A 72,089-nucleotide genomic window follows, 5' to 3' on the forward strand; every position below is an offset into this window, starting at 1 on the left:
AGGTACAAAGACGACTACATAAGACCATGAAAGATCAATAGAACACATACATTATGTGATCAAAAGTACCTGGACACCTGGCTGAAAATTACAAGTTCGCGGTGTCCTCCAGCGGTAATGCTGGAATTCAATACGGCGTTCGCCCACCCTTAGCCTTGATGACAGCTTCCATTCTCGCAGGCATGAGGTGCTGGAAGGTTTCTTTGGGAATGGCAGCCCATTCTTCATGAAGTGCTGCACTGAGGAGAGGTATCCATGTCGGTCGGTGAGGCCTGGCATGAAGTCTGCATTCCAAAACATCCCAGGTCAGGACTCTATGCAGGCCGGTACATTACAGGGATGTTATTGTTGTGTAACAACTCCGCCACAGGCCGTGCGTTATGAACAGGTGCTCGATCGTTTTGAAAGATGCAATTGCAATCCACAAATCGTTCTTCAACTGTGGGAAGCAAGAAGGAGCTTAAAATATCAATGTAGGCCTCTGTTGTGATAGTGCCACGCAAGACAAGGGGTGCAAACCCCCTCCATGAAAAACGCGACCACACCATAACACCACCGCCTCCGAATTTTGCTGTTGGCACTACACACGCTGGCAGATGACGTTCACCGGGCTTTCACCGAACCCACACCCTGCCATCGGATCGCCAATATTGTGTACCGTGATTCGTCACTCCACACAACGTTTTGCCACTGTTCAATAGTCCCATGTTTACGGTCTTTACACAAAGCGAAGCTTCGTTTGGCATTTACCGGCGTGATGTGTGGCCGCTCGACCATGAAATTCAGGTTTTATCACCTCCCATCAAACTGTCATAGTACTTGCAGTGGATCTTGATGCAGTTTGAGGTTCCTGTGTGATGGTCTGGATAGATATCTGCGTATTATACATTACGACCCTCTTCAACTGTCGACGGTCTGTGTCAGTCAACAGACGTGTCCCTTCACGTTTCCACATCAATATCACATCGGAAACAGTGGACCTAGCGATGCTTAGGAGTGTGGAAATCTCGCCTACAGACGTATGACATGTGACAACCAATCAACTGACCACGTTCGAAGTCCGTCAGTTCCGCGGAGCACCCTATTCTGCTCTCTCACGATGTCTAATGATTACTGAAGTCGCTGACAAGGGGTACCTGGCAGTAGGTGGCAGGACAATGCACCTCATATGAAAAACGTATGTTTTTTGCGGATGTCCGGATACTTGTGATCACATAGTGAATGCTAGAACAAACTTACAGAACAACATCTAGGGGGGGGGGGGGGGAGGGGGAGGGAGGGGGAGGCAGCAAGCGGTTTAAACTGCAGACTGAACGTATAAAGACTCCTGCAGTATTATCAACACTGAAAAAAAGAAGACTGTACCACCACAAGGGGCTGGAGATGCACAGCACAGCATCTCCTCAACTAACACTTCCTGACCATGACCACACTCAGGACAACCAACTTCACACCACCCATCGCAGACTACTTTATAACAAATACGAAAACGGAGGTATCACCACCCCTGTTGCTCGTGAGGAAGTTGCACTGGCAAAACACAAAGTAAATAACAAAAATGCAACCCAAAACGTCAAACAAGCTGCTCCATTTATCGTACCATACCTGACAGACTTACTGAATGATACTCTACTAGAAGGATGAATACCGAATATATGGAAGACGGCATTTGCGGTTATAATCAAGAAAGCGCAGGACAAAGACCCGACTGATCCTAAGAGATACAGACAGACCAATATGCCTTATTAACATTCTGGCAAAGGTACAGTAGAGACTGCTCTGGAGCAGACTTCAGCAGCACCGGCAGCTCTTTGGCCTTAGCACACATCACTTTGGTGTTCGGCCACATAAATCCATCGACGACGCATTCAATAGGGCCATAGAAATGACACAGCAATACACGTCAAACGCATAGTAGCAATCCTAATTGACGAAGCTGGTGTTCCCGACAACCTTTGGTGACCGACGCTGTTTGCAAGACTTAGAGAGATGAATGTCCACTGGCTCTGTACGACAGCCTTTGAGATTACTGTAAAAACAGGATGGTGGAATGGAAGACTGGTCGCCAAAAGGTTATAAAGAGGGTAACAAAGGGTTGTCCGCAAGGATCCACATGCGGACCGGTTTTCTGGGACCTAGCCATAGAATCACTACTGAATGCACTACAAGACAACGACATGGAGAAAGGGGTGGTTGCTTACGCTGATGACCTTATGATAATGGTATCTGCAAACTCCAGGTCCCAATTAGAGAATAAAGTCTCGCAGCTCCTAGCGTTCATCAGTGAATGGTGCACGAACAACAAATACAATAGCAACAAACAAAATTGTTTACCTACTTCTAACAGGCACACTGAAAAGTAATCCAGTTATAAAGTTTAACAACATATCTGTAAATAGGAAAGCTATGACAAGATACGTTGAAATTTATATTGAGGAACATTTACACTTTGACCGAGCGAGGTGGCGCAGTGGTTAGCACACTGGACTCGCATTCGGGAGGACGACGGTTCAATCCCGCGTCCGGCCATCCTGATTTAGGTTTTCCGTGATTTCCATAAGTCGCTCCAGGCAAATGCCGGGACGGTTCCTTTGAAAGGGCACGGCCGACTTCCTTCCCCGTCTTTCCCTAAACCGATGAGACCGATGACCTCGCAGGTTGGTCTCTTCCACCAAAACAACCCAAACCCAACATTTACACAATAACAAACATGCCAGATTGGCAGTTAACAAAGTGGCGAAACTCATGCATAAGCTTGCAAGACTGAGCACTATAAGATACAGACTACCCCTTCAGACAATGAGAACATGTTACACAGCATTCTTTGCGTCAATAGCTTGTTTTGCAGCTAGCGCTTGGGCCCATCGATTATGCTTAGGTACGTATAAAACCATTGTGAGGCGCAGCCAGAGAAATGTTATACTCTGAATCTCTGGGGTTTTCGGCTCGAGCTCGTTTGAGGCACTGTGCGTGGTGCTGTAAATTTCCCTTACAGATATTATAAGTCGATATTAGTCGCCACAGAGCAGTTGCCTACTGGCTGAAGAGGGGAAGACGCGACAAAATAAGAGAAATAATTGGACAAGACATGACCGACAAATTGTTAATCATATCCATATCCCACGTGACTATATAGCCAATCTTGACAATATTTACCATTGTGGCACAGAGCGCCAGCAGGCGGCCAGAATATAGTATGTAATATACAGTCTCTCTTACACATTACAATTTATTCACGACCATTTTCGCACAGCAAGCATCCATTATCAAGTTTCAAACACTGATGAAACTACCACTTAGTTACAGAGATTTCGGTGTCAGTTTGGTAGCTTCATTACTATTTTAAGCTTGATAATGAATGCTTGTCTTCTGAAACAGGTTGTCAATAATTGTAAGTGCCATTGAGACTGTATACTACGTATCAAGCGAACATAAAGCTTCTCGGTCACAGAACTCGTTACTTCATTATTATCAGAACGAAGGAAAAATTTGTATGTTGAGACACTAAAAAAATAAAAATGGGAAGTCAAAATATTTCTGGTCACCTCAGTGCAGAAAGTTTGTGACCGAAATTTCACGAGAAGATTCTGCCGCTACGAGAAACGCCTTTGTTTTAATGATTAATTCGCGTATCACATCCGTGGCCCTCCGTCCCCTACCTCGCAATAGTAAAAAACGAGCTGCCCTTCTTTGAACTTTCTCGAAGACCTTGAAACAGTTTCATGACGATGTGCTCTTTCACTATTTATTATTGTATATATACTTGCCTTTATCTTTTTGTAAATTTATATGTACACGATGTACGAATTAATTTGTTTATTTTGCTGTATAATCAATTATGTATATTATGTAAATATCGCTGATTAATCGCTCAGGGAATGTTAGGGAAACGTTAGGTTTTTGTCAACGAATAAGTATCGTTGGAATAGCGGCGTCTCTGGACGCGGGAGGATGTTACGTCAGAGCGCGCGCTACACGGAGAGAGAACTCTGGTGTGAGACTTGGTGAAGTGCGGACGCGTGGATGGCGTGCACTGTACTGGAGGAGTGATTGTTTAGCGGCACGTGGCAAGTGGTGAGCGTGGGCGGTGGGAATATTGGCTGCAGCAACATCAAGAACCCGCGCGCCAATATCATTGCCAGTAACTCCCGTGCTCGCTAATTATCATGGAAAGGACCCAGCAGCAGTATCGTCGTCAGCAACTTCGTCACGGCGAGAATGGACTGAAGTAAGATTACTGCATCACAGCTTATTCTCAACTAGTTGTGGTGTTTTGCGAGTGAATAATTACCATAGTTTAATCAAAACTGTTTACCCGTGATTCCCCTAAAATAATTCACCAAGTAGGTTCCTGTCCTGTCCTATCGTTACAATAATCCGAATAACGTTTATGAAAAATGAAAATTGCAGTGCCAGTTAATTTTTCTCATGAACTGAATGATTCAGTTGGATTAAAGATTTGAACATAAAGCATTCAGTAATTTCAGTCTCACTAACTTTAAATTTGAACTTTAATCTGAGGAGATCTAATTGTTGCAAATAGTAAATCAACTAATCAACTTAAAATGATTCCTGTCACTATGAACAAAAGCACTAACTAGAATTAATGAGTGAGTTCAAATATCAGTGATTATTGTAATTTGTTGTTAGTAAAGTTCTGGTTCACATTTTGACTTTCAGTCGTGCTAAAGTATAATAATTACCTTTTGATACAGTAATTATCAATTTCTACTTCCCTGTTCAGAAGTCAACAGAGTTTCTTTTAATTATTTTCTGCCATTTTCCAAAATTCATATGAAAATAGTTGACGTTCTTGTGAGGTAGCGCCATTGTCACTTACAACAGTAAGGGTTATCTTGTATGTTTTCAAAATTTTAGCTGTATTAGTTAATGATATTTCGAGTGCAAACTATTTTCTTTCTCGCTTTGTTACGTAAATGTTTCAATTGTTTTTGCTAACGTGCGTGCAGCCCGCTGTTGCCACGCTTGTTCGAGTAATCCTTGACATTGACTGTTCGGCTCATTAATTCACCTACCGAACAGAAACTTTGCCCAATTGGGCTGGCGACCGTATTTCTTTTGGTTATAATTATTTCAGTAACTCTTATTATTCTCTTCCGATCCACGTGGTACCCCTTCTCGTTGGCACAGTACGTGAATGATAGCACAAACCTTTCGAACAACCATACTAAATTTTACAGTAATTAAGTAGGCGGAATAAGTTGTCCTAGAAGGCATCTTGTTGTTAACCTCCCCCTCATTTATCGACTTTATATTGAATCTTCGGAACGATAGCCTTTTCCAAATTTTTTTCCAATTGTTCAGGCACATGCTTACACGGTCATATATTTCTAACATTGTCGATAGAAGGGAAGGGGGACGTTACACCTCCGCCGATCCTATCTGATATGGATCCCACACAGCACAGCAATACATCGAAGAGGACTTACAAGCTTGGGGACGCCCATTGGCAACAGTCTCAACCTGCGTGACTGAAGCTAGTACCGCCTGGAGCTGGGAGCAAAGGTTCACCAAACCAGCTCCCATCTGAGCACAGCAACCATAGTCCCCATGCATACTAAAGCCGGCGGAAATATTCTCAACACAGTAATTAAAACGCGGAACTGTGCCTGATAAATACACAAAAATGTACGAAATTTAAGAATTTGATCTAAGGAGCACATAGAAAATTCAAAATAAGTCATTTCTAATTAGAAACTGTCAATTAACAAATGAAATAGAGTGCTTCGATGCACTTCTGCTGGGATGGAAGAGAACAACAGTAAGTGACTCTTCAGTCCAAAACAGCTGCGCTGCCTCAAGAGAAAGCCATAGTTTCTGACTGACATACTTATCACATTCGGTCAAACTTTTAACAAAAGATTAGACCTCTTAATTAGTAGTTTATGTAAGGATTTTAAATTTTTAAATCTGGTCATTAGTTAAGACAGAAACGTCAAGTGATCGCACGCCATCAGTTGCCTACAGTTATTGGGCAGTTCTCTACAGCAGTTGCCAGCGAGTTATATAGAGCTGCCGACGTGTTCCAGTCTTCGGACAGTTAACGCACAGTGTTTAACGCCGAGTGTCGAAGATAAGTCAAAGTGTTTGTTACAGTTACAGACAATTTGAAAGCTGGAGCATCCACAGCTAAAACAGTTAAAAATAACAGATTGACAATTCATGCAGTACAACACGTGTTTAAATATAATTGTTAAAACTATCCAAATATAAGACTGAATGAAAATTCCAATAGTCTGCTGCGACTGTGTTTGTTCAAGTACATTAGAGGGGCACACAAACGGTTTCGCAACTTTTAAGTTGCTTCTTCTGGTGTATATAAATACTATATCGTATGGTATACGGAGTTGTTACAGAATGTCACAGAGTAACAGATAGCATGGCTAGGCAAAATTCTCAGCCGTCCTCAATTTATAAAAACCATCATCAATGATGAATGTCCAGTCTGTGTAAAAATCGCGAACTGTCTTCACATTACCGATTAAAATATGTTCCTGCCGTCCTATGTTAAGCAACAGCAATGCCTCTCCTAGATATTATATCCAAGAAAGTATTGGGTCCGAAAACCGACACGCTTACATGTGTTTGTCACCAATATAATAATAATAGTAGCAGCTGACAACACAAGCTACGAGGCGTCCTGTATATTGTCGGAGCGTGTGCGGTGGCTGCCATCCGGATACTGAGACGGTTCCATAACCGTCATCCGTAAACATCATTCACCGCCCCCGTATTGATCGATCAGCTGCAACGGGCATGGAGCTGCATCCCATAAACGGATATCCGGCACCTGTAGAACGCAATGCGTGCACATTTCATGCATGCATTGAACATTCTGGCGGTTACACCGGTTATTAACGTACAAGCATCTCACATTTGCAATGGTTTATTTCGGTCTTACATTAAACTGTGATCTTGCGACGTTAATCACTTAAATATGTTACCTAGACAAATGTATTCCCGAAATTTCATTACTCTATATTAATTATTTTTTGGTGTTGCGACTTTTTTTCCATCAGTGTAGTTTAACACGTTGAACCTGGCGTGTACCGCTGGTGGTTCACGCTAGATCCTCCCGTCGGGCGGTGTGTACCATCGGTCGCTCACATTCAAGCCTACTAATTATGCTACCAGCAGTACACGGAGATATGATTTATTACCTAACAGCCAGGCGCAGCGGACAGCTGTGAATACAATTTTGTACGACCCTTCAACGAGAGAGCTTTCTGGACAAACGAGATACCACATAATTCGTAAAATTATTTTATGTGATCTCTCGTTTTTTAAAAGAATGGACTTGCGCCACTTTCAAAGTAAGAAGTCAATATGTTAAATAGTGGACGATAAATAGTTTAGACAAGAAGAGAATAGAAGCTTTCGAAATGTGGTGCTACAGAAGAATGCTGAAGATTAGATGGGTAGATCACTTAACTAATGAGGAGGTATTGAATAGAATTGGGGAGAAGAGGAGCTTGTGCCACAACTTGACTAGAAGAAGGGATCGGTTGGTAGGACATATTCTGAGACATCGAGGGATCAGCAATTTAGTATTGGAGGGCAGGGTGGAGGGTAAAAATCGTAGAGGGAGACCAAGACACGAATACACTAAGCAGATTCAGAAGGTTGTAGGAAGCAGTAGATACTGGGAGATGAAGAAGCTTGCACAGGATAGAGTAGCGTGGAGAGCTGCCTCAAAGCAGTCTCAGGGCTGAAGACCGCAACAACAACAACTTGTTAAAATTGTAACCTTGGTCGTCTGAATACGACCACTGCCGCCTCACGGTGAGAAATGAGAAAAGCAGCGCCGCTAGACGAAGGAAAGGATGGATGCGTGCTCCAATCCACAGCGAGAAAGACAATTCTCAGTGCCTGCTTGAACTTGTGTTTAGTAGTATTTCATATGCAGACGAAGTTGTTTTTGTGCAACAGATGGAAGGTAGTTAGCAAAAAGGGATATACATCTTAATACTCGTAAATATCAGTAGTAAGGAATTTCTGAGGAAAAACATGATGAGACGCAACACTGAGATAAATGGCGAAATATTAAAGCAGGCATTCAACTTTAACTATCTCCCATGTGAAATATGCCCAATAATAGATTGGTAATAAAAGATGGTAAATTTAAACATACATGTGGAACAATTCATAGAACTCTGAAGTATAAAACCAGAATAGAAACTAGACTGAAGCTCTGTAAATCAGTTACAGTACCGGTTGTATTATTTGGAAGTGAGACATGGATACTATCGAAGAAAGACAGAGGGAAAATTACGTCATCTGAGATGAAATTTTCGCGGTAGTCAAAGCCTGCACATTGACTGACAAAAAACGAAACATAGAAATAAGACGAGAGCTACAGATTATCAATTTAGAAAGCAAAATAAAAAAAATATAAAGTCAGTGGGCGTAACAATTTAGAAAGAGTGCAGCAAGATCGTCTGTCGAGAATCGCTATGAACTACAAGGCCACTGTACGGCGAAATGTCGCACGTCCGAGGACAAAATGATCTCAAGAACACGCTTACTCCGTGAATTAAAGACCTTAATGATGATTATGAGACGGGTACTGTAGCAATTTTCATACCTGGACGATCATGATCCAGTTACAATTATGTATGAGCGAGATGTGTTCAATAACAAGAGGGAGACTATACCAGCACCAGCTCACGACTACCTGCAACTGATCTTCCTCAAATTAGTGAAAACTGTATGCTTCCAGTAGAACTGCATTTGGGCACGATTCATGAAATTATTAATTATTCTAATAAATCTACAGAAAGTCAGTTTTGTAATGTGTTTACCTGGAAACTCTATAGCTTTCGTTTCACGTTGCAAATATTTTCCTTACAAGTGTTATTTATCAACGGTGTTATCAGCAAGTGTTATAAACAGTGTTGTAAGTGCGTTGCTGTGTTTGTTCTTCTGTGGAAAACATCAAGTATTGATAGATGAGGATAATGATATAAGTTTCATGGTTGTAAATAATCGTAACTGAAGAGTACAACTACATATATGTTAATCTGCGCTAACGTAACCAAAATCACCAAATCTAAGTTTTAGATAATCATTTCTTTGTTAACTGCCTAATTTTGCTTGAGTGTCAGAACTGATCATCAACCACTGTTTTTTAACAATATTACTCTGGTGAACAAATATTTCAATGTCAAATATGTTTCAGGGCACTATATTACCTTTAGAAGTGAATAAAATTTTAGCTGATAACTAATTAGTTCACAACAGTGCGCGCCCTAACGAACTGGCGAGAGTTAATGTATCATGTTATTTGAAATCACACAAAGTAAGACTCGTACTAATATCCCCTTTTTGTGTACTGTGGTAACACTAAAATATCCTTGTCCATTTCATTAGGCGCAACATAATTATGGTCATATCTAATCACAACAGAAACGTTTGAAAGCGAGTAACAATATTACTTATTATAACAAGAATAGTTATTACGTATCAGCACAAGGTAGATACATTGCAAGTGGAAGTCATTCTTATAGTGAAGATAACAGAATTCAGTTTCTTCACAGGATCTTGAATGTGATACGTTCTCAAAAGATTTTCACCTCTCTTACGTTATAAGAATTAAAAATGTTTGACTTTGGCTCAGAAGTTTGATCAAGTTGTGGGAATAACACTTTTTACATTTACGAGGAATCCAGATCGTAGCTGGATGCACTCTGATTTTCTGCACTTACGTGTCCACCTGTTCTCTGTAACTCTGTTGTTTTGGTCTTCAGTCCAGAGATTGGTTTGATGCAGCTCTCCATGCTACTATCCTGTGCAAGGTTCTTCATCTCCCAGTACCTATTGCAACCTACATCCTTCTGAATCTGTTTAGTATATTCATCTCTTGGTCTCCCTCTACGATTTTTACCGTCCACGCTGCCCTCCAGTACTAAATGAGTGATCACTTGTTGCCTCAGAACATGTCCTACCAAGCAATCCCTTCTTCTAGTCAAGTTGTGCCATAAATTTCTCCTCAGTTCTATTCAATACCTCCTCATTAGTTATGTGATCTACCCATCTCATCTTCAGCATTCTTCTGTAGCACCACATTTAGAAAGCTTCTATTGTCTTCTTGTCTATGCTATTTATCGTCCACGTTTCACTTCCATAGATGGCTACACTCCATACAAATACTTTCAGAAACGACTTCCTGACACTTAAATCTACACTCGATGTTAACAAATTTCTCTTCTTCAAAAACGGTTTCCTTGCCGTTGCCAGTCTACATTTTATATCCTCTCTACTTCGACCATCATCAGTTATTTTGCTCCCCAAATAGCAAAACTCATTTACTAGTTTAAGCGTCATTTCCTAATCTAACTCCCGCAGTATTACCCGATTTAATTCAACTACATTTCATTATCCTCGTTTTGCTTTTGTTGATGTTCATCTTATATCCTCCTTTCGAGACACCGTCCTTTCCGTTCAACTGCTCTTCCACGTCCTTTGCTGTCTCTGACAGAATTACAATGTCATCGGCGAACCTCAAAGTTTTTATTTCTTCTCCATGGATTTTAATTCCTGCTCCGAATTTTTCTTTTCTTTCCTTTACTGCTTGCTCAATATACAGATTGAATAACATCGGGGACAGGCTACAACGCTGTCTCACTCCCTTCCCAACCAATGCTTCCCTTTCATGCCCATCGACTCTTATAACTGCCATTTGTCTCTGTTCAAATTGTAAATAGTCTTTCGCTCCCTGTATTTTACCCCTGCCGCCTTTAGAATTTGAAAGACAGTATTCCAGTCAACATTGTCAAAAACTTTCTCTAAGTCTACAAATGCTAGAAACGTAGGTTTGCCTCTGTAAGTCTATTTAATTTATTTATTTAATCGTCACTACATCAGGCACTCGAAAACCGTGATTTTGAACGTCGTGGAGAAATTTGTCGGTTTGCCCTTCAGTAACAGAGAGACGACCCTACATTTTTCCAACGTGTGCTCTTTGCTGATGAAGTAACGTTTACCAATTACGCTAATGTAAAGGTCATGGCAGCCGAAAATCCGCATTAGCTGGCTTCGTCAGGTGCTACGTCAACGGCCGTGGAGCGTAAACGTTTGGTGCGCTATCATAGGAAATTACATTGTGGGACCTTACTTCATCTCAGGCGTTCTACATGGACATTCATAAGCACACTTTCTGACGAACATTCTGCCGGTTCTTGCAGCAGAGGTACCATTGGATATTCGTCGGTGTATGTGCTTGCAACACCACGATTGTCCAGGTCACTCGTCCCGTGTTGCAACGCAAATACTGAACGAGAGTTTTGCTGGACGTTGGACAGGACGAAATTCTGTTGTCAAATGGCCTGCGAGGTTCCCCTATTTGGTTCCTCTTGCTTTCTTTCTTTGGGAAGCACTCAAAGATGCAGTCTATGACGAAACCCCAACTATGCTAGATGATATGTGTCTTCGAATCGCCAGTGCATGGTCTACCATATCATCAACTGTAATTACACCCTTTCATCGTTATTTCGAACACGGCGATTGAAAATGTGCCTTTCAGTCCATAGTCGACAGCGTGAACACATAAATAAAGAATAAAGCTACTTTTTTTGGAAGACAAAGTTTATGTTTTGTGATTTGGGTGGTTACAAAATCATTGTTAGTAAATTATTTATTTCATTTACGTGTGCACGAAATTGCATTGCAATGTCAAATACGTCGACAGTGGGTATTGTATGTAGCTGGTAACACTGTCGTTACGTTCAGTATGAAACGACGTTTGGTTAAGAAGAATATTTATTTTGCGGTGTACAGGTGGTCACCAAAGTATACTTAATAAAATTTTTAGTTCGACGAATGTGTCCCATATGATGTAATTTGCAGCAGTGTAGGTGGAGACAGTTGTCCGACAGCATGTGTTTTACGTCGAAGAAGCACACAGCCAGCACAAATAGGCCAAATCTTCCTATTAACGTTTAGATATTTCACACAATAGTTGCTTTGCGCAGCGTATAAGACCTCTTTATTTTCGAGGATCGAACAGTTGATTTCTCCGTTTCAGTTCACGTAAATCTGGGAGGATACACAAACGTGAAATAATTTTCCTAAGCCCTTTGTGATACGCTAGATTCTAGCCTGCGTCGTATTTCCATATACAACATTCGTAGGTGAACCTGCATTTAGGTCGTAAATTAGTTCAAGGGGAAATAAAGCTTTGTTCTCATAGCGCAAGCCTAACTTACGGTGCACAACTACGCAGCCTGGTCCGAGAGGCCTGCTTGTCAGTATTTGCACCGCAAATGCCGTTTCTGGCCACCATTCCCCTCACATTCTAGGATATTTCTCGAACTTTTCACCACAAGTTTCAACATCAACATTAACAAACACTATATCACTGTAATTTTGTTCTCAGGAGTTATCGAATGCAGTTACAAAAATTATACGCTTCCATTAAAAAAACGTGCTTAGTACAATATCTCAGCTGATACCAGCGCTAAAAACATTAACCAAACCAAAACATACGTGCCCAGCGACGCTCTAACATTTGCCGAAGCCGGCTGGGGCGCCCGAGCGGTTCTAGGCGCTCCAGTCTGGAACCGCGCGACCGCTACGGTCGCAGCTTCGAATCCTGCCTCGGGCATGGATGTGTGTGATGTCCTTAGGTTAGTTAGGTTTAAGTAGTTCTAAGTTCTAGGGGACTGATGACCTCAGAAGTTAAGTCCCATAGTGCTCAGAGCCATTCGAACCATTTGCCGAAAACCGCGTTTCGATATGCGCAACCATTCACGAAATAAAAGGGGTGTTACGTCTTACGTGACTCATCGTATACATTACTGTAAGAAGTAAGTTACTATCCCAGAACCTATAACCCGGAACTGAATACCAATTGCAGGTTGCCTATCTAACGGCTTCGAGGAGCAACAAAATTGATTTTCGATATTTGGCTTGATTACTGACCAATGTAAAAATTTTAAATGCTGTTGTAGTCTACTCATTAAGAGGTATATTCTTATGTTAATGGCTTAACACAATGAGACAGGTATTACAGTTGGCAACTGTGTGTCTGTCTTGATGTAGCGAAACAGATGGCAAGCAAATACCCGGACTTTATTCATCCAGTATTTAAGAATGAGAGCCTCTAGCGCCTTGCAACAAACTTTACACATGATTTCAAACCTTTACGGAACTTTTTCTCGCTGACACCCCCCACAGAAGAAAAAAGTAAATCGTATACTTCAAAAAATGTTCAAATGTGTGTGAAATCTTATGGGACTTAACTGCTAAGGTCACCAGTCCCTAAGCTTACACACTACTTAACCTAAATTATCCTAAGGACAAACACACACACCCATGCCCGAGGGAGGACTCGAACCTCCGCTGGGACCAGCCGCACAGTCCATAAATCGTATACTACATGTTCACTGTTCATGCAGTCAAATTTCAGCTTCGGACATGACCTTTTAATTTGCTACTACTCTGCAACCGTTTCTGTTCGCAACACAGGTTTCAGACAGTATTCACATACACAGCTGACGGTACCTGTTAAATTATAACGTTGTGCGACGTATGGTTCAGGATATATGACCTCATAAATATTTAAATACGTTCTGCTTAAAATGGAGCGTAATTTATCCAGACTATTTTCATCGAGTGTTTCATAATGAGAGCACATGGCAACTTCTCACAGACGTTAAGCACAATTTGAAACAGTGAAAGTTTACCGACTAGCCTCCTTGACTAGGGACGCCAGATGAAAGTTGATGTCGTCAAGCCCTGAATCAAAATTGCGCAACGGATAACTGGGGAGGGGAGCTTGAGAGCGCTACCTAGAGAGCGTGTCCTTTCTGTACGATACTAGGCAAGGGGCTGGAGGGCTCACACGCTGATGTGTGGGTCCCTGCATTCCATATCTTTTATTTTAAATGAATTCCTTTAACTTGACTTCTTTGTGATTTTTAAGGTATGTTAAAGATTGATGACAATTGATTACCTATTTATTTTAAACATTATCACTCGATTTTACAGCGATTGCAGCAGCTTATAGCTCGGGTATATTATATACTAATCTGCACGCACATTTCTAAGGGGCCAAATGTATACCACCGAAGTCTCCCAATATTTTACAAAGGTCATCCACTATGTGAGGAGGATAACGGGCAAACTGGGGACCAGATACATTAACACAGGTGGTCAAATTTCCTAAATTAACGAGATCATTCATTTCCTTACACAATCCGAAGCTGGAAATAAAAGAATTAGTACAAATATTCAAATACCTCTCTTCCATTCTGAACATTGAGACAGACACACTGAGGGCACGTCTGCTCACTTACCCGTCTTCTGTAACACTCCTCGAATATGGCAGGCACCCGGAGGTCTTCCTGGGCCCGGTGGAGGGGGTGGTCGAACCACTTGGCCGTGACCAACCTCTCCACCCCAAATCTTGTGACACTGGAAAGTCTTTGACTTTTACCTGCCTGTGCTGTTTCTCTGATTCCCTACCCAGGAGTAAGGTTGGCACTACTATACTACAGAACTACTTCCCAACAAAAATTTGGCCACGCTTTACGGAAAGGTGTGAGGAGGATTAGGAAAGTTCATGTGCAGATTCACATTCACGCACAAGAAATGCATAATACACGACACATATAAATACATATTATGAAGCCTGACACATTTCTTTCCACCCGTCCACATGGGTTCTGTTGCACCCACGGCCGGCCGCGTCGTGTAATAAAATTGGCTGCGGAGCCGCCTCTGTTTCTATTTCCCGGTGCGAGCGAGCAGCGAAACCTGCTGCTTATAGAGCGGAAACTACTGTACCGTTTCAACAGTTTCTAATCTTTTTTCGAGTACATGATTCACTCACCTGTATGGCAATCAGACTTTGAAACTGTTTTATAGATGGGAGTTCGGCTGTTTGAAAATCGTGATTTACTGGCATCTAAGAAGATAGGATGAAGAAAGATAAACTCACATTTATAACATTTGCAGATTTAGGAAAGGTTTTTGATAAAGTTGTATGGAATACACAGTTTGGAAGTCTTCTCGTAGCGCGGATAAAATACATGAGGCGAAAGGTTAACTGCAGTTTCTATAGAAACTAGAAACAAAACTGTAAGCACCCCCCCCCCTCACCCCCTCAACGTTATTCAGTCTATACAATGCGCATGCAGTAAAGGAAACCAAGGAGAAATTTTCAGGGGGATTTAAACTTCAGGGAGAATAAGTAAGTACTTTTGCCAATGATACTGTAACTCTGTGAGAGATGGCAAAACGTGTTGAATTGAAATACATGATTGTAGTTCCGTCATAAGTTGCATTTAGAAGTACCTTTTTTTTATTTCTTGGTGGTGACTATTTTCGACCCCTGTGTTCCTTTTCAAATCATCTGCATCGTAAGTGTGACAATATGGGCGGTAGCCTACGTACAGCAACTGCCCCTGCATAGATGATAAAAGCGGCGCTATGGCCGACTCAACAATAGTAAACAGACAACGTAGGACGGACATTAGAAACTGCTGTAATCTCTGTTCTCTGTGTATGTGTTCTATATACCGTCGCTAAGTCGGCCACAATGTCGCTGCAGGGGCAGTTTTTGTACCTAGGCTATCGCCCGTATTGTCACATTTACGATACGGAGGGTTTGAAAATGGAGCACGTGTCCGAAACTAAAAAAAGACACTTCCGAATGCAACTTACGACGGAGCTACAACCATTTCAATTATTAAATAAGTTGCGAACCTGTTGTTCAACCGTAGCATGTTGCAAGTTCATAAAAACGTTTTGAAGATTAGTTGATCCGAATGGATAGCGTCTGGAAGATAAAATATTTGTCTGAGGTGTAGCTTTCTATGGAATTGAAATGCGGATGCTAAATTCTGTACATAAGAAGAGAGCAATTAGTGAAGAACTCCTCAGCCGAATTGAGAAGAAAAGTCCTTGATGACACAACATTACTGAAATAAGGGATAGATCAATAGGACATTTCTTGAGGAATCAAGGAATAGTTTAAGTTGGCAACGATGGGAAGTATGGAGTGTAAATTCCCTATAGAGAGAATAAAGTTTTAATATGGAATCAGGTTTAATAGGTGCAGGTTGAAGTATTTATGCAAATAGAGAGAATAAAGTCTGAATACGGTAAGCAGATTTAATAGGTGCAGGTTGCAGTGTTTATGCAAATATGAAGAACCTTGCACAAGACAAACTAGCGAGGAGAGCGTGGAAAATAATGTAGGCTTATTTCCGTTAATTTACTGGCAGATTTTCAGATACTTACATGAGCACTGTCAGTCGTTGAGACGCACAGCGGCTTGCAGCTTACAAATATATATTTGTTTATACGTTTGAAAGACTGAATATCCAACAAATGACAAAGTGAAACAAGCAAGCTATTTTAGCAGAATGAGTTACGCTGTGAAGCAATTAAAAGCTGCCGTAAAAATGGTTAACGCCATTCTAATACATCGACAGTCTCTTAGATAATTGGCTTATGTCAAGGGTAACAGCACTCTGTGGCTGTTGTGCTGTAACGCACTTAATGCCTGCCGTATACATCGTTGAAACAAGACTAAGCTAGAGAGAAATAGCGCCGGTCTAGAGTAATAGCTCTCTGTATCAATACGAAAACTAAAACGCGCGCAGAGCAAGTTTTGTGCAAAATAGAGCAAATCAGCGAAACGCTTTCATCCACCAGAATTGTTAACTCTATCCGTGTAGCTGCTAACATCAGTTCCAGAAACGCGGTCTATAGCAAACCGTGTCCCATACCAGATTTGTAGTGCGAGAACATAGCTCTTTGTGTGGGACGATACTATCTACTGGTGTGCAGAACGAACAAATGGGGAAAGTAAAACAGTGTTGACGTGATACCTAACAAACTTACACTAGTGGTTGGCAAAATGGCGCGTAAAGCTAAATCCTGCGAAAAACAAGCTAGCACTGTCCCGACATTGGAACATGGATACAGTCAGAAGATTTTCTCGTACAAATACAAAGTTACATGATTATTCTGCTACGCACAGTCAGGCGTTTAGATTTCCAGAAGGCTTCTGACACCTTACCTCACAAGTGACTTCCAATCAAATTTTGTGCTTATGACTGCCCTCTCAGTTGTGCGACTGGATTCGTGATTTTCTGTCAGAGAGATCACAATTCGTAGTCACTGACGGAAACTCATCGTGCAAAACAGAAGTAATATCTCGCGTTCCCCAAGGAATTGTTATAGGCTCTGTGCTGTTTCTGATTTACATAAGAAAGGAAACAATCTGAGTGGCACACTTAGATTCTTTGCAGATGACGCTGTCATTTGCCGTTTTATAAAGTCATCAGATGATCAAAACAAATTAGACAAGATATTTATATAGTACAAAATTCACTATAAATAGTGAAAACTGTGAAGTTATTGACATCAGTACCAAAAGGAATCAGATTTCAGCCACACTATAAATCATGCAACTCTCAAGGCTGTAAATTCAGCTAAATACTTGGGGACCACAATTACGAATAACTTAAATTGTAACGATCACATACAGAATGTTTTGGGTAAAGCGAGACAAAGACTGCGATTTATTGGCAGAACACTGAGAAAATGCAACAAGTCTACTAAAGAGACTGTCTACACTAGGCTTGTAGGTCCTCTTCTGGGGTACTGCTGTGCGGTGTAGGATCCGGATCAGACGCGATCGACAAAGGACATCGAAAAAGTTCAAAAAAGGACAGCTCGTTTCGTACTAGCGAGAAATAGGGGAGAGACCGCCACGGATATGATACGTGAACTGAGGAAGCAATTATTAAAACAAAGGCAGGTTTCGTTGGAACATGATATAATCAAATTTAAACTTTTTCTCAGAGTGTGGAAATAGTTTGTTGGCGCCCACTTAAATAGGGGAGAATGATCATCATAATAAAAAAAGAGAAGTCAGAGCTTGCACAGAAAGATTTAAGTGTTCGTTTTTTCCGCTCGCTATTCGAGAGTGGAAAGGTAGAGAAACAGCTTCGAGCTCGTTCGATGAAGCCTCTACCAGGCATTTAACTGTGATTAGTTTACTCATATTGAGCTCGTAAGGGGGCGATCTGTAGTGATTACTTAGGAGAAGAAGAATTTCTTAGCCGAGATCTCTATGAAAACTTTATTGCAGATAATCGGTCTGGGTAATACTAAGTTACCATTATCAGATCTTCATTAAGATATTTGTAATAACCTTTATGGTCCAAATGGCTCTCAGCACTGTGAGACTTAACTGCTGAGGTCATCAGTCCCCTAGAACTTAGAACTACTTGAACCTAACTAACCTAAGGACATCACACACATCCATGCCCGAGGCAGGATTCGAACCTGCGACCGTAGCGGTCCCGCAGTTCCAGGCTGAAGCGCCTAGAACCGCTCGGCCACACCGGCCGGCTAACCTTTATGAAGATCTGAAAATGGTAACTTAGTTTTACAAAAACCGTCATCTACAATAAAGTTTTTTACATCAATCTCCGCTAAGAAGTTCTTCTTCTCCTATTTAATTGTGAATTACGACGTCACTCTCAAGCTATGTCTCTACGGTTTCACTTCGAACTTGGAAAAAACAAATATATAATTATGAACTTGCAGCGTGCTGCAGGTGAAAAACGGGTCCGCAACTTGTTTTATAATTGAAATAAACGGTTGTAGCTCCGTAATAAGCTGCATTAAGAAGTATCTTTTTTATTTCTTGGTGGTGGCTAGTTTCGAACATCTATGCGTATTTTCAAGCCATCCGTATCGTAAATGTGACAAAGCAGGTGAACGTCTATGTACAAAAACTGCCCATGCAATGACAATCAAAACAGCAGTATGGCCGAATCAACAACAGTAAACAGACCACATAGGGCAGACATTGGAGAACTCAATACAACTTATGATGGAGCTACAATCATTTATTTCAAATATGTAAAAAGAGGAAAAAGTACTCCTATCGGAGCACAATAATGCGAATATTTTCATGTTTATTTAAGAGACTGACTGAAAAATGGGGTACCAGCTGCCTCAGTGTACCTTCGTCAGCAGCCTTAAAAGTTTTCCCAAAAATTTTGGCCTGCGAACATATTTACACTTTTTTCAACGTGCTACCCACCACAAACTCCCACAAGCTCCCCTACCTGTAACTCACTCACACACATCCACTCCCGCCTGCCGTTTCATACTCATTCTTTCAGGCCAACTCATTGTTATTATCTCTTTCTGTCTGTCTGTCATTGTCTCCTGTGTCACAGACACAGTCCCCTTCGTTCTATCTTACTGCTACAATCTCCTCTCACTGTCATTCTCTCCTTCTTGCCCTCTCTCTCTCTTACTGCCAATATCTCATTCCTTTCTTCCTATTGCTACTGTCTCTTCTCACTGTTACTACCTCTCTCTTCCTCGCTGTCATTTTCATGTAAACTGTCTCTCATTTGACTCTCTCATCCACTTTCTCTTCATTCCTCCCCCCCCCCCCCTCACTCCCTCACCCCCAGCACTGTTTCCTCCATTCTTTCCCTATCACTGTCTTTCACTGTCAAGTATGTTCCACTGCCACTGCCCCCCCCTCCTCTTTCTCTCACACTGCCCTTGTCTCCTTCGCTCTTTCAATATCAGGACCCCTGTCTGTTATCTTCCTGTACTTATTACTTTTCCAGCTCTTTCCCACTGACACTATATTCTTCTCTCTCAGCACAAAAAAACGCAAACCTTCGCATGCACAATTTTTTTGGGAAAATTATTTAAGGTACTGAGAAAGTTAGAATGAGGCAGCTGGTATACACTTTTCAGTCAGTCTTTCAAATAAACGGGAACATATTCGTATTTTTTCTGCTCCAATAGCAACATTTTTCCGCTGGTTCCCTTCTTTTCCCTGTTGCAGAAGGGCATGTAACTCACATGAAAAGAAGTGTTTTTGTCAATAAAACACACATAGTTTACTTATGCCAAAATGATATAACGCAAAATTAATTTTACACATCAGGCCGGATTTTACGTACAACAAAATTATGCATGTACTTCTGTAGCTCAGCATGGTGTTCCCACATGATATCAGAAACACTTTACATCATATTTCTCTTGCTACGTCACATTATCAAATACGAATTCGCCTCATACCAGATTATAAAGATATGAAAAACATTTTCAAGGTTGTTCGAGATCTGGATCTTAGAAATATGTCGTGAAAATTATAGCCATTTTCTGTGCATACCGTCTCGATATCTGCGGCTGAGTTTTGATACCCAAAAAACAAGTCTTGGGGTGTTTCTCGAAAACGGATAAATATTTTTGATAACGGGAGAACACCTATAGAATATACCATTAAAATTTGAGTGATTTCCTGCGGTTATCATTATTTAGATTTCACCTCATGTTGGATTTTACGTGTAAAAGGAAGGTAACTTTGAGCCTCTGTATCTTTGAAACGGATAAAGATATGAAGAAAATGTTCGAGAATTTTCGAGGTCGAGATCTTAGAAACATGTTGCAAAAATTTCAGCCATTTGCTGATTATAGCCGTCTTGGAATCCTCGGCTGGATTTTGTTTCGCTGATAACGGCAAAAATATAATACAAAAGCCGTTTTCTTGGGTTTTTCCGAGGAAACGTCCATGAAGCAATAGCGCCCCATAAGTCCCACCAAGCCCACCGTAGATCACAAAAAATGCGAAAAGAATCAACCGATTTTCTCCATTTGTCTAAGAAAGAGGAAGTGTGTAACATTCATACGTTAACCTGTACTGTAGGACATGGCACTAAGACGATCCTTCTGTTGGATGTACAAGGGACCCTAGCCCAACGGCCACCCAAAGCACTTGACCTTATCCTTTTATCATCAACAGATCCCGACGAATGAGCACCGAAATATCCCGTTTTTATGCGCAGCGTTTCGGAACATATCAGATACGCACGCTGTCGCATGAATGTCGATTTCCATGGGAGCACTGATTCTTCCAGCAACATCGCGACAGTAATGTAACTCTGAGACAATGAATGTCGGAAAATGAAAATTGCTGACTGTAATTTTATGAAAATATTTCGCCTGAATAAAGAGCCTTGAATTCCAGAACAATTCTTTCACCCCTGAGGGGAATGCAATCCATTTTTTGAACTTTCTAAGAGAGAAACTTTGTTTTGGTACTCTTACCGACTGAGCTATACAGGCACGACTCACGATCCATACTAACAAGTTCACTTCTGGCTATACCTTTGTCCTGCTTTCAAAGCTGTCCTCTAAACACTGTGAGACTACTCTCCTGGAAGAGTGGCTCAGCCACAGCCTCTACATATGTTTCCAGAATCAATATTTTCTCTGCAGTGGAGTGAGTGCTGGTTTCGAAACTTCATCGCAGATTAAAACTGGTTATCTAAGACAGTTACGGGTTTGAATCTCGGTCTGGCACAAAGTTATGGTGAAAAACGCCTTTGTTTTAATGATTGTCATCCAGAATCATTTATCATATCGGTGATACTCTCTTGTCCTATTTCAGGAAAGCACCAAACCAGCCGTACTTCGAATTTTTAAATGTTTTCTGGCAATCATATCTTGTAGCCCATTCCGGAAACAGCGATCGTGTGAGTCCCAACTCGCTTTATTTGTTCATGAGACCCAGAAGATATTAGATACAGGCTCCCAGGTAGGTGCCATTCTCCTTGACTTCCGGAAGGCGTTCGATACAGTTCCGCACTGTCGCCTGATAAACAAAGTAAGAGCCTACGGAATATCAGACCAGCTGTGTGGCTGGATTGAAGAGTTTTTAGCAAACAGAACACAGCATGTTGTTCTCAATGGTGAGACGTCTACAGACGTTAAAGTAACCTCTGGCGTGCCACAGGGGAGTGTTATGGGACCATTGCTTTTCACAATATATATAAATGACCCAGTAGAAAGTGTCGGAAGTTCCATGCGGCTTTTCGCGGATGATGCTGTAGTAAACAGAGAAGTTGCAGCATTAGAAAATTGCGGCGAAATGCAGGAAGATCTGCACCGGATAGGCACTTGGTGCAGGGAGTGGCAACTGACCCTTAACATAGACAAATGTAATGTATTGCGAATACATAGAAAGAAGGATCCTTTATTGTATGATTATAAGATAGCGGAACAAACACTGGTAGCAGTTACTTCTGTAAAATATCTGGGTGTATGCGTGCGGAACGATTTGAAGTGGAATGATCGTATAAAATTAATTGTCGGTAAGGCGGGCACCAGGTTGAGATTCATTGGGAGAGTCCTTAGAAAATGTAGTCCATCAACAAAGGAGGTGGCTTACAAAACACTCGTTCGACCTATACTTGAGTATTGCTCATCAGTGTGGGATCCGTACCAGGTCGGGTTGACAGAGGAGATAGAGAAGATCCAAAGAAGAGCGGCACGTTTCGTCACAGGGTTATATGGTAAGCGTGATAGCGTCACGGAGATGTTTAGCAAACTCAAGTGGCACACTCTGCAAGAGAGTTGCTCTGCATCGCGGTGAAGCTTGCTGTCCAAGTTTCGAGAGGGTGCGTTTCTGGATGAGATGTCGAATATATTGCTTCCCCCTACTTATACCTCCCGAGGAGATAACGAATGTAAAATTAGAGAGATTCGAGCGCGCACGGAGTCTTTCCGGCAGTCGTTCTTCCCGCGAACCATACACGACTGGAACAGGAAAGGGAGGTAATGACAGTGGCACGTAAAGTGCCCTCCGCCACACACCGTTGGGTGGCTTGCGGAGTATAAATGTAGATGTAGATGTAGGAAGTGCAGCAGTCTACAGCGTGGTTATAATTAGACTTTCGCTACTTGTGCCAGAATAGACGGAAAACTATTTACGGTATGGGCATCGAACTTCACAGGAACGACGGTCAGACTGTGCGCACCAGGATTTGCGTTGTTAGTAGTGTTAGTGTCACGACTTGCCGTTAATCACTGTTGCTGGTAGGGCAACGTAGGAGTGCAACATAGTGTGCATTACAACTGCAGACGGTCAACACCGGCCTCGACAAGGTGAGCAGGGATTTACTTGTAAAGCTGTTTCTCGGAGCAACAGCAATAACGCTGCTGGTCCTAGCAAGTATCGACGCATTAAAGGAATACGGAGACGCCGTGTTTCCATTCCGGGATTGAAGGACATGATACGGAAGTTCGAGTCAAGAAAAATGACAAGACAGACTTGAGCATTTATCGTCCAGTTGCCTTACTGACATCTTTTTCAAGCATATTCGAAAAAGTAATGTAGAGTAGTGGCACACTTGAGTGGAAACAATTTACTAAGCGCATCACACATTCGATTCCTTAACGGTATCACTGAGAATGATGTTTATACATTCACTCATCAAATAGTACAAGCCGTAAATAATAATACATCTCCAGTCAGTATTTTTTGTGATCTTCCCAATGTTTTTGTTGTGTAGATCATGACACTCTCTCAGAAAAAATCAGGTTTGATGGAACGGATGGCTTTTCACAGAGCTGGTTTGAATTACGTTTGACAGACAGAATGCAAAAGATTGTGGCGAATAATTCAGACACTGTCAGAAAGGTAGAAAATTTTAATGAGTGTGGAACAAATCACAAAGGGAGTCCCACAGGTTGTAATTTTAGGTCCACTCCTATTCCTTATGTGTGTTAATGGCCTTACACTTAACAATCGACAAGCAAAATTAGTACTATCGCAGACGATACAAGTGTCACAAAAATCCATTAGAGAGAAAGCACCTGAAGAGTTGGTAAATGATATTCTCCAAAGCATTATTAAGATATTTTCTGAAAATATACTCTCCCTAAATTTTGAAAAACACACTACATTCAGTTCTGTACAACAAATAGAGTCATAACAACATTTGATGCAGAACATGAGCAAGAGCCAGAAAGTAGGATAGAATTTTTCAACTTTTTGAGTGTATGTACTGATGACCTTTAAGGAGCATATTACTAAGCTTCTCAAACAATTAAGTTCACCTACTTTTACTCTTCTTCTTGGAAACATACATATGAACCCAGAATGAGATTTTCACTCTGCAGCGGAGTGTGCGCTGATATGAAACTTCCTGGCAGATTAAAACTGTATGCCAGACCGAGACTCGAACTCGGGACCTTTGCCTTTCGCGGACAAGTGCTCTACCAACCGAGCTACCCAAGTACGACTCACGCTCCGTCCTCACAGCTTTACTTCTTCCAGTACCTCGTCTCCTACCTTCCAAACTTTAGAAGCTCTCCTGCGAACCTTGCAGAACTAGCACTCCTGAAAGAAAGGATATTGCGGAGACATGGCTTAGCTACAGCCTGGGGGATTTCATATCAGCGCAAACTCCGCTGCAGAGTGAAAATCTCATTCTGGAAACATCCCCCAGGCTGTGGCAAAGCTATGTCTCTGCAGTATCCTTTATTTCAGGAGTGCTAGTTCTGCAAGGTTCGCGGGAGAGCTTCTGTAAAGTTTTGAAGGTATGAGACGAGGTACTGGACGAGGTGAGGTGAGGTGAGGTGAGGACGGGTCGTGAGTTGTGCTTGGATAGCTCAGTTGGTACAGTACTTGCCCACGAAAGGCAAAGGTCCCGTGTTCGAGTCTCGGCCCGGCACACAGTTTTAGTCTGACAGGAAGTTCCATATTAGAGCACACTCCGCTGCAGAGTGAAAATCTCATTCCGGAAACATCCCCCAGGCTGTGGCTAAGCCACGTCTCTGCAGTATCCTTTCTTTCAGGAGTGCTAGTTCTGTAAGGTTCGCAGGAGAGCTTCTGCAAAGTTTGGAAGGTAGGAGACGAGGTAATGGCCGAAGTAGAGCTGTGAGGAGGGGGCGTGAGTCGTGCTTGGGTAGCTCAGTTGGTAGAGCACTTGCCCGCGAAAGGCAAAGGTCCCGAGTTCGGGTCTCCGTCCGGTACACTTTTTTAATCTGCCAGGAAGTTTCAAACCTATGAACCTCCTGACATATTTTGTACATTTACACTTAATAATGTCGTACAGAATAATTCTCTAGGGTAACTCATCGTTTATTGATAGCACAAAGACAAGCAGTAAGAATAAATGTGTGTGAACTCCTAAGGGACCAAACTGCTGAGGTCATCGGTCCCTAGTCTTACATACTGCTTAAACTAACTTATGCCAAGAACAATAGCAGTGACATGACGCCTCTAACCGCGCGTCCACTCCGCACTGCCAGTAAGGATAGACTGTGGTGTTTAGTTACCGACACCACGTAGGTATCTCTTCCAGGAACTAGGCATTTTAACTGCGCCGTCACAGTACATATATTTGCTAATGAAATTCGTCATAAATAATCCATCACAATTTGAGGAGAACAGTGACGTCCGTACCTAAAACACTTGAGGAAAAAAGAGGGAAAAATATCCTTTATTACTCATTGTTGTTATTACTGACAGTAACTGAGAAAGGAGATCCGTACGCAGCAACAGAAATTTTTAATCATTTGCCCAATAACATAAAATCCCTGACAGGTAGCGGAGCAAATTTTAATTTCTCTTGGAAAGCTTCTTCTATTCCACTGACAGAAAGGTAGCTGCATCAGTTGGTCGATTGGTTGGTTGGTCGGCCGGTTGGTTGGTTGGTTCGGGAGAGGGGACCAAACAACGAGGTCATCGGTCCCATCGGTTAAGAAGAAGTCGGCCGTACCCTTTCAAAGGGGCCATCCTGACATTTGCCTGAAGCTATTTTGGGAAATCACGGAAAACCTAAATCAGAATGGCCGGACGCGGTTTGAATCATCCCGAATGTATTAACAACTGCGCCACCTCGCTCCGTTGCATTAATAGGACTAAAAATAATATTGTGATCATTAACATTAGCACTAGTCATTATATATCCCGTAAATCTTATTGATACACTTCGTATATTACCAAGCGACTATTCGGAACTCGTAAGCGCTGCAGGTTGCCTATCCAAGTACTTCCAGGGGCAAGAAAAATGTTATGTTCAAAATTTCGAATAATTATTAACCGTTTTTAAAAATTTAAAATGCTTTCGTAGTCTACTAACTAAAAAGAATGATCTTATGTTTAACACAATAAGACAAGTATTTCAATTATAAACTGTGCATTTGTCTTGAGGCCGCGAAACTGACGGTGTGCAACTTCACTGGGCTTAATCATCTAGTATTTGAGAATGAGAGCACTTAGCAACACCCAACGAACTTTATTCATAATTTCAGACCTTTGTGAAATTTTTCTCGCTGATGCTCTCCACCCCCCCCCCCCCCCAAAAAAAAAGTTATCGTTTACTACGTTTTTCGATGTTTATGCAGCCAAACTTCAGCATCAAACATTACGTTTTAATTTATTACTTCTTTACTAATAACTCTATTCGCCATACACTTTGCAGACGGGATCTACATATATCACTGAGTGAGATCTATATATATCTACATATATCACAATTACATAATTGTGCCACATGTAGTTCAGGAGAAATAACGTCGGAAACATCGAAATGCGTGAAAAACTAGCTTTTACTGAAAAATACCTAGAATACATTCATCTAGTGTTCCAAATTAGAGCACTTCAAGCCCAATTTCAAACCATTTCGAAACTTTTTCTCGCTTGCATGTTTAACGTTATATTATTAAAACTTCAATCTATTTCTAAAGTAATCAGACGTAGATAAAATGAGAGTTAACGCAACTGAGTAGGGAAAAAGAACCTTTTATGTTCGAATACCGCGTGGCACTGTCCTGTATGACATAGTCGCGTTGTCTAAATATCCGTGCATAACTTTGCAAAGCCATATTAAATGGATCAAGAATGTGAGGATTGTGGCAGGGAAAGCGAATGGTTGACTTCGGTTTATTGAGATAATTTTGGGAAACTCTGGTTCATCTCTAAAGGAGACCACATGTACGACACTAGTGCGACCTACTCTTGAGTACTGATCGAGTGTTTGGGACCCACACAGGGTCGTATTAGAGGACATAAAAGCAATTCAGAGCCGGGCTGCTAGGTTTATTACCAGTAAGTTCAAGCAAAGCACAAATATTACGTAGATGCTGCTGGTACCCAAATGGGAATCCCGGGTAAGAAGGCGACGTTATTTTCGAGGAACACTGTTGAGAAAGTTTAGGGATCTGGCATTTGAAGCTGACTGCAGGACGATTCTACTGCCGCCAACATACATTTCGCATAAGGGCCACGAAGAAATTGGGGCTCATACGGAGCACATATAGATAGTCGTTTTTCCCTCGCTCTGTTTGCGCGTGGAACAGAAAAGCAACTAGTAGTGTTGCAGGGTACCCACCGCCACACATTGTACGGCGACTTGCGGAATATGTATGTAAATGTAGGTGTAGAAAGAAATGTCATGCTCAGCTATTCTTTGGGAATGACAGTGGTGGAGTGGCGCAATCTACTCAGGGCTAGGAGGGGAGCCGGCTTTGCCAGAAAAGCACGAAATAGGACACAGCCTTACTATCGTGAAAACTGTCCAGCTCCCGGGGAACTTCGTCCCTCTTAATTAGACAAGGGGGACACAGAGAGCACACTTCGAGAATACCTTCGCACAAGGAAAAATGCAAAGCGTACCTGCTAGCAAATGTGCCCAGTACACTCTGAATAAAATTAACCATGAAATAGTGGGAAAAAAAAGATATATGACAGTGATGTCGCTGATTGTAGTGCCAAAAGACCTTAATCAAAACTTTGACTGTCATTGGCATCAATATAATATTTGTCAGCTGACTACAAAAACCCACTTGAGTGGGATCCGGCCACGTTATCTGTCAACATCGCGTAATCTTAAGCAATTGTGAAGCATCCAACTGGTAATAAAACATGATATCCAGCATAATTGCCTCGTTTGTTGAGTTTATTTTTGTTTTGGAGCCAATAAATAAATAAATCATAAGAGGTTCCCTGGTGTGATGCTGTTAGCACTCTACAGACACTTCTGGCCATTAAAATTGCTACACCAAGAAGAAATGCAGATGATAAAAGGGTATTCATTGGACAAACATATTATACTAGAACTGACATGTGATTACATTTTCGCGCAATTTGGGTGCATAGATCCTTAGAACAACAACCCAGAACAACCACCTCTGGCCGTAATAACTGCCTTGATACGCCTGGGCATTGAGTCGAACAGAGCTTGGATGGCTTGTACAGGTTCAGCTGCCCATGCGGCTTCAACACGATCACGATACCACAGTTCCAACAAATGACAAAGTGAAACAAGCAAGCTATTTTAGCAGAATGAGTTACGCTGTGAAGCAATTAAAAGCTGCCGTAAAAATGGTTAACGCCATTCTAATGCATCGACGGTCTCTTAGAGAATTGGCTTATGTCAAGGGTAACAGCACTCTGTGGCTGTTGTGCTGTAACGCACTTAATGTCTGCCGTATACATCGTTGAAACAAGACTAAGCTAGAGAGAAATAGCGCCGGTCTAGAGTAATAGCTCTCTGTATCAATACGAAAACTAAAACGCGCGCAGAGCAAGTTTTGTGCAAAATAGAGCAAATCAGCGAAACGCTTTCATCCACCAGAATTGTTAACTCTATCCGTGTAGCTGCTAACATCAGTTCCAGAAACGCGGTCTATAGCAAACCGTGTCCCATACCAGATTTGTAGTGCGAGAACATAGCTCTTTGTGTGGGACGATACTATCTACTGGTGTGCAGAACGAACAAATGGGGAAAGTAAAACAGTGTTGACGTGATACCTAACAAACTTACACTAGTGGTTGGCAAAATGGCGCGTAAAGCTAAATCCTGCGAAAAACAAGCTAGCACTGTCCCGACATTGGAACATGGATAGTCAGAAGATTTTCTCGTACAAATACAAAGTTACATGATTATTCTGCTACGCACAGTCAGGCGTTTAGATTTCCAGAAGGCTTCTGACACCTTACCTCACAAGTGACTTCCAATCAAATTTTGTGCTTATGACTGCCCTCTCAGTTGTGCGACTGGATTCGTGATTTTCTGTCAGAGAGATCACAATTCGTAGTCACTGACGGAAACTCATCGTGCAAAACAGAAGTAATATCTCGCGTTCCCCAAGGAATTGTTATAGGCTCTGTGCTGTTTCTGATTTACATAAGAAAGGAAACAATCTGAGTGGCACACTTAGATTCTTTGCAGATGACGCTGTCATTTACCGTTTTATAAAGTCATCAGATGATCAAAACAAATTAGACAAGATATTTATATAGTACAAAATTCACTATAAATAGTGAAAACTGTGAAGTTATTGACATCAGTACCAAAAGGAATCAGATTTCAGCCACACTATAAATCATGCAACTCTCAAGGCTGTAAATTCAGCTAAATACTTGGGGACCACCTATATAGGACAAAATGGTTCAAATGGCTCTGAACACTATGGGACTTAACATCTGAGGTCATCAGTCCCCTAGAACTTATAACTACTTAAACCTAACTATCCTAAGGACATCACACACATCCATGCCCGAGGCAGGATTCGAACCTGCGACCGCAGCAGTCGCGCGGTTCCGACTGAAGCGCCTAGAACCGTTTGGCCACAGCGGCCGGCTCTGGCCCAGTTGTTAGATCGGGTACTGCTGCTGTAATGGCAGGTTATCAAGATTTCAGTGAATTTGAACGTGCTGATATGGTCGGCGCACGAGCGATGGGACACCGCATCTCCGAGGTAGCGATGAAGTGGGGACTCTCCCGGACGACCATTACATGAGTGAACCGTCAATATCAGAAATCCGGTAAAATATCAAATCTCCCATAACGCTGCGGCCGGAAAAAGATCCTGCAAGAACAGGACCAATGACGCCTGAAGAGAGTCGTTCAACGTGACAGAAGTGCAGCCCTTCCACAAATTGCTGAAGATTGCAATTCTGGGCTATCAACATGTGTCAGCGTGCGAACCACTCAAGGAAACGTCATCGATATAGGCTTTCGGAGCCGAAGGCCCACTCGTGTACCCTTCATGACTGTGCGACGCAAAGCTTTACGCCTCGTCTGGGCCCTTTAACACCCACATCGGACTGTTGATGACTGAAAACATGTTTCCTGGTCGGAAGAATCTCGTTCCAAATTGTATCGAGCGGGTGGACGTGTACAGGTATGGAGACAAAATTATGAATCCATGGACCCTGCATGTCAGCACGGGACTGTTCAAGCTGGTGGATGGTCTGTAATGGTATGGGGAGTGTGCAGTTGGAGTTATATAGGACCCCTTATATGTCTAGATACGACTATGACAGGTGCATTAATTCCGACGGACTTGGGCAGTTCCACACGTCCATAATTGCTACAGAATGGCCCCAGGAACACTCTTCTGAGTTTAAACACTTACGCTGGCCACCAAACTCCATGGACATGAACATTATTGAGCGTATTTGGCATGCCTTGCAAAGTGCTGGAGAAGAGATCTCCACCCCCACGTACTCTTACAGATTTATGGACAGCCCTGCAGGATTCATTGTGTCAGTCCCCTCCAGCACTGCCTCAGACACTTGTCGAGTCCATGTCACGTCGCGTTGCGGCACTTCTACGTGCTCGCAGGGGCCCTACACGATATTAGGGAGATGTACCAGTTTCTTTGGCTCTTCAGGGTACATTAATGACTTAGCGGATAGTGTTCGTTGCGTCTCAGGCTTTTGCAAAATGATGTACTAGACCAGGGCCAAACTTCACTTGTGTAGGGTGTGTGAGCCCAGCCTGTCTGATTTGCTCGGTCCTTCTTGGAAGTATCCGAAACAGGATGACACTTCACTCAGATTTGCACTGCACCATATTTTGGTCGATAGAACACTCTTCAGTTCGGCAGACTCAAGGTGTCAGTTCTCTTTAGCCTTTGTTATGTCTTCCTGATATGAATTACGTTCACAGGATCAGTGGCTGCTTCCACAAGGAGAGGCAGTCTAGTGATCCATCGTCATAACACTTTAAAAATGAATGGGAATGACAGAAGAGAGTGGTGAGAATGCTCGATAAATGTCATGCAGTCGCTTAATAGGCACGTACTGCATAATTGCTATGAAACGACACTACAATATGTTGCAGAAAGAATTTAAAGATGTAGTTGACAATGAAAGAGCAAAAAGTTATAACGATCGACTGACGGAATTAAGTGTTCTGTGTGTCTACGAGCACTCTGTGCTAAATTTGCAGGCATGGAGCACGTGAATAAATTTGTACTACGAATAGTAAAATTTCTGTAGTGGCACGTATTATTCCACTATCAGTTTCAACAGTTTTCGATGTAACTGAACTAAGAGTATGGTGTCTTTCTATATTACTGCGAATACCGTTGGTTTAGCCAAAGGAATTGTCGATTTTTAAAAAAATAAATAAAAATAAAGGTTCAAATGGCTCTGAACACTATGGGACTTAACATCTGAGGTCATCAGTCCCCTAGAACGTAGAACTACTTAAACCTATCTAACCTAAAGACATCACACACACCCATGTCCGAGGCAGGATTAGAACCTGCGACCGTAGCAGTCGCGCGGTTCCGGACTGAAGCGCCTAGAACCGCTCGGTCACCGCGGCCGGCGTCGATTTAAAACTCGCTATTTATCTTCTTTCCGATTTGATGGAGATACATTTCAGAAGAAAATCGCGTGACAGAAGGGATACACTCGTGACAAATACAGTCCAGTTCCCTAAGCGCACTACCTTTAAAGAAAACGTGAGGTTTGAGGAATTCACTGTGGCCTTGAAAGAATTACATGGGTAGTCTCCTAAACGTTTTGATGACACTGGCAATCTTACATCTGTAATCGAGACCGTTTGTCGTTCCACTTGAAGGCACACCTGTAACTGATTGAACTGCAAGGTAAGTCCCGTTTTAGCTTCCTTCAGGTAGTTTCCAAGTTTTCATAATGAGGTTGCGAATGTGTTAAATTTCGATCAGCATATGTGTGTGAAAGACGTTTTTCTCGAATATGAAACTAAATAATTGATGATTACGTGGCAACCTCAGAGCGGAAGTTTGTGAAACTGTGTCTGTTCGTATTCCAACAGTTCGTATTAGATAAAAATTGTATTATGTCTTAAGCGCGCCAAAATATTTTAAAAATACTGAAAATTTGTGTTGTTTTTGGTTTGTGTTGTTGAGAAATATGAAATATAAAACCAAATCGCAGGAAGGACGACTGAATTGCAATTTAAATGCAGCGCGTTTGCAGTTTCCCCTTCTTCTCCCTCCTCGTGATCAGACAGTGTGACGTGGCGGAGGGGGAAGCGTCCCATTGTGGCTGAGCGCTATGGCACACGAACTAAGGCAAGGTTCGTGAGGCGAATTCTTGGCCCCTTCATTAGAGTGTAAGTAAATTCTGTTTGGGAGTAGTTGTGTATAGAGCCCTGAGGTGGAAGATGGATCTTGAAGATTTGGAAAAAACTGTGATACGTGTGAATTTTCGTAATAAGTAAGAAAATGTAGTAATAAAGCTTATTGTGGCATGTAAGCTGTTGTAAAATAGCACAAAGGGCGTCCTTGCGCTTTAGTATGATATATACTAATTTCATGTTCACCGCCTTGCTAACAGCCATATTTGTGAGCCAATACAAAAAAAGAAATGTACTGAGAAAAAATTGAAATTAAAATGAAACTGCAGTAGATTAAAAAGAACCAGCAGCTATGCTTAAAATGCTTTTAAGTAAATAAGAAAAGTCCTTGGTCTGCTGTCGGATTATGAGTGCGTTAATCTGTCAGTGCGTGAAGAATATCTTGTGCATATGCACTACGATCTCTAAGAAACAAATGGCTGGGTTCCCAATGGAAACTGAAATCTACAGGAAATGTGATTCAGACAATCGCTCATATACTATCTCATGTAAATTAAATAAATCATTGTCCGTGTATCAGATATACATTGTTTCTCAATGAGGTATCGATAGAGATGTTTCTTAACCAGCTTCTGATATTGCACACCGATTTTGCGCTGAAACTTACTACTTGTGGAAAAATTTTAAGATAAAAGAGACTTAACTATTATAAGCAAAATGACACCGTGGATACCCAGCTTCATATGTATATTTCTCGAAGCTAACTTATTAATCACAATTAATAGACGCCCTTTTCGTATTATCTTTTTACAAATACCGTTATATTTGTTTTAAAGTACTTATTAATTGGGTAATTTGTGCACAGCATTGTCATGTGACCTCTGGGGCAGTCCATTATCTCTTCCAGTCGTACAAGATGACTTTTCTGTACGAATATAATTTCCAAAACGACAAAGATATTTGTCATTGTCGCCTTGAATTGTAATTTATCCCATGGCCTAATGTGCTTACTGCAATTGAAAATGAAAAAAAAAAAAAAATTACTGGCAGTCCGTGATCTCTGCCCGTCGTGTAAGCCGGGACAAATATTCCGAATACAAAGCGCACTTTTGGACAAATGGGAATGTATATACAAGGATGTATCATAAATTCGCGATTATTATTTTACGTCGTTCGGTTCATTTTAAAAGATCTTTTCTCTTCATTTTCGCAACTACCCTTATCCGAACGACAACACTTATTCTAAAAACTGTCATTATTTCAAACTACAAACTTGCGTAAGTTTCGCACGAGTTCCCTTTTACGTATTTAAATTATAACAGGACTGAGTATAGTGTGACTGAACCAATACAATAAACCAACGAAAACGCTTCTAGGTACAAAAGAATAAGATAACTCGTTTTGTTAGAGAACTGGTGACCTATTGTCCTCCGGAAGTAAGACGCCATTTACCATAAATGTGTTAGTCGAAGACTAAGTGGGTATCCCTAAAATAACACAGGGTCACAAATTTCCAAGCGAATCACGTCTTCCGTAAATTATCTGTCAAGCATCATTTGCATTCTACATCTAAAATCGGCTTTATGTTAATTGTTTTGTTACAGTAATATTACGGTGTTCTCGACGCAAAACAACGACAGCTCACATGTGATTTAAATGCATCGTTCAGTGACATTCGATTTTTATCGACAATTCATCTCAATAAAGATGAATTTACGGTAATAATCGGGACTCTATAGATATTATCACATAAAATCTGACACGTACAGCTGTTACACGTGTATCGATCCGCTGTACTTAATAACATGTTATAAATATCTTGACGTTTCATTCCTCGCAGTGTAATATGGAGCACTGGACGTCATCGCCAGTGATCATTTCCTCTAAGATTTAGTACAGATGTAAGAGACAACCAAGTAAAAACGAAATAGATGGGAAAAAAGTAAGTAAACTGTTTATTATTTCAAAAGTAAGTGCTATAACTGTTAATACATATTGCCGAGGTTCTTTTGAGTACGCTGCAGATGTATCGCTGGGAAGCCGTTACACGTCTTCGTTATGTCTGGATCTCTACTCATGTGATTTCCATGTTTTTGGAGCTCTGCATATAGAAATTTGCTTCAAAGAGGTGTACGCCTGAGTACGATTATGGTCCATAGGCAAACGCAACAGTTTTTCATGAAGGCACTGACCGTCTTGGCCCACAATGGGATAAACGTATTTACAGTCATGGCGATTACTTTTAAAATAATAGTTTGCTTACTTTTCATCCACTTGTCTCGTTGCCAGACGTCACCCAATAGTGCACAGAAACATGGGCGTCACATAGCGTGGGGTCAGCGTGAATATAGCGGCAAACAGGGCTCTGGCCCCGCAACACGAGGCAGTTCAAGGAACGGGAAAAGACGGCGTGTGTGTGTGTGTGTGTGTGTGTGACAATCAGCAAACAGTTACGGTGCACTGTGGTGGTGTTTGGCTCTGAGCACTATGGGACTTAATATCTGAGGTCATCAGTCCCCCAGAACTTAGAACTACTTAATCCTAACTAACCTAAGGACATCTCACACATCCATGCCCGAGGCAGGATTCGAACCTTCGACCGTAGCGGCCGCTCGGTTCCAGACTGCAGCGCCTAGAACCGCACGGCCACAACGGCCGGCTGTGGTGGTGTTTTTCATTACAGCATCGTCCGGCGACGACTTCACTCGGGTAAGAATCATCGTAAAACTGGAAGAAGGACGAAATGTGACGAGTGTAGCCGAGGAGTTTGGTATTGCTCACGGCATTGTTTCAAGTGCATGGGGAGTGTTCCGAACCACAGGCGCTGCTGAACGAAGGAGAGGACACGACAGACCCCTGTCAGCTACAGCAGCAGATGACCGCTACGTTGCGCAACAGGCAAGAAGGGAAACACGTCCAACAGAAGGTGGAATTTGCAACCACATTTAACAGGACTGCAAGGCAAGCAACTCACGTCCGCAGTGACATCGCGACCACACGGCGGTGATCTCTTTGTCCGACGACCAGAATGCTGTAATCCATTGACACCCGCGCATCACGTGCTCTTCTCGGAAGAGTGTATTTTCTGGACGCACCTTCACATAGCAAGAGGTGCGAACACGTCACGCAGCCAGGAGCATCGTCGTTTTGGCAGTCCAGGTGTTATGGTATTGGCAGGCGTAATGTTGACTCCCAAATCTTTGAACATGGTAAACTAACTGCTCTAAACTATTGCGCCACTGTGCGTCTTTTCAGGGATACATTTGGCAGCATTGAACTGCGCAGATGGAGGGGCTCTTGGAACGAGGTGATATTGGGCTAATGGACTGGCCTAGCAGTTGTCAACCGCGATTTGGGACGTGTGGAAGTCCCTACTATAAGTACTCCTTATCAGCATTGGAAGCAAACTGCAGAGCAAGCGTTGCTCTCCGTGGTGATCAAACGCCCTATTGAGAACCATGTCCCGCCTCATCCGCAAGATTTGCAGACAGTTTATATTACAAGAGAAAACATCGAAGCAATTCGGTCTAGGACTGGAGAAGTTTATTGTTGAAAGTTACGCTGGTAATGAGAAGTCAGTGTCTACATTTATATAAGGCTGGAAAATAACTACACATTTAAAGCGACCTTTCCATCACGTTATAGACTTCATCCGTTTTTGTAAAGCATTTGTCATATTTTTGTTCTAGAATTATTACGCCACAATCATTTTATTTGCAAAGGATAAGTGATTATGATGATGAGGTCCCATACTCCGAGGAGCGTAGGGGACGATGCGGGAGACCCGCACCGCCGACTAGGCAAGGTCGTAGCGGAGGTGGTTTGCCATTGCCTTCCTCCGACCGTAATGGGGATGAATCATGAAGACGAAGACAACACAACAATAACCAGTCATCTCGAGGCAGGGAAAATCCCTGACCCCGCCGGGATAGAACCCGGGACCCCTTGCGCAGGAAGCGAGAACGCTACCGCAAAACCACGAGTTGAGGACAAAGGATAAGGATCTAAATTTATTGTACCACTTGTAACGTTAACGCTTGTAGTAAGTAGATTTTTAATGCTGAAAGCCTTGTTTGTGACCACCCTTTGCTTTTAGCTTTAGACTTCCCCCAAATTTCAGGTTAGTAACAGTTTCGGAATTATCGCATTAGATATCTATAAATGATACAGGAAAATTGCAGATAAGTTGAAAAACACCATGTTTCATTTGTGTGTGTGTGTGTGTATGTGTGTGTGTGTGTGTGTGTGTGTGTCAAAAGGTAAAAAAAGATCTAATTTCAAATTAGACCACCATCGAAAGAGTTCAGAAATTTTGCCACAACCTACTATTGTACCGACGGACTGAGAAGGTCCTATCAGCATGTAAAATAATTTGTCAACAACAGAAGTAGGCATCTATTTCTGATTTGCAACTTTACAACAGGCTAGATGCACCACAGAACACTTTACTCAGTCAAGTATCTGCACGCAGTGAATACACCATTAGCAATTTTCAAGGATCGATTGCAGTAGGATATGTGCTTTTGTCTGCTTTTGTTCAACCTATTTCAGTATAATGCCGCTTTATCCATACAACTGTATTATTTTGATGATTGAACATGAATTTAACTTCAAAATAAACTGTATTGTACAGATGTACGGACAAACTAATATTGTTACTGCAATACATGCAAGAAGCCCGAAATTGATATTGTTCCTGGAATACGTATAGGATGTCCTCATTACTCTTTGGGAAATTAACAACTATAAATGGTACACCATCAAGAGAATACCATTTCTTCACAATATGGACTTGCGATGACAGTGGACTTGCGGGCGTTGAAACCAAGTACAAACAATTTTCAAGAAATATAGTTCCACAACTGGCTAAATTTATAACCCCTATTTCAGCTTTTAGGTCCTTTACAAGCACTTGAAACGAGGTTCCGCCAACTCGTAGTTTGTTGCAAATCACACAGCGCCTAATACATATATAGTCCGTTTGACAAACGGCGAGTACTCAGAATAATAATCGAATAACCAAAACTTTTTTTCCATAAACTCTCGTGGTAGTGACTTAACCTAGCGTTTATGCAGTATGCAGTGAAAAATACTACTACATAGATGAAATTAAAAATATTTATCACTTTCAACGGTCATTATTTTACTTCTTTCGGTCCAATCGTTTTTAAAAGTCGAATTTTGTAGGCTTTTTATGGTCGCAATTTATTTACAAAAAAAGGCATAGGTTACATTAAAATTAATACATGTACACGTGTAACGAAGGCGTAAATGAAGACTCCGCGTTATTTGAGGTTGTCGGCGGAAGTTATCAACGAAAGCTGCTGCAGATTCTGATAGAAAGGCAACACCGCTCTGACTGTAGAAAGTTTATTAAAGCCTCGACCGGTTTCACGCCATTTTAGGCGCATCTTCAGATAACCTAAACAGGGATTACAATGGAAGTATTTTACAACTTCTGTTTTTACACAGGGTTAGTGAATACCGTCAATGGAGTAGAATAGACCCGCGCAATTAGGTACTTGCATTATTGTGTCTACAACATTATTTAACGCTTTTCTTGAAGCCTCTTCCCACCCTTCATTTCACGGATAAAACTAAACCCTGCTAGAAGCGCTCGTCAAACAGATAAAACGGGATCACCCTAAAACAAAATAAAACGAGTATTTGGTACGGAGAGAGCAAAATAAGCGCCATCTCGCTGGATTTTCTGATACCGCGGCAGTACACTTTTCCTAGCGGCTGCTTGCATGGTATTCTGCCCAGTTCAGTGATCCTTATGCCCGAGCTCGCATCGCCTCCAGCTGATATTATGGCATGTTTTTATCGATGCTTATACACAATTTTGCACGATTTGAAGGGCTTATTTTACTCTCTCCGCAGCAAATTCTCGTTTGATATTGTTTTAGTGACATCTCCTTTTATATAAATGACAAACGCTTCTAGAGGGTTTTAATTTTATCAGTGATGTGAAGGACTGGGAGAGGCTTCCAGAAAAGCGTTAAATAAGGAAAATAAAGTGTAAAAAGAAAAATAGTAAAATACTTCCTTTCTAATCTCTGTTTCGATCACCTGAGGGTGTGCCTAAACTGGCGTGAAACAGGTCGCGGTTTTTAATAAATTTCCTACAGCCAGAGCGGTGTCAGTTGCCATCGTATGAAAATGTGGACATTTGGTTGCGTTTGCCCGCAGTTCGAGATAATACTGCAGATTCGACGAAGAAAAATACGCCTGCCTCTGTTTCGCAGAGCGGAGTAAGTGCGGGAGAAGAAGCGGGAGCTTACGCAGTGGGAGTCTCGGTGCACGCGCCACGGAGCGCCGCTGCCTCCGCCGCCGCCTCTAGCGCCCGTCCCGCCTGCGTCGCGTCGCGTCGCGCGGACAACTGCCGCTGCTCACTGCCACTTGTCGGCAGGCTCCCGCGCGCATGCGCACATCTGACTCGCCGCCAGCGCGCTGCCTGCGGCGATGCGCTCGCATTCTGAAACAACAGCTGCTGTCAAAGCTGCATCACTGTGCTCCTGCGTGCGAAAATCCTTACGAAACCGAGGCACAAACTTGGAGTCGAATCACCAGCAGTTTCCATCTCACTGACATTGTCATCTACAGCGCTGAAAATCAGGAGAAGAAGTCACATAATAACATGGCGGCATCTCCTTTTTTTAGTCATCGATATTCTGACTGTTTTGATGCGGCTCTTCACGAAATCTTCTCCTGCGACAACCTTTTCATTTCATACACTACTGGCCATTAAAATTGCTACACCACGAAGATCACGTGCTACAGACGCTAAATTTAACCGACAGGAAGAAGATGCTGTGATATTCAAATGATAAGCTTTTCAGAGCATTCACACAAGATGGGGCTGGTGGCGACATCTACAAAGTGCTGACATGAGGAAAGTTTCCAACCGATTTCTCAAACACAGCAGTTGACCGGCGTTGCCTGGTGAAACGTTGCTGTGATGCCTCGTGTAAGGAGGAGAAATGCGTACCATCACGTTTCCGACTTTGATAAAGGTCGGATTGTAGCCTATCGCGGTTGCGGTTTATCGTATCGCGACACTGCTGCTCGCAATGGTCGATATCCAATGACTGTTAGCAGAATATGGAATCGGTGGGTTCAGGAGGGTAATACGGAACGCCGTGCTGGATCCCAACGGTCTCGTATCACTAGCAGTCGAGATGACAGGCATCTTATCCGCGTGGCTGTAACGGATCGTGCAGCCACGTTTAGATCCCTGAGTCAACAGATGGGGACGTTTGCAAGGCAACAACCATATGCACGAACAGTTCGACGACGTTTGCAGCAGCATGGACTATCAGCTCGGAGACCATGGCTGCGGTTACCCTTGGCGCTGCATCACAGACAGGAGCGCCTGCGATGGTGTACTCAAAGACGAAGCTGGATGCACGAATGGCAAAACGTCATTTTTTTCTGATGAATCCAGGTTCTGTTTACAGCATCATGATGGTCGCATCCGTGTTTGGCGACATCGCGGTGAACGCACATTGGTAGCGTGTATACGTCATCGCCATACTGGCCTATCACCCGGCGTGATGGTATGGGGTGCCATTGGTTACACGTCTCGGTCACCTCTTGTTCGCATTGACGGCACTTTGAACAGTGGACATCACATTTCAGATGTGTTACGACCCGTGGCTCTACCCATCATTCGATCCCTGCGAAACCCTACATTTCAGCAGGATAATGCACGGCCGCATTTTGCAGGTCCTGTACGGGCCTTTCTGGATACAGAAAATGTTCGACTGCTGCCCTGGCCAGCACATTCTCCAGATCTCTCACCAACTGAAAACGTCTGGCCAATGGGGGCCGAGCAACTGGCTCGTCACAATACGCCAGTCACTACTCTTGATGAACTGTAGAATCGTGTTAAAGCTGCATGGGCAGCTGTATCTGTACACGCCATCCAAGCTCTGTTTGACTCAATGCCAAGGCGTATCGAGGTCGTTATTGCGGCCAGAGGTGGTTGTTCCGGCCGGCCTTAGTGGCCGTGCGGTTAAAGGCGCTTCAGTCTGAAACCGAGCGACCAATACGGTCGCAGATTCGAATCCTGCCTCGGGCATGGATGTGTGTGATGTCCTTAGGTTAGTTAGGTTTAATTAGTTCTAAGTCAAGGTGACTGATGACCTCAAAAGTTAAGTCGCATAGTGCTCAGAGCCATTTGAACCATTTTGGTTGTTCCGGGTACTGATTTCTCAGGATCTATGCACCCAAATTGCGTGAAAATGTAATCACATGTCAGTTCTAGTATAATATATTTGTCCAATGAATACCCGTTTATCATCTGCATTTCTTCTTGGTGTAGCAATTTTAATGTCCATTAGTGTAGAATCACTTTGCAACTATTCTCAATTATTTGCTGGATGTATTCTAGTCTCAGCCTTCTGCAGTTTCACCCTCTACTGCTTCCTCTAGTTCCACGGAACGTATTCTCTGATGTCGTACCGGATTTCCTATCATCCTGGCCCTTCTTCTTGTCAGTATTTTTCATATAATCCTTTCCTCACCGCTCCCGCGGAGAACCTCCTCATTCCTTACTTTATCAGTCCAGCTAATCTTCAACATTTCTCTGTAGCGCCACATCCCAAATGCTTTGATTCTCTTCTGATCCGGTTTTGCCACAGTCCATGTTTCACTAACACAGAATGCTGTTCTCCAAACGTACATTCCACACATTAACGCCTAGTTTAATACTAGCAGATATCGCTTTCCTCTTTTTACCAGTGCTAGACTGCTTTTTATATCACCCTTGTTCCGTCCGTCAAGTGTTATTTTGCTGCCTAGTTTGCAGAATTCTTTAACTTTATCTCCTTCTTGATAACCAATTCTGATGTTAAATTTCTCACTATTCTCATTTCTACTGCTTATTACTTTCGTCTTTCTTCGATTTGCAGCCGGCCGGTGTGGCCGAGCGGTTCTAGGCGCTTCAGTCTGGAACCGCGCGACCGCTACGGTTGCAGGTTCGAATCCTGCCTCAGGCATGGGTGTGTGTGATGTCCTTAGGTTAGTTAGGTTTAAGTAGTTCTAATTTCTAGGGGACTGATGACCTCAGCTGTTAAGTCCCATAGTGCTCAGAGCCATTTGAACCATTTCTTCGATTTGCCGTAAGCTCGTATTCTCTACTCATTATATGGTTCAATCCATTCAACAGATTCTGTAACTTTTATTCACTTTCTCTTAGGGTAACAAGGTCATCAGCAAACCGTATCACTGATATACTTTCACTCCGAATTTTTTCTCCCTCTTGAACCTTTCTTTTATTTCCGTCTTTGCTTCTTCGATGCATATATTGAACACCAGGGGCGAAAGGCTACATTCTTAACCTTCACCATTTTTAATCTGAGCACTCAGTTCTTGGTCTTCAACTCGTTTCTTGTACACATTGTATATCACCCCTCTTTCATTACATTTTCCCCCTACTTTCCTCAGAATTTCGAACATCTTGCGCTATGTTACATTGTCTAACACTTTTTTGAGTTCGACAAATCCTGTGAACTTGTCTCAGTTTTCCTCAGTCTTGCTTCCATTATAAACCATTTCAGAATTGAATCTCCCTTTATCTTTCCTAATGCCAAAGTGATCGTTATCTAACAGATCTTCAGTTTTCTCTTCCATTTTCTATATATTATTCTTGTCAGTAACTGGGATGAACGAGCTTTCAAGCTGATTGCGCGATTTTTCTCGCGCATGTAAACTTTTGCAATCATCTGAATTGTGCAGTTGATGTTTTTCCGAAAGTTTGATGATGTATCGCCAGTCTCATACATTCTACACATCAACGTGAATAGTCGTTTGGTTGCAGCTCGCACCAATGATTTTAGTAATTCCAATGGAATGTTACATATCCCTTCTGCCTTATTTGATCTCAAGTCTTCTAAAGCTGTTTTAAATCTGAATCTAATACTGGAACCTCTATCTCTTCCCTATCGACCTTTGTTTCTTCCGCTGTCACATCACCAGGCAAGTCTTCCCCCTCATGGAGGCCTTTAACGTACGCTTTCCACCTATCTTCTCGCTCCTCTGCATTTAACAGTGCAGTTCCCATTCCACTTTTAATGTTACCGCCCTTGCTTTTAATTTCACCGAAGGTTATTTTGACTTTTCTATATACTGAGTCAGTCGTCCCGACAATCATTTCTTTTTTGATTTCTGATCATTTTCCTGCAGGCATTTCGCACTTCCTATTTATTTCATTCCTAAGTTATTTGTATTTCTTTATTACTGAACTTCACGGGATATTTTTGTACGTCCTTCTTTCGTCGATCATCTGAAGTATTTCTTCTGTTGCCCTTGGTTTCCTAGCAATTTCCTTCCTTGTACTATGTTTCTTTTTCCAACTTTTTTGATTGCCCTTTTGAGACACGTCCATTCCTCTTCAACTGTTCTACCTACTGAGCTATTTGTTATTACAGTGTCTATAGCCTCAGAGAACTTGAATCGTATCTCTTCACTCCTTAGTATTTCCATATCCCACTTCTTCTTCTTCATAGCATCTATGTCAAATATAATAGCGCCGGCCACGTTGGACTCTTCGCCATACCCTCCTCCCCCCCCCCTAGTCCCCCCCCCCAGTAGATGTCCACCACATCTTGAATGAATTATACCGTCTGAAACATTTCCTCATTGAATATTACTATATTAAAATGACAACTCCTGAAAGCAATATGACCAGGCTGAGAGGAGTATATAAGAATTTGACGCAAAGTGAAAGTAGGAATGCCATAAAACAAAGTATAAAGACATTAACTGGCACAAAATCTGGAAGAATATTCATGACTATCTGTTACCAATTGATATACTACTGTCGATTAATGTACTACTTTCTCAACTGAAAAATCCAAACAAAAAGACTACACTCCATTCATCTGGCAGATTATCCACCGTGTGCCACCTACAATCTCACTGACATCGAAGAACATCAGTTTGCTTGTGGTAATGCTAAAAACATAAATAAGGTTTTCCATTAGAAAAGAACTACCAAGTATCCAAATGCCATCGCCTAACACCGGCGAGCCTTCTATAAGGGACGATCAAAAAGTTTCCGTTCGAAGGCCGTACAGCCCACTGTCGGTATGTCAATCAGGAGGCAAAATCGCCGTGAGCGTTGAGGCTGAAGATACTCGTTCGGTAAAAACCCCTGCGTCCTGCTGCGTGAAGAAGTCCATTACTGTCTGCTGCATATCTTCCTCCGACAGCAATCGTCGGCCCTTCAATGCCTTTTTTAAGGGGCCGAAGGTGTGAAAATTACAAGTGGAGAGATCGGAACTACAGAGCGGGTGAGTTGGCGTAAGTTCTGCGTTACGATATTTGCGATGTGGAGACGTATGTTAAAATGAAGCAGCAATACCCTTTGTCCACAGAGGAGGTTTTCGGCAGACATGCTGCCCCATACACATTCTTCATTCTCCTATGGATATAAACTGGGATTTGTCCTTCGGCAGACAAGTAAACAATAATATCGCGTTGGTCCTGTTTGGACGCATTGCTAATAACGTCGCCAGTGTTCGCTCTTCCGCAATTACGTTACGAACGTCGGAAAAACACGAATGACACACGAATGCCTTGTCTAAATGTCGGTGCTTATATACCCACATCTGAGTCCTAATATACCCAAATCGAAGTCGCGCTACTTTGCATGTATGCTGCGGCAACGCCCTCAAACGAAAACTTTTTGATCGCCCTTACACATGCAGATGTGCTAGGGCCTCGGGCGCTCGCCAGCGACGTCCCGTGGTACGGCGCTGTGCTACCGGTTGCATAATCAGCAGGCGCGGCCTTTCACCAAGGTTGATTGCGGCGGCCACAGCTGACCAAACTATTATACGTTGCCAGGCCTTCCATCGACGCCAGTCAACCGCCGGAGGCCATCACGTCACGCAAAGAATCAGTCAGCAAGCTGCCTGTCATCACGGCCGGCGGCGCCAATCACACGGAGCGCACTCATCGGCATTAAGCCACACGGCTTGCTATCAAATTTTTTTGCGATGTTTTTGTTGCGTCTTGTAACTTCTTGGATAATTCGATTGTTTCATCGAAATTTCCCCGTCAGAAGGTTTCTTGTGCAGCGAGCACGATGATATTTGGGCTCGTGCTCTTTGCTTTGCGGTTCTGTGGTGTGTTGTGTGGTGCCCTTCCGCGAGGTTCTCAGAGTGACGCGGACTCTGACAACAGGTGCCGGGGCAGCCTGCTGTAATGTGTCTAAGGTGACTGTTGCTCGTGCAGTAGTGTGGTCCGGCTCGCCATTGCTATAGGCAAGTGCGTCTTGAAGAGATCTGTTAGCACTCTGAAGAGCTGCGTGCTATTTTAGAATTCTGTGGGGCGGACTCTTGGGGAGTTTGCAATGAATTGGTGATATTGTCGCGAACTGTTGTGGGAGTCTTGTCAATTATACTTACTCTGGTATCCATTCACCACCCTGTCTAACTAGCGTAGAAAGCTAAGCTATTTTTCGGTATTTACTTCCTACCGAGTCCTCTAGAACGCGGTCAGAATTTGTGTCCTACTTACACTGTTCCCGCGCCATTGTTATATTTGAAAACCAAGTTATGTTTATTCTCATGTCAACATTTTAATAGTGCTGTGACCTCAAGTTGGTCGTGTTTTGTCAACATTCTAATGAATAACTATTACATGTAACAAGTGTATAATTCCCATTCTTTACGTATTATGTTGATTGCTTGTGGTAACAGATCCGGGTTTCAGATATATATATCCAAATGTTCTTCTTTGTTAACGTATTGTAAAGGCCATCTTGATGACTGATGTCTTATTAAAAACCCAAGAAGCAGCCATTTGTCAGTGGGGCTTGTACCCGTGTGCTATTAATTGGAGCCAAGCTCATAAGTTAAGTAATCTGGGTATTAATTTGTCGAGTTGCAAGCTGGTCAGTGTTTTAGTTTTTCGTGCTGTAAGCTAGTCAATGGTAATTATTACTTGGTATTAGTTGCAGAAAATCGCAATTTCATTCTAATCTGTCAATATTGTTTTCTTGAAACTACCACTGTTTCTAATCACATGCCTCAACTTCTATAGGTAGATACTGTTTGAAAAGCCGGTAGGAATGCCATAAAGTAAAGTGTAAAGACATTCACCGGAACAAAATATGGAAGAATATACATGCCCAGCTATTACCAGTTAATGTAAGGGTTCATCAATGATTTACTATTTGTGTATTTAATCTTTAAATTTTAAAGTGTCTATTAGTTGAAGTAAAGTAATTATTCTTGCTCTTTTAAAATCTTTGATATTATGCCTTTCATACGTTTTAATAATTTATATGGTAATTGTAAATTCATTCTTGTGAAATTTCATAATTGCGTGATCTCGTTCACTTTGTGTTCCTCGCGGGAGTGTCAACAAGTGTGACACGAAACGACAGCGTGGCAGCACGTTAGCAGGTCGGGCGGAAAGCAGGACGTCAGCGCTTGGCGTGAACTGGGTAGCTAGCATCAGCAGGAGCTTCGTAAAGGGACAGTTGGTCAGAAGGATCGATGGTGTACAGGAAGCGAGTACTCGATCCCCTGACACGGTATTAACGCTAGGTATAAGTCTGTTGTAGATTTCCTGATCGTACTCAACACCGCCAGCAGCCGCCGAAGATATGTCTTCCTCTCCGAAGCACCAGTCACGAGTTCGGCGCTGCTGACAGCTTCCAACGCAGATGGAAAGGACTGGGGGTCTTCTGTGTCGACTCGGGCCAGGACACCAGCGTTCCTGACACTTCAGCGGAGCCACGGGGCCTACCTGCACGGCAGGCCAGCGTCGACGCACTTCTCAACCACACAACAGCCTTCATCGCGGCTCAGAGATCAGAAATGAGCCACAGTTACGGGAGGGTGTCGAGGACCTCCTAGGCCGGCGTGTGTAAGCCAAATACGCACGCGCCACCCTCTTCGAGCGCGGAAGGTGGAGACGCAGCATCCACATCCTGAGTAGCTGCCGGGCGCTCGTGGCACACCTGGACAAGCAGCGGCAGAGGAAAGTCGGAGCATCGCTAAAGGTGAGACATATTTGCAGATATAAATGGTTAAAAGTCACTCTTCTTTTACTGCTCCCATCGGCGTACTCAAGTTACAACCATCTCCTCTTCCCTGAGGAACCGGCAAGTGGCGAACTGGGAGAGTGCCTCCTGAAACACCATCCAACTGCCACTCCTCCCAATAGTCGCCTATTGCAGAAGTGTATGGACACATATTGACGGACATTAATGTAGGTTCCATGCACACTCCGCCTTTATGACGGCTTGAACGCTGCTGAGACGTTGTCATTGAGGTGTCTGAATCTCTATAGAGAACTAGCACCCCATTCTTATACTGAGTGCACTATCCGAAAATTACCTCGAGCAATTAAACAGAGAACCGACTCGTGGAGATAACATCTTGGACCTACTGATCACAAACAGACCCGAACTTTTTGACTCTGTATGTACAGAACAGGGAATCAGTGATCATAAGGCCGTTGCAGCACCCCTGAATATGGAAGTTAATAGGAATATAAAAAAAGGGAGGAAGGTTTATCTGTTTAGCAAGAGTAATAGAAGGCAGATTTCAGACTACCTAACAGATCAAAACGAAAATTTCTGTTCTGACACTGACAATGTTGAGTGTTTATGGAAAAAGTTCAAGGCAATCGTAAAATACGTTTTAGACAGGTACGTGCCGAGTAAAACTGTGAGGGACGGGAAAAACCCACCGTGGTACAACAACAAAGTTAGGAAACTACTGCGAAAGCAAAGAGAGCTCCACTCCAAGTTTAAACGCAGCCAAAACCTCTCAGACAAACAGAAGCTAAACGATGTCAAAGTTAGCGTAAGGAGGGCTATGCGTGAAGCGTTCAGTGAATTCGAAAGTAAAATTCTATGTACCGACTTGACAGAAAATCCTAGGAAGTTCTGGTCTTACGTTAAATCAGTAAGTGGCTCGAAACAGCATATCCAGACACTACGAGATGATGATGGCATTGAAACAGAGGATGACACGCGTAAAGCTGAAATACTAAACACCTTTTTCCAAAGCTGTTTCACAGAGGAAGACCGCACTGCAGTTCCTTCTCTAAATCCTCGCACAAACGAAAAAATGGCTGACATCGAAATAAGTGTCCAAGGAATAGAAAAGCAACTGGAATCACTCAATAGAGGAAAGTCCACTGCACCTGACGGGATACCAATTCGATTCTACACAGAGTACGCGAAAGAACTTGCCCCCCTTCTAACAGCCGTGTACCGCAAGTCTCTAGAGGAACGGAGGGTTCCAATTGATTGGAAAAGAGCACAGATAGTCCCAGTCTTCAAGAAGGGTCGTCGAGCAGATGCGCAAAACTATAGACCTATATCTCTGACGTCGATCTGTTGTAGAATTTTAGAACATGTTTTTTGCTCGAGTATCATGTCGTTTTTGGAAACCCAGAATCTACTATGTAGGAATCAACATGGATTCCAGAAACAGCGATCGTGTGAGACCCAACTCGCTTTATTTGTTCATGAGACCCAGAAGATATTAGATACAGGCTCCCAGGTAGATGCTATTTTTCTTGACTTCCGGAAGGAGTTCGATACAGTTCCGCACTGTCGCCTGATAAACAAAGTAAGAGCCTACGGAATATCAGACCAGCTGTGTGGCTGGTTGAAGAGTTTTTAGCAAACAGAACACAGCATGTTGTTATCAATGGAGAGACGTCTACAGACGTTAAAGTAACCTCTGGCGTGCCACAGGGGAGTGTTATGGGACCATTGCTTTTCACAATATATATAAATGACCTGGTAGATAGTGTCGGAAGTTCAATGCGGCTTTTCGCGGATGATGCTGTAGTATACAGAGAAGTTGCAGCATTAGAAAATTGTAGCGAAATGCAGGAAGATCTGCAGCGGATAGGCACTTGGTGCAGGGAGTGGCAACTGACCCTTAACATAGACAAATGTAATGTATTGCGAATACATAGAAAGAAGGATCCTTTATTGTATGATTATATGATAGCGGAACAAACACTGGTAGCAGTTACTTCTGTAAAATATCTGGGAGTATGCGTGCGGAACGATTTGAAGTGGAATGATCATATAAAATTAATTGTTGGTAAGGCGGGTACCAGGTTGAGATTCATTGGGAGAGTGCTTAGAAAATGTAGTCCCTCAACAAAGGAGGTGGCTTACAAAACACTCGTTCGACCTATACTTGAGTATTGCTCATCAGTGTGGGATCCGTACCAGATCGGTTTGACGGAGGAGATAGAGAAGATCCAAAGAAGAGCGGCGCGTTTCGTCACAGGGTTATTTGGTAACCGTGATAGCGTTACGGAGATGTTTAATAAACTCAAGTGGCAGACTCTGCAAGAGAGGCGCTCTGCATCGCGGTGTAGCTTGCTCGCCAGGTTTCGAGAGGGTGCGTTTCTGGATGAGGTATCGAATATATTGCTTCCCCCTACTTATACCTCCCGAGGAGATCACGAATGTAAAATTAGAGAGATTAGAGCGCGCACGGAGGCTTTCAGACAGTCGTTCTTCCCGCGAACCATACGCGACTGGAACAGGAAAGGGAGGTAATGACAGTGGCACGTAAAGTGCCCTCCGCCACACACCGTTGGGTGGCTTGCGGAGTATAAATGTAGATGTAGATGTAGATGTAGAAGAGCTGAAACCAGTAAACGTAATGTTGGACGCTGGCTACCGGGCGAAGCCGACGTTCCAACTCGACCCAAATGTGTTCCATAGGGTTCAGGGCGGGAATCATGGCAGGCCACTCCATTTCAGGAATGTTATTGTCCAGAAACCGTTTCCTCTTCCACTGAACCCCAAAAGAAACTGGTGTAGGCATGAATATTCAAATACAGAGATATGTAAACAGGCAGAACTCGGCGTTGCGGTCATAAACGCCTACATAATAAGACAACAAGTGTCTAGCGCAGTTGTTAGATCTGTTACTGCTGCTATAATGGCAGATTATCAAGATTTTACTGAGTTTGAACGTGTTGTTACGGTCGGTGCACGAGCGATGGAACACAGCATCTCAGAGGAAGCGATGAAGTGGGGATTTTCCAATACGACCATTGAACGAGTGTACTATGAATATCAGGAATCCGCTAAAACTTCAAATCTCCGACATCGCTGCGGCTGGAAAAATATCCTGCAAGGACGGGACCAACTACGACTGAAGTGCAACCTTCCTGCAAATTGCTGCAGATTTCAGTGCCGGGCCATCAACAAGAGTCAGCGTGCAAACCATTCAAGGAATCATCATCGATATGGGCTTTCGGAGCCGAAGGCCCACTCGTGCGTCCTTGATGACAGCACTACACAAAACGTTACGCGTCGCCTGGGCCCGTTACCACCGAAACTGGACTGTTGATGACTGGAAACATGTTGCTTGATCAGACGAGTCTCGTTTCAGACTGCATTGAGCGGATGGACGTGTTCGGGTATGCAGACAACCTCATGAATCCATGGGCCCTGTATGTCAGCAGGGGTTTGATCAAGCTGGTGGGTGCTCTGTAATAGTGTGGGGCGTGTACAGTTGGAGTGATACGTCTAGATACGACTCTGAGAGGTGGCACGCCGGCCGAAGTGGCCATGCGGTTCTAGGCGCTGCAGTCTGGAACCGCGAGACCGCGACGGTCGCAGGTTCGAATCCTGCCTCGGGCATGGATGTGTGTGGTGTCCTTAGGTTAGTTAGGTTTAACTGGTTCTAAGTTCTAGGGGACTAATGACCGCAGAAGTTGAGTCCCATAGTGCTCAGAGCCATTTGAGAGGTGGTACGTACGTAAGCATCCTGTCTGATCACCTGCATCATGTCCATTGTGCATTCCGAGGGACTTGGGCGATTCCAGCAGACCATCGCGACACCCCACACGTCATGAATTGCTACAGAGTGGCTCCAGGAACACTCTTCTGAGTTTAAACACTTCCACTGGCCACCAAACTCCCCAGACATGAACGTTATTGAGCATATCTGGGATGCCTCGCGACGTGCTGTTCAGAAGAGATCTCCTCCCCCCTCATACTCTTACGGATTTATGGACAGCCCTGCAGGATTCATAGTACAGTTCCCTCCAGCACTACGTCAGACATTACTCGAGTCCATGCCACGTCGTGTTGCGGCACTTCTGAGTGCTCGCGGAGGCCCTACACAATATTACCCACGTGTACCAATTTATTTGGTTCTTCAGTCTCAATGCTACTTTATTACAGTATGCACTGTCATGCTGACACAGTCATCGATTCCGAACTGTTCCTCAGCTGTACACAGACACATTGCTGTAAAATGTGTTCATATCCTTCAGCAATCAGAGTTTTTTAAGCGTCATAAAGCAGTTACACTCCATCCACGAAAAATACACCCATTCCGTAACAACACCTCCTCCGTATTTCACTGTTGGCACTGCATATGATGGCACTAACGTTCTCTGGGCCTTCGCCATACCCAACCTGTTCCTTCGGATTGTCACGGGGAATTGCATCGTTCATCACTTGAAAACCTCGTTTTCAACAATTCATTGTCCAGTGGAGTCGCTCTTTAGACCAGTCCATGAGTCGCTTGTCGTTATCTACAGGAATGTGTGGCTATGAGGAGCTGCTCACCCATCATACTCTATTCTTTGGTTCAAATGGTTCTAAGCACTATGGGACTTAACATCTGAGGTCATCAGTCCCCTAGACCTAGAACTACTTAAACCTAACTAACCTAAGGACACCACACACATCCATGACCGAGGCAGGATTCTAACCTGCAACCGTAGCAGCAGCGCAGTTCCGGACTGAAGCGCCTAGAACCGCGGCCGGCCGTTATTCTTTGTAACTTCCTACGCACAGTCGTTGTTGAGGCTGGACTGCTGGTAGTACTTTTTAATTCACGGGTGTTTCCTTCTGCTGATTTCATGCTACCATTTAGAACTACCATCTGCAACGCTCGATAGTCTCTGTCCGTCAGTATATGAGGTATGGCTGGTCTTTGTTTAGTTGAAGTTGTATCTTCCCGTTTCCTCGTCGCAGTCACATCACCACCGGTCGATTAGGGCAGCTTTAGACAAATTCAGGCTTTACTAACAGCTTTAGAAGAGCTGAAATGTCCCTGATGGATTTATTAGGTTACAAAATGGTTCAAATGGCTCTGAGCACTATGGGACTTAACATCTATGGTCATCAGTCCCCCTAGAACTTAGAACTACTTAAACCTAACTAACCTAAGGACAGCACACAACACCCAGCCATCACGAGGCAGAGAAAATCCCTGACCCCGCCGGGAATCGAACCCGGGAACCCGGGCGTGGTAAGCGAGAACGCTACCGCACGACCACGAGATGCGGGCTATTAGGTTACATCCACGTTCGAAGTCACTAAGCTCTTCTGGCCGACCCATTTCATTTTTTCTTTACTTGACACTACTCCCCACCCTCTTTTGTACTGGCATGTCGGCCTCTCGTAACATCTAACGCGTTACATTGGTGTGTTCGTATACTTTTTTTATCAGACAGTGCACATCTATAAATGGTAGTACGGCATGATCACAGCAGCATAGGCCGAGGAGAGAAAATGACTTGGGGTTGTGGGGCATATACATTTCTTACCAGAATACACAATTTATTAACAACACAATCGCAAAGCCAATAATAACAAGTGACAAGAATCTGTTAGTGAAACGTGCACTGTAATGACAGAAGCGTAACAGAATTTTTTAAAATAATACTCAATAATTATTTATAGAATAAATTGTGGAAAGGGGCCAAAATAAGGGGCTGTCAGTTATACTCGAACATACAACTTTATTATTTGATCAAACATTACAAGAGCCCAAAAAAAATTTTTAACCACACAGCTTTAATCTTTGGGGCTTAGTTACCGGCTGAAAGCCACTTTAATATAAAAACGGCTGAAGACCAATAACTTAAAATGCAAGCATAATCACAAATTTAAAAGGCAAGCCTTATGTTAAAGCAGTTCATTAGTTAGGCTGATGTAAACAAGTTAAGTTCAAATTGGGTGAAGGCCGAACACTTAAAACTCCAAAACATTAATTTTTTTTAAAATACCAGTGTCCTCACGTGAAACAGTTCTTTAATTTAGGCTGAAGGCCTTAATAACAAACAACTGAAACTCAAACCGGCTGAGTCCGCAGCTCGTGGTCGTGCGGTAGCGTTCTCGCTTCCCGCGCCCGGGTTCCCGGGTTCGATTCCCGGCGGGGTCAGGGATTTTCGCTGCCTCGTGATGACTGGGTGTTGTGTGATGTCCTTAGGTTAGTCAGGTTTAAGTAGTTCTAAGTTCTAGGGGACTGATGACCATAGATGCTAAGTCCCATAGTGCTCAGAGCCATTTGAACCATCAAACCGGCAGAAGGCCGAAGACTTAAAAATTCAATGAGTTGAAGTGAACAAGTTAAATTCAAATCGGCTGAAGGCCGAAGACTTAAAAATTCAAAAATGGACAAGTACCAACAACAAGAACAAATTTAAAAAAAATGAGGCAGTACACACAAGGGCGCCCAGCTGTTCTAGGGTCGGCCTGTAATTAAAACACTAACGCTCGCTTAAGGTGAGACAGGTAGTCGGGCCAACCATTCACGATTCGACGACAACCCAAGCGACCGACAGTCAGCGGACCCATCGACAAGATAACTTCCACTTCACCCGACCAGGGCACAACAGGGAGTTCAACACAACAGGGAGTTCAACGGAACAACGTAGAAGATATTGGCGCCCATAACCAATCACACACGGAGCTTTCAAACTACACACCGTGCTGTACAGCAACAACACGATGAGGGAACTACAGTGCCTGAAATTTACGTCAATAGCCAGGGCAGGTAACCGGAACGTTAACGGCCACAAGGCAGAAGATACTGCTGGTGCACTTCAATTCAAATAACCAAATAAAGCGAAACTCCACCGGAGGGTGGCTAGAATTTTCCAACTTGAAAACCACGTTGTTGCTCGCGGGAATATCCCAACAGCCGACAACGGACTCCAAACGACACAACGTGAACAGTCTTGGCTTGCTGGTAGGTTAAATCAAAACTCAACTTCCGTGTCCAGGGTCGATGAACCACGGACCTCGTAGCAATGGGAACAGCGCCACACACTCCGACACCACGTAGAGACTGCCAGCGGGCCCCGGCCAAATTACGCCCCGCCGAGAATTCCACGCTGCTCCACGCCAACCGACCGACTCATAGCCAGTACGACGACAAAATTTAAAATAACTTGTCAGTCGAAATCACACAAATTACCCAGAGTTTCACGAACAATTGCCCGAAGTACTAGACAAAGCTAACGGCAGTGACTGTACAATAACAAGGACGAATCACGAACCAACCCATAAGCCATCGCCGGCCAAATACACGTCGTACGACAAGATGACCGACCGACGACCAACCAGAGTCGTCTCCACTCGAATCATGTGTGTCGGCAACCGTCGGGCGAGTCGTGGCGGTCCGAACCTCACTGCTGCCACGCCGCGACTGAACTTGGGCCGCGTGCCAACTCAAAGCACTGCCAAGTCCGAACTAACTGCTGGCGCGTTCCAGCTGACTGGCAGATCCGAACTCCGAACACACGACAGCCGGGAAGTAATAGCAGTCAGCAAAGAAAATACGCCAGGGATTATATCGACAAGCGCCGCTGCTGCCGCTCACGGGCAGGCAAGGCGGCAACTCGGTGACACTAGTAATTGAAATTAACATAACGAGGTGGTCGTACAGTGAAAACAGGATGTCAAATAAGATATGGCACGAACACGACCCAGGCACGACTCATTCTGCTTTATAGCAGAAGCCTTAATCAGAGGAAAACCTATGGCTGAAATTCACGAACAAGATATATGTGCCAGAATGAGGTTTTCACTCTGCAGCGGAGTGTGCGCTGTTATGAAACTTCCTGGCAGATTAAAACTGTGTGCCGGGCCGAGTAACAGCAGTTAAAAGATGAAATAAATAGAAAAGATGAAATAAATAGAACAAGATCTTATGAGTGAAGGGTCAATACTAATGATACCCAGAAAACAGTAGGATTACATTTTACTTGGTAAAACGAAAGCCTGTGATTCATATACAGTAATTAAAATCCACAACGAAATGAACAATGTTTATGAATAAAGAAGTCTATCTAACTCTACCAAAAACAGCAGAATAAATAATATTAGATCTTAGAGCACAGAGCCCACAGAAGTCGCACACTAAGTTCATGTGTTTAAAATCCCTCAGAGGCTACATTATACTATTAATTAATAACGTGGCTTAATAGCACAGCCCTCACGTTTAGCTAATCAGTCGGAAGCAACTACACATAAGTCAGTTAACGCGTTAAGTGTGCCGTCAGTCCTATGGGATTGTTGGTGGTACCTTCCTCTAAATTCTTTATCGTAATTCCGGCAGTGCTTCGTTGTATTAAACTGGTTATAGTTTCGAAATGTCAACTTCATCGATCGATTAAAGCTGTACTAATAGTGCTTCGTTAGGCGTCAGCCAATTCACACATAGGTAATACAAACATGACACATAGTCATACGGAACGCCAGACCAATTTCGCAATGTAGAAGTATTCACGAAGTGCAGCTGAACAATGGTGTTCAAAAAAGATCGAATGCTAACTTTCGATACCAATTTACTGTCTTTCTTAAGGGACTGCTATGTGCATTCATCTGATCAGAAAGGTCAATGGCAATTTTTTCGCTGATTATATTCGGTAACATTTTTTGGATTTCGATAAACCTCTCTTTTGGTTGTCACATTTTCCATTTCCCTGGAACGTTTGGTGAAACGAAATAAACCGTTTCTTTTGCCTTCCTCTTTCAGGACCATAGTTCCTTGACTATTCTTTTTTGTAATCATTTCCCCCTTTTCAATTTCGTCGTTACAATTTATTTGGAAATTTCTGTGTGGTTTAGTCAATTGGTACCAATCAAACGCGTATTCTTTGTTATGTGTTTGCTTGCCAAATATACACTGGTAATTATTGATACATAATGTACGGTGCTTATTCAATACATTTTGACACAAATTTATTTGTCGGTGTGGTATTTCTTTATCAAGTACTTTGCCAGTGTAAATTAGGAAACTGTAGCTGTATCCACTGTTGCAGCACAATTTAAGCGTTCTGTTGCCATACTTGTGTCTCTTTAGCTTCAGATATTGCCTGCATACAGTTCGTCCTCGGAACTGTATTAGAGTCGTCAATACATTGTATTTCGGAAGGATCATAACTTCTTTAATTTTTGTTCAGTCGTCGATGACAAATTGAACTTTTCAGATACGATCTGAAACACCGGCTTTTGTATCATCAGTGAAATGCAGAATTCTTAACAGAATTTCGAAACAATATCTAGTCATTGCCTTTCGTGAGAATGTCTGAATAAACACAAATGTATGGATAGAAGTTTCGCGAATCCCATTGTAAATAATTAAATAAAAATATACGTGTATATATATATATATATATATATATATATATATATATATATATATATGTGATTATTTATATTATTTTAATTTTTGTTGAACTGAATTGAGATGGATGGAAATATTTTAAAAATCAGTGAATATATTTAAACCATGATAAGGTGGCATCGGACATATACTTTGAGAATTTCGTCGCCGTAAGAAGGAGGTTCGTGGGCCACGTTATTTCTGAGCTAAAATGAAATAAATACTGAAAATACAGTTTACATATAATGTTGAAATTTTAGGATCATGGATTAAACAAATAATGAAATCACAATAGCGTTAATCATAGCTATAATTACTGAAGTGCACTATGCTACTTACATTGGGAATACAATATTAATCGCTAGTGATATGCTGATTATCCGCACGTCGGTATCTCGTCCGTGCGCAGTGGAAATTTCCTTATATAATTACTAGTATGCGCAAGTATGCGCCCTGCAGTACGCAGTGGCTTTTTATAAAATTAAAGAGTTTAAATTAGAGCGGCCAATCTAACGCGCGAGGCTCTCCCTCGACTCCATTCCAGAATAGATAACAGAAGAAGTAATTAACAAAAGACTAGACATCCTTTCTGTGTCTCACCAGTGATCACATGCGACCGCGCACAAGATAACTTGCATTGGCTTTCATGCTTTATTAAACATGGTTCTCTGATTAAGAAAAAAATATATTTGCTTGCTATGGCTAAAAATGTGCCTTTAAACCATCCACAAAATCAATCCAAACAACCGCTTTATTTCATCCTTCTTTGTTGGCACCCTCTGATTCGAACGTTTGGAAACCATTGCCGTTTGTTTAGGATAAACATTTGTTTGTTCACTGATGTGTTAAAATATTTCATTTGTGACTATAAATTTCTTCGTCTTTGTTATCCTTCTGCCCATTTTCTCGCTCACTTTGGCTCTATGGTCACTCGTAAAATACAAAATGTTCGACTGGTTGCTTCGAGAATCAAAACATGTACTTCAATCAATTATTGAGCCATCAGACGAATTCCCATTTTTAGATGATGGCGCTCGTATTACACAGCGACGTTCATGTGGAACAAATAACGCACTCGATCGACCGCTGTCTTCTCCTCGCGATAGTTTTAATACTGGGTGCAACAAAGCTTTTTGACAGTAATCACAGTTGAGCCGTAGCGGCCCATTTCACTATCGATAACTTTTAATTGGCGTTTAACCAGGGGGCGCGGATTATTCCCTTGTGCGGTTACAGCTGCCTCGCCCAGTCTTCAAAAGTTGCCGCTAGAGCCGCGTCTAGAGAGAGAGAGAGAGAGAGAGAGAGAGAGAGAGAGACAAACAGATAGAGAGAGTGAGAGAGAGGGGGGGATGGCTCTGGGGGGGGGGGGGGGAGAAGAGTGCAGAGCCGGCAGTTGACGGTAGTTTTAGCTAGCACAGCGTCTGGCCAGAGGAGGGGGGGGGAGGGGCAGTGCACAAGAAGCGACACACACAGGTTGTGGATCGGCACGGCGTATTTTCCGGGTCTACGTTCACTCTTCTTTGCCAGGACTGGGCAGAAGGCAAGGTCTGGTTCTCTTATGTGGAGCGAAACTAGTTGTTCAGCTCTGTGCACCGATTTCTCGCTCCGCAGACTGTTAGAGCTGATATTCTTGTTTTGTTTCATTGAGTCGTCATGCACGCCTGGTTACTTGGCTCTGTGATTTTGTGAACAGTATATTACGCTGCCTACTCTGTGCGACTTTGAAGTTAACTTGTCTTAATCTGTTGACCAGCGTTCTCTCTCAAAAGAAATTTTTGCCGTGGTTAATGTTGTTAAGGTTATGTGCTCAGTAGTCACGCATAGCTGTGAGAGGGGCCTACGTCCTGTATAGTATCTTTTTTAAATTGTGTTTTTTTTTAATAATCCCATTCAAGAGAACCAGTACTAAGTTTTAACATGTGTTTTCACTATGTTTTAGAAGCTGGATGGCTCTCTGGTATTACTATTATCCAGCGCTTTTAAGCATGTTGTGAGCTGTGGCTAACAGTAAGACCCTAGCGGGTTGTTTATTATACAGGGTGTATCAAAAAGAATCATCCATTTTGGCATGTCTGTATTTCTGAAAGTAATAAACATATACAATGAATTTCGTTTTTTGATGAATGGGAAACTTAAAAAGTTTTTTCATATCTTTTCGTAAGTGTTCAGTATGCCCCCCTTGAGATGCACGGCAAATGTCAATGCAGAATTCAAATTGTTCCCACACTGCAGCGAGCATGTCTTGAGTTACAGCTTCCACAGTTGTTGTTGTGCGACGTTTCAGTCATTCATTGTTGTTGGTAACAGAGGCACATAAACAGAGTCTTTTATAAACTCCCACAAGAAATAATCACATACATACATCACAAGGTTCTGTGACCTTGGAGGCCAGTAGTGTAAGGCTAAAACATTTGGTCCACTGCGACCAATCCATCGATCAGTACTTTGATTTAAAAATTCCCGCACTTACAGATCCCAATGTGGTGGTGTCCCATCCTTTTGGTAAATGAAGTCGTTCGAATCAGTCTCCAGCTGTGGGAAAAGAAAGTTCTCAAGCAAATCGAGATATGTGCTTCCTGTAACAGCGTTCTCGGCGAAGAAAAATGGACCATACACCTTTTCCCGTGAAATTTCACAAAACACACTAAGTTTTGGAGAGTCTCTCCGCGTTGTACAACTTCATGTGGTTTTTCTGTACCCCACATTCTCACATTATGACTGTTCACCTTTCCATTTAAATAAAATGTTGCCTCGTCTCTAAATACTAAGTGTGGAAGAAAACTGTCATCCTCCATCTTGCCAAGAACGAAATTACAGAACTCCGTTCGTTGTCGTTTGTCACCTTTACGAAGAGCTTGCAGTAGCTGAATTTTGTGTGGTTTCACGCGTAAACCTCGATGCAACACACGCCAGACGGACATCGGAGGCATGCTGAGCTATCGAGTTGCATGGCCAACGGATTTCTGCGGTCTCCTTGTCAAATCATGGCGGATGCGTTCGACGTCTGTGTCAGACTCTCGGGGACGGCTCGTCGGTTTGCCTTTACACATACAACCTGTTTCTCGGAATTGTTCATGAAATCGTCTAATACTCTGTACTGTGGTAGGATCCATACCATATCTAGTGCGAAAGTCACACTCAGTAGTTATTACCGACCCGCACTGTGCAAAACTTATAACACAAAACGCCTTCTGTTGTCCTGACACCATTTTTACTAGAACTAAAGTGGGCGCATACTACTGCTACCTCGCGGGAACCACGTAAAACTCGAGAGTTTCCTCTTTCCAACATTACGTTGTTCACGCTCGTATCTCAAATATTTATGATTTTTTGAAATCAGATGATTCTTTTTGATACACCCTGTATTTCTTCCTGGAAGAAATTACAGCTCCCTTTCTGCAGTTCTCTGTTAACGAAAATTATTTCCTAGCGCGTATCAACTTATTGGAAATACTCTATAAGTGCAATCATGGTTAAACCACAAGTTAACTTGAAGTACAACCCAGTCAGAAACTTATCTTTCTTGTTTGTTAACAGCACTTACTAAGTTGCTGGAAGAGTGTTCCACGTCGGCGGCTTCTTGCCGCGTGGGCCTGACTTACTTACGACCATGTGCACGACTCTCGAGCTTTTTCTAGCGCGGCTTCCTATTTGTTTGCAGTCGTGCGTTCTGGCTGTCTGTTCTCAAGTTGAGTGTCTTCTGTTATTTGACTTGCTCTGAAAACGAAATTTTACTGTCAGCCAAGACAAAAAATGGTTCAAATGGCTCTGAGCACTATGGGACTTAACTTCAGAGGTCATCAGTCCCCTAGAACCTAAGGACATCACACACATCCATGCCTGAGGCAGGATTCGAACCTGCGACCGCAGCGGTCGCTCGTTCCCGGCCATGACACTATTGATTAACTGGCTTCGCACAGGAAATTTTCTCTTTAATGTTTAATACATACTGTATTCTTGTTCTAAGTTTCGTTGTACATATTTTGTGAAAACCTTTGGATAATCCCTATGTTGTCTTTGTTCATCTGCTGGGGGGTCCGCCTAATGCCTGAGACTAGAATTCGCTTGAAGATATTTATCTCGAATTGTTTTAATTATGTTAATTGGCTGGTTATTTAAAATCGTTTGATTTAAAAATGTTAAAAAAGCGACTATTATTAAGATCTCATTTCTTGATTTTGTTTGAGGTTATTATTATTGTGATTTAACGACGTCTTACTCACCATTTTGAACGCACGTAACGGCAAATATACGGAAAATCAAAGAAAATATACAAAAATAAATGTTGTTGTTGTTCAAGGATAACTGATGGTAGTGAAGGCGACCTAGCTCTTCCATATCATTTCCCTGATCCTGATAATACCAGATTTCAGCTGTGAAGCTAGTTCCTCCAAACACAACTGTGGCTTTCTCTACCTTGTCATCGCTTGGAGGTTGTCTTAACCGTACCACGCCCTTTCACACTCCAACTCAACATAGGTCAAATAGCGTGCTTACATTTCGTTTTCTTAACCAACTCGGCGGCAGTTACCAAGCGATTTTTTCCCCGATAACGCTTGTGTGCTAGGTGATAAGTACTGCGTGGATGTCGGGTGGGTTGCTGGCGGGCAGGAGCACCATTACGCGACCTTTTGTACTCCACACACGCCAAATGGTCGCCGGCACACTGGACTGCTGCTTCAGCGGAATGCCAAATAAAATCGTCTCCACGCTCGACGTGTTAAAGGCGATATTAATACGTAATCAACTGATACAGAATCACTGACCATGTAAGCTCTGTAACACTAGTGCCAGCTCTACACTGAAGGGACGAAAGTCGCGGGATTCCTCCTAATACCGTGTCGGAACTTCTTTTACAGCAACTCCAATTAGCGTGGACTCATAAAGTCATTGAAAGTCCCCATCAGAACTACTGAGCCATGCTTCCTTTCTGGAAGCCCCCAGCAGAAGCCATGCTGCCTCTACAGCCGTCCATAATTGCGGAAATGTTGCAGGTGCAGGATTCTGTGAACGAACTGACCTCTCTTTTATGCCCCATAAAAGTTCGATAGAATTCATGTCGGGTGAGTCGAGTCGCCAAATCATTCGTCCAAATTGTCCAAAATTTTCTTCAAACAAATCGCGAACAACTGTGGTTCGGTGACACGGCACGTTGTCATCCATAAACATTCCATCGTTGTTTGGAAACATGAAATCGATGAATGGCTGAACATGATCACGTCCAGTCAATCATCGGATCAGTTGGAGCAGAGGATCCAATCCATTCCATGCAAACACAGCCCACACCATTACGGAGCCACCACAAGCTTGCACAGTGTCTTGTTGACAACTAGGGTCCATAGTTCGATGATGCCTGAGCCACACTCGAACGCTACTGGTACGCCATCACTTAACAGCTGTTTCGTTGAACCCTTAAATCTGAAGGGGGTGGAAGAGCTGACCCAATAAAGTGAACATTTCAATTCTATTTTATTAACTACCCAAAACAACCACAGATACAATTTTACAGGCGCCACTCGGGCAAGATTATTTAAGAGACATTCATTACATAAATCATAAGCAAGAGAATAAATAACTTTAACAAACAACTCTAGTTAAGACACATTATTTAAGACCCTTTCAATTAACATTAGCTGTAAAATAACATTCGACACACAGCCTCAATTCAACACGAATACTTAAAACGTATTTACAACTTGGTCAGCCTTACAGCGCGACCCCGAAATGATTCAAACGCCCTTTGACTTGTAAGATAGACTTTATGCCATAGAAAGTTACAACCTTGTACAATGATAAATGTGTAATAACAGAAGCAAGGTCCAAGCTTGTAAGGCCGAAGTTTAACCACGAACGGTGGAACCGACTGAGAGAAGTAATACTTAACTTCGAACCAAGACGTGGCTCCGTTTGCAACCCCACTTCGAGTAGACCACCAAAACGTGAACCAAGCAAACGCTACCGAAGAGGGACACCCGAGCTCAGGCGAAGTCCACCGTCCGTAAGCCAAACTTGTAATCTAAAGGGAACCCCTGCGCTTGGGTGCCTGCTGCCTCAGCCTTCCTCGTGGAAGGATTGTGGCGGCAAAAGTACCGCCGTTTTACTCACTAGAACATTCTCTAAATGGAAGTGGTGTTGAGAGAGAGTCTCGAGTTACATGTGAAATGGCGATGATGATGATGATGTTTCGTTTTGTGGGACGCTCAAATGCGCAGTCATCAGTGCCCGTACAAAGTTCCAATTTTTTCACAGTCCAATTTTTTTACACAGACCAATCGAGCCCACTGTCACGAATGATGATGATGAGGATGAAATGATGAGGACAACACAAACACCCAGTCCTCAGGCAGAGAAAATCCCCAACCCGGCAGGGAATCGAACCCGGGACCCCGTGATCCAGAGGCAGCAACGCTAGCCACTAGACCACGAGCTGCAGTCGTGAAATGGCGAGCCCCTTTACTACTTTTTTTTTGGGCGGGTAGGGCAAAATTGAGCATATTTCTCTATAAGCCTCAGGTGGACAAGACAAAGTAGTTTCTACTATTAATTCTGCAGCGTTTTAAGCAGCTCTTATCCAAGAAAGGAGAGGTGGCTATATATAAGTTGCAACACGATCTACTGTGCTCGCCAAGTATGGCGATAGAAAGTACTACGACGTCTAAGCCACAATTAGAAGCTGCAAATTCACCGCACTGTAGCAGTTCTCGTTAGAGGCTATAAGAAGTGGTCACCACCTGTTAGAAGACTAAAGTATATATTTTTCATTGGTGCAACTCAGTGTATCAGTGTGTAACAGTTTTCATACCAGGACGATATGTGGTGAAGGTTATGACCTCCTTTCTCTTTTTGTGAAGTTATTTGAGCTGGTTATGAATATAACATGTTCTAAATTTCTATTACTGGCGTGACTGAGTAAAATATCGTAGTGTTTCCAAAGAATTTTACCAGCTGTTTCGCTATAGATATTACTACAAATTTTAAGCAATGTTGCAGAGGAAGACACCAAAATGTACTGTGTAATTTTCTTGCCTACAACAGAAAATTATTGTGGTGGCACTTTAGTGTACATGATTTCATAAATTTAATTGCATGTGACGAAAGTAGCTTCCAGTATGATAAAGTGCAGGATACAGTGTTTTTTTGTTTAATGAAAGTGTAGTGACAAGGTCTAATGTTTTAATAATAATACAAAGCACATTTCTATACTGAGTGATCAGATATTGTGAAATAATACGAAAGTAATGATTACTACGTACATTACTAATAAAAGCACCACCACAGTAGATAAGCATCTTCAATGCTTAGCAGCTTATTTTTACTGAATATTTCACTATACATTTATTTATAAGTGTCTCATGTTTACAATAGAGGTGTTTTGTGTAGGTGAAAGCACTCTTCTTCCCACTAATTATCTCAGTGCAGGCATGATGTCCATATTAGTCATTTGCAGTGCAACATCGTCCTCTAAACGTGTTGTCCATTAATATGTGTGCCCCCCCTGTTCAGTGTTTTTTAATAACGTTACTTTGTCGGTTCCTTTAACCAAAATTCTACTTGTGTGGTAAGATATAAGCTCTGCATGACAGACAGAGTTCAGTGAAGTGAATACTGCTTACTTACCACATGCGAGTGTCCGCCCACAAAAATTCAGGATCAATAACGGTTCACAGTCAGTTATAGGCGAACAAGTATCCATATTAGTCTAAATCTGGGTGGGGCATCGCAACCAGAATGCAGCCAGCCGCGTATATTAAACATGGATTCAGCTCTCTTTTTTTTACTATTTTCAGCTGCTTATAAATGTTTTCTAGTTCATCAACAGCCGTACATGCAAAAACCACAGTTACCATGAAAATAAAATAGCTCATTTTTCTCCAATTAGTTTGCTGTTTGAGAGAACGGTCGTATTCACAGTCTTACGGAGTTAGCCGCATCTTGTGTGGTAAGTAAGCAGTATTCACTTTACTGAACTCTGTATATAATGCAGAGCTTATATCTTACCACACAAGTAGAATTTTGGTTAAAGGAGCCGGCAAAGTAACGTTATTAAAAAAACGCTGAAGAGGGGGGCACAAATATTAAAGGACAACACGTTGAGACGACTATGTTGCACTGCAAATGACTAATATGGACACCATACCTGTACTGAGTTGATTAGTGGGGAGAAGAGTACTTTCAACTACACAAAACACCTCTGTTGTAAACATGAGACACTTATAAATAAATCTTCAGTGAAATATTCAGTAAAAATAAGCTGCTAAGCATTGTAGATGCTTAGCTACTGTAGTGGTGCTATGTGGCGGCTGTGAAGGCTGGTTCCCTCTCATGAGCCCGCGGAAGCATTAACGTCTCAGGGAGACGAGCACTTGTTCTTCCTCATCTGCAAATCTGGATGGGAATACACTATAAATTCCTTATCTATATAGGTATCTATTAATTCCTACACCTCCCTCCACCTCTTCTCAACCCACAATGGACCAGCACATGAAGACAAGATCCAAACCTTCCCTGAATAAAAATGTTGAAAACAAGCACACCCCAGGCAAGCAGAGTTGGAGACTCGAAAAACTCGTACTGAAATTTCAGTCTGCTCCATGGCTTATGCTTGAGAGGAGGGGGAGTGGGGCTAAAAAATTGATTAATAAGATTAAAGTACGAAATAAACACAAAAGGACATCTCGGCTGTTTGGAACATGAACTGCAGAACAAGCGGGTCATGTTCGGAATCAGTGGTACGAGACTCAGAGGCGAAGGGGTTAATGTCCTCAAATCTGGGCACCTCCTATTACAGAAACACTCAGACGCAATTTCGCATATTGGAGAATTCACAGCAGGAGGAAACGCCTTGTCACCAAGACCATGTCTATTTCAGACAGCGTGGTCTACGTGTTTCTTGAGCTGAATGCAAGATTAGCCTTCAAATAATTTGTGCCTACGCACCTACTTGCATCTCAGCCGATGAAGAACTAGAACAGTTCTATGACGATCTGACAATACCAAAAAATTCAGAAATACCATATTTTCCTTAATACTTGGCGTTATTAATATATTTACAGGTGTGAAGTCCACAGGAAATGATTCCTTGGAAATTTGGGACTTTCAAAGTGAAACTATAGAGAACAAATGATGACGACTTTTCTTAGCAACCATCAGAGATGAGGAATGGTACAGAACGAACCGTCGACTGCTGGGACCAGCAGTATTCGAACAGCGGTAAAGAAAGTTAGTGCATTCCAAAAACTGAAAAATCTGAGATTCAACCTTGAAACAGAAAAGGCGAAACACTGACAGAGTCGCATCCAGATACAGAGACCTCGACAAAAACGTTAAAGAGGAGGCGAACAGAGGAGATCATGGAACACAAAACACAAGATTCACTGAGAGCATCAAAAACAATTTGGAGTCCTCCGTTCAAGCCAATCAGAAGGCAAGCTTATCATCCACAACATTCGGAACGACCGAGGAGAATTTGTTAATCGGAAGCTCGACAGTCAATCATCATCAAGTAAAGGCCTGCATGACAAATCACGAGGGTTTGTTATAACTGTGGGATCATAAGAATTGGAACCTAGCAATAAAACTGAAATGGAATAACATCTGAAAATACACAAGACTTGTAAGGGTCCAGGAAAAGAACAGATCATGTAAGAGATGCTTAAAATTGGTGGAGAGACGAAGTAACATTCCTCATCCTATTAAATAAATGTCTCGAGGAAGGGGAGATTCCAGAGTCATGGAAAAATGAATAAGTCAGTCTCCCTGTCAAAAAGATAACAGTATGAAAATCGAGAATTATACTTTTATCTATGTTGTACAAGCATCTAACAAAAATCATTACCAATAGCCTGAGTCACAAATTTGACTTTCCACACAGTCTAACAGACAGGATTCAGAAAAGGATTCAGTGTATTATGTATTAATCCCACGACCTAGAAACGATGGAGAGGCTTCGTCCCGCCGTAGCCCTCAGTGGTACACAACCCCATAACAGGCCACAGCAGTCCATCCACTCCACCGCCGCCCCACACCTAACCCAGGGTTATTGTGCGGTTCGGCCCCAGTGGACACCCCTCACTCCCCCCACCCCCCACCCCACCCCACCGGGAACCTCTCGTACCAGACGAATGTAGCCCCAGATGTTTGCGTGGTAGAGTAATTATGGTGACGCGTATGAGGAGGCAGTGTTTGCGCAGCAATCGCCGACATAGTGTAACTGAGACGGAGTAAGGGTGCCCGCATCTCGTGGTCGTGCGGTAGCGTTCTCGCTTCCCACGCCCGGGTTCCCGGGTTCGATTCCCGGCGGGGTCAGGGATTTTCTCTGCCTCGTGATGGCTGGGTGTTGTGTGCTGTCCTTAGGTTGGTTAGGTTTAAGTAGTTCTAAGTTCTAGGGGACTGATGACCATCGATGTTAAGTCCCATAGTGCTCAGAGCCATTTGAACCATTTTTGAGTAAGGGTAACCAGCCCACATTCTCTGAGGCAGTTGGAAAACCACCTTAAAAACCATCCACAGGCTGGCGGGCAGCCACAGAGGGCTTCAACCACAGAGGCTACTGCGGGATAGTGCTACTAGACGTAGCCAAAGCCTTTGATTCAGTATGGCATAGAGGGCTACTCTACAAATTGTACACACAAGGGTTTCCCGGGAGCATAGTTCAGCTGATCAAAAGCTATCTCACGAATAGGACTTTCTCCGTCAAAGTAGAAACTGCCACCTCCACCAAAAGGCGTATTCGTGCGGGGGTGCCACAGGGATCGGTCCTGTGGCCCGTTTTGTACAGTTTGTACACGGCGGACACTCCAACGGCCCCCCTGGTGCACACTGCGCAGTACGCGGACGACACAGCCTTCTACACGAGAAATGCGAACAAGGACCTGGTCATCCGTAGGCTACAAAGGGTTTTAGACGACACAGAAACTTGGGCCCGTCGCTGGCGCATCGCCATCAACTCAGAAAAGACGCAGGCAATGCTGATTACCCGCAGGCTCGGAAGGCGCGAACCTCCTCGACGTCCCCCCCTCCACCTTCACCTAAACGGAACCCAACTCCCCTGGCGTAGAACCGCCAAGTACCTTGGCGTAACCTTGGACTCTCGTCTTACGTAGAAACCCCACATAGACGAGGTCCACAGGAAGATCTGCGCCAGAATGTCCATCCTATACCCAATCCTGATCTCAACTAGCTCCCTTCCCTGCTCAGTAGCAGTAAATGTATGCCAGGCCCTGATCCGGCCAGTAATGGAATATGCGTGCCCTGTCTGGGGATACGCGGCAAAGCAGCACCTGGACAAACTCCAGAGGGTGCAGAACCGCGCCCTCAGGAGGGCACTGCATTTACCCCTTGGATTCCCCACAGACGACCTGCACGCCGCAGCCGAAATCCCACTCCTAAGAGAGCGTTTCCAGGATCTGGCGAGAGCATTCTATGAGGGTTCTTCGAGATCGGGAAACGCCCTCATCCACTCCCTAGGTCAGTATGACATGTCCCGCGATAAACACAAGCGCCCTATGACGATCTTCGACGATTGAGTCGAAGAGAAAATCCCAATACCAAATCCAAAATCCCGCTCCTTGCCCATATAACACCAAACATCTCGCCAACCCCAGGCAAATACCAGACACATACAGAACAGTCATCACATATCCCAGACACCAAAAAAGTACAGACAAAATCATACACACAAGCACACAGGGGAGTAAAAGCCGAAAGGCTACAAACTCCCACTCACACTTCCCCAAAGAGGGGAAAGTAAAAGATGAGAGCAGCAGCAGGTAGGCAGACCAGACCTCGACACCAATCCGCCGGGTGAACTTGTGCCGGGAACCGGCACGCCTTTCCGCTCGGGAAGCAGCGTGTTAGACCTCGCGGTCTAGGGCGTCTTGTCACGGTCAGTGCGGCTCTCCCCCCGTCGGGGGCTCGAGTCCTCCCTCGGGCATGAGTGTGTGTGCTGTCCATAGCATAAGTTAGTTTAACTTAGATTAGCTTAGGGACCGACGACCTAAGCGGTTTGGTCCCACAAGATCTTACCACAAATTTACAATTTTATACAGCGCGGCTAGCCGGGCGGGCCAAAGGATTCAGTACCGATGACCATATCCAAGCTGTACGCACACTGATAGAGAACTATACTGAGAGTTATGTCCCAGTTTTACAAGACCTGGCGTTCAACACGGTCGAAACGTGGAGAGTATGGAGGACGATGAACAGAGCCAGCATTTCATGTATCTGTGTTGCGTGAGGGGTGCACGAGTGTTGATGCTATTCACACACTGTCGAGTATTTCTTTCACAGACAAAAAATAATTCTAGGTTATAACCTGGCTAACAACGGCCCTGTTGAAGTAGTCGTAGTTTGGCGTCAAGGATCTGCAGCCTACGGATAGTCTCCGCAATTTGTACCCATTCTTTTCTGAATCTCGCTTGTTCGACTGGCTCGAAAAAGTCGAATTTGTGACTGAGGCAGTTCGTAATGACTTTTGTTGGTAACTTATAAAATATAAATAAAAGATTAACATGTCTGTAATTCTCGACGTTAGTGTTCTCACCTTTTATCGATAGGTTCCAGTTCTTCATTCATAACAATTTTTCGTGATTAATCATGCACGCTTTGCCTTGTCATTGACTCTCTGTAGAGCTTCTGATGAAAAAACTCTCGACAGTTCTTATAATCTTGTTTCTTTCAGTAACAACTTCTCCTCCGCCGTTCCGAATGTTGTGGATGATAACCTAGCCTTATGATGGACTGGAAGAAGGACTCTAATGTTCAAACTGATTTTGATGATCTCCTCGAACAGTCTTGTCTTTTGCATTCAATTATTTCTTCTGACCACCTTCTCTTTACGTTTTTGTTGAGATCTCTATATTTTGATGCGATCAGTGTTTCGTATTTCTCTGTAAGCTGTTCTGTTTCGAGGTTGCATCTCGGATTTCTCTGTTTTTGGCGAGCTAATGTTGAAATACTGCTGGTAATTTCTATCGAAAGTTCATTCAGTTCCATTCTTCTTCACTTTTCCATTGGTAGTTTCTTGTTCATGCGTTGGTTGAAATTACTTTCTTTTCTCTTTCAACTCTTTTATTGTTGGTCGGATCTTTCTTCCAATCATATCTTTATTCCCCAGTTGAGTGTTGATGGTGGTTCCTGGCTTTAACAGCCTATGATCGCTACAAGTGTAGTAGAGATTTATGACTCCGAAAGCTGAGCAAATTCGGTTGTTCGATGTGAGGACGTGCCCTCTTCTCCAGGTCTACTTCCTTTTCGGATTTCTCTTGTAAAATATGTTCGGGTTAAACGGTTCAATACTGCTGGTAATTTCTATCGAGAGTTCGTTCAGTTCCATTCCTCTTAACTTTTCTGTTGGTTGTTAAGAAAATTCATCATCATTTGTCTTCTCTGATTTCGAGTTGAAAGTCCCAAATTTCCACTGAAGAGATGGCCTTCTGTGCACTTTGTTCCTACTTTGTTGTTGGAATCGCCAAGCAGCAAATTTTGTATTGTGCGCATCCATAGCTGTAGAATTGAACCATGATGAACATGACCGCTTGAGCTGTGTGATAAACCTTTATTTCTGATCCAGCTAGTTTCGCAGCGTCAGAGTCACATCTTCAGAGATAAAGAATTGTAATTTATCCTAAACGATAATCAGTTGAAGACCGAATATTCTTTGTCCAATTGCGATAAATCGTTTAACCGTCAAGAGGTCGGCAGTCCAGTTTAAAATAGAGCAGAATGCTGGGAGTATCATCCCGATACGGGAAAAATTTGTAATTTACTCCAAACGATAATCAGTAGATGTCCCAATTTTTTTGTCCAATTATGAATAGCTGTTTAACCTTGAAAAGGTCGTTAGACCAATTTAAAATGGAGCAAAATGCCGGGAATATCATCCCGATACAGGAAAACTGAGGGTTAACATCATCGTGACAACATGAGGTCCGCAGTTACCACCCATACAAACTCGGACGCACCCGAAAGAACAGATACCCCCTCGTTGGGCAATGAAGCTACCACTTCCAGTGCGGATGCACAATTACGTTTGACTTCCTGCCGGAATCTCAAAGCAGCGAGCGTGGAGAACATAGACCGGGACTGTGGATGTGGCACTAGGTGGGAATGGCGCCCAGCCGAGAGGTGTACCGGGATAGTCTCCGCAACTGTTATTAAGACTGTGCCCGGGTGGCGCAATGGTTAATGCAACTGGCTATTAAGCAGGAGATCCCGGGTTCGAATTCCGCTCTGGCACACATTTTTACTCGTCACCGCTGATTCTTCATACGATCCTGATGCAGCTGCCATCAATAGTCCCTCCCCTTCCTTTCCTTTCTCCAACTTCAGTTTGCGTAAAAATATATAAAATACCATAACACAGTCACTGTATAATCTACCATAAATGCTACAGTGTGAAATGATACACATGGACTCTGCAGGAGACAAAAAATGAAGTGCAAACAAAACACAAAAAATCAGAGGTAAAAGTTGTGCCATCTTAAAAAGATCAGATAGCGTTTGTATCTTTAAAAATGAAATAACTTAATAAAATTTACCATTTTGCTAAAACTTCTGAGTGGAACACTACCATAAGAGGTCTGCATCACAGTAATATGCCAAATGTCAAACTATGGAAAGAAGATAGAATGATGCCACGAAAGACAGAGCAAGAGGGTAACATTTATTGTTATGCCCCCCCCCCAGTTAGCCCCCCCCCCTTCCTCCCCCCCCCCCCCCCCCCCCACACCACTCGTCCGTACTTTGTGTAGCCATTGTAAATTTTCCTCCTATCTATGTAATTGTGTAGTTATGTAGTTCTCAATTCGTTCGAGCAATCAGTCATTCATAATAGGAAACACAGTCATAACTCAGTCACTCAAAATCATTCAGAAAGTTTACTTGTTAGAATGAAATCAGGCGATGATTCTTCATCTCTGCAGGCTCGTGCTTTGCGGCAGTCTGCTAATCTGTACAAATAAAATGCCTCGTATCTTTCGGAGCGTTGCATAATCAATCGGGAAACCTCAGATCAAGCGGATATTTGCCTTTGATGAAGTTTAACCTTTCGAAGAAGTAATGGAGCTCTTGGATTATTAAATGCAGGTTCGTATCCAGTCTTTCGGAAGTTCCCTTCTGATTAACAACTACGCAATATATCGATGATATCATTAATTCTCAAATGTCACATAATGTAAATTGTTACGCACCTTTTAATCGTACAATTTCGTATCAGTTATCTTTTGTCATAAATCTCAATATTCAGATTACAATTCTTCAAACAATGCTCAGGCTAATCGGCACGAAGACAATCTCTGAAGCTTTTTTCCTAAAAACCACCATAGAGAGTACTGCAAAGAATAATTATGCGCTCATGGCATAGCTGCTGTACGAAACTACTTTGCGCATGAATTCTGCGAGTATGAAGATAGAAAATTAGTAAACGTCATTCAAGGGTAGAATTGTATCAGAATACTTCATCGAATATAAAGAGATATTACAATTGCCCCTCGCAGCGAGCACAGTTAATGATAATACACTTTGCGAGCTAACAGAAAAAAATTTGTTGGGTTGTTTATTCAAAAGAGAAATATTTTGAATTAATAGAATTTTACTATAGAGAGTATGGGTAACATGTTAAGGCAGTAATTTTCAAGAATACCTAAGCTGTAGCTTTTACATGTACCGGGGTATACCCGCACCCCGAGTACATAACCAGGCAAGATGTAGATTGGTGTAATTACGAAAAAGGTCTACCCAGTTGGGAACTGGCCTTCACAGGGAAACCCTGGAAAACCCGGAAGAATAGACCCCAGCTCAGGTATTAAAGAAGATAGGAAAGCCTAAATCCAGTAATTTTGAAATATATAGAAGCTCCATATATATATATATATATATATATATATATATATATATACTCCTGGAAATGGAAAAAAGAACACATTGACACCGGTGTGTCAGACCCACCATACTTGCTCCGGACACTGCGAGAGGGCTGTACAAGCAATGATCACACGCACGGCACAGCGGACACACCAGGAACCGCGGTGTTGGCCGTCGAATGGCGCTAGCTGCGCAGCATTTGTGCACCGCCGCCGTCAGTGTCAGCCAGTTTGCCGTGGCATACGGAGCTCCATCGCAGTCTTTAACACTGGTAGCATGCCGCGACAGCGTGGACGTGAACCGTATGTGCAGTTGACGGACTTTGAGCGAGGGCGTATAGTGGGCATGCGGGAGGCCGGGTGGACGTACCGCCGAATTGCTCAACACGTGGGGCGTGAGGTCTCCACAGTACATCGATGTTGTCGCCAGTGGTCGGCGGAAGGTGCACGTGCCCGTCGACCTGGGACCGGACCGCAGCGACGCACGGATGCACGCCAAGACCGTAGGATCCTACGCAGTGCCGTAGGGGACCGCACCGCCACTTCCCAGCAAATTAGGGACACTGTTGCTCCTGGGGTATCGGCGAGGACCATTCGCAACCGTCTCCATGAAGCTGGGCTACGGTCCCGCACACCGTTAGGCCGTC

Source organism: Schistocerca americana, chromosome 6, assembly GCF_021461395.2.
Source record: "Schistocerca americana isolate TAMUIC-IGC-003095 chromosome 6, iqSchAmer2.1, whole genome shotgun sequence".
NCBI lineage: Eukaryota > Metazoa > Arthropoda > Insecta > Orthoptera > Acrididae > Schistocerca > Schistocerca americana.